The sequence below is a fragment of the Haliotis rubra genome, unplaced genomic scaffold (assembly GCF_003918875.1).
Source record: "Haliotis rubra isolate DU_JTF1 unplaced genomic scaffold, ASM391887v1 Scf1006, whole genome shotgun sequence".
Classification (NCBI taxonomy): domain Eukaryota; kingdom Metazoa; phylum Mollusca; class Gastropoda; order Lepetellida; family Haliotidae; genus Haliotis; species Haliotis rubra.
In genome coordinates, this window is record NW_025764900.1 from 179,921 (window position 1) to 252,009 (window position 72,089).

The 72,089-nt window shown below is 41.6% G+C and overlaps 3 protein-coding genes and 2 long non-coding RNA genes across 5 annotated transcripts; 3 read left to right on the plus strand and 2 right to left on the minus strand.

Moving 5' to 3' along the window:
- Positions 1-4,823: 4,823 nt before the first annotated feature.
- LOC124267828 lies at positions 4,824-7,819 on the minus strand. Its single transcript, XM_046702827.1, has 4 exons — positions 7,451-7,819; positions 6,879-7,112; positions 6,420-6,570; positions 4,824-5,045 (listed from the first exon to the last, which is right to left on the minus strand). Exons 1-4 carry the CDS (start codon positions 7,726-7,728, stop codon positions 4,824-4,826), a joined length of 885 nt encoding a protein of 294 aa, XP_046558783.1. The 5' UTR covers positions 7,729-7,819.
- A 5,979-nt stretch (positions 7,820-13,798) lies between these two features.
- Positions 13,799-17,624, plus strand: LOC124267793. The gene is made up of 5 exons (XR_006896129.1): positions 13,799-14,045; positions 14,519-14,624; positions 15,409-15,568; positions 17,136-17,456; positions 17,605-17,624. It is a non-coding gene; the product is annotated as an uncharacterized LOC124267793 (long non-coding RNA).
- A 6,525-nt stretch (positions 17,625-24,149) lies between these two features.
- On the plus strand, positions 24,150-40,283 carry LOC124267841 (sushi, nidogen and EGF-like domain-containing protein 1). Its single transcript, XM_046702835.1, has 4 exons — positions 24,150-24,300; positions 24,507-24,614; positions 25,366-25,530; positions 39,540-40,283. The coding sequence occupies exons 1-4, from the start codon at positions 24,189-24,191 to the stop codon at positions 39,890-39,892; spliced, it is 738 nt and encodes a 245-aa protein (XP_046558791.1). The 5' UTR covers positions 24,150-24,188; the 3' UTR covers positions 39,893-40,283.
- Positions 40,284-48,340: 8,057 nt separating this feature from the next.
- Positions 48,341-53,633, plus strand: LOC124267852. Its single transcript, XM_046702847.1, has 4 exons — positions 48,341-48,475; positions 49,563-49,668; positions 50,979-51,143; positions 53,239-53,633. The coding sequence occupies exons 1-4, from the start codon at positions 48,341-48,343 to the stop codon at positions 53,616-53,618; spliced, it is 786 nt and encodes a 261-aa protein (XP_046558803.1). The 3' UTR covers positions 53,619-53,633.
- A 679-nt stretch (positions 53,634-54,312) lies between these two features.
- LOC124267798 lies at positions 54,313-55,390 on the minus strand. The gene is made up of 2 exons (XR_006896130.1): positions 54,947-55,390; positions 54,313-54,657 (listed from the first exon to the last, which is right to left on the minus strand). It is a non-coding gene; the product is annotated as an uncharacterized LOC124267798 (long non-coding RNA).
- Positions 55,391-72,089: the final 16,699 nt, after the last annotated feature.

Genomic DNA, 72,089 nt, shown 5'->3' on the forward strand with positions numbered 1-72,089 from the left:
AAAATTAAATGGGGACAATTTTAACACAGTGTTACAATTTCCCCCGATGACAGTAGCCATGTTTCATGCCACATCACATGTTCACAACTTGGGCTTATCATATATTTCTACTTCAAAATATGTGGCAATACCTCAATTTTACGCTTGAAAAGTTCATTCCAAACAACATTTACTGCATCAAGAACGTTTTATTACGTTTTGTGAAAAATTTACTTTCCTATGTGAAAAAACGATTTTTCGTAAACTGTATCTCGCCATGAGCGAGCAGCTGAAAAAACGCCTGTATGTGTACCGCATGGGAGCAAAGGGAAATAACTCTACCCGCCTACACTATGCTTGAGCGAAACCTGTTAGAGTATTCGCCCTTGTTACAATTGCCTCGTGTTCTAACGTATCGCCACCTGTCAATCAAACAAATGACATGACCAATGAGAAACGTCAAATTATTCAATCTGCATCGCGTTGCCGTCAGCTGACAGCTGACCACCATTTTGTCCGACATCAGCGGTCTGGCGGACTTTTCAAAAATATATCGACGTTTACAGTCAACTTTTTGATCATGGTGAAAAGGTGTAGCTGGGGTACCTGCAACTCGGACACGCGGTACCCGGAACGACTTGCTGGTGGTATCACCTTTATTCCCTTACCCAAGCCTGCCAGAAATTTTGACAAATGTCAACGATGGATACGTTTGTGTGGTCGCCCCAAGCATCAACTGAACATGGACATACTTCGTGACCACAGCCGAGGAAAACATTTCTTCGTATGTACAAAGGTATGGAAACTCAAATTGAATAACATCTTAACCAATGTTCAAGTTAATGTAAATTTAGAAATCTTTGACTTGGTAGACTTTCAGTGCTTTTTAGTTGTTATATAACCAGTTTACACCGATTTTCACTGATTTAGTTACTAATGTTTCACCGCGTGGTATGTCAAGGACAGACGATGTCTGTGTTTGAGCATACGATTTCAGATATCAAGTTTATGTCCCGAGTGAAATAATTTTGGTTTGTCACGAGCTTTAGCGAGTGACAAAGCAAAATTATTTCACGAGGGACATAAACTTGATATGAAAGGGGAACGAGTTTTGTATCCTATTTATTACCCACGTTCTAAAAATGAAAATATTGTTAAAATAAAGCAATATCTTGCTTTCCTATATAGAACCGCACTGCGCGGATTAATATATCATATTGGTGATTGGAATGTCGACCGTTTCACTCCAGGGAAACGTATGCTGCGTAGAGGCAATGTAGTTCCTTTAACTAGTCTAGATAATAAATAAATTATGACGGAATCAAGTCGTAATCAAAATTTAATTCTTTTCATTAGAGGTTTTGCTTTCAAATACAATAATGTAATTCATCAAAACACTTGTAAACTGTAAACCTTTTTAATTTAACTACGTGACCTAAATATCGCCTGAACGTCAGTCGGCCATCACTGTCGGGATAGTCGTGTTGAAAATTGTTCACAAACAAGCAGATAAAAGTTACGCATTAGGAGCGACACACACAACTGAAGAAGCCAAATGTAAATAACAGGGAACTGTATGTCTCAAATAGTTGTGGTTAGTGTCGTTGTCATTGCTTACACGCTATTCTTCATCGGAGGACGAGTCACTGTAGATAATACGGCGACGCTTGGCGGAGGACATTGGCTCGTCTCGGCCTGGAATTCCCACTTGTCGAGATTCGATGTTTATGTTGAATACTCCACCGTAAATTGGGCCTGAAAACACACTGCCTACAACCTCGAATGAAGAGGATTTCAAGCCGATTGTGTTCTGACTGTGAGAAGTGTTATCAACCTCTAGATGAGAAACCACGGGAGGCATGGCAGTGGCAGTAGAACACACGTTTTGTGCGAGAGGACAAGTGGACGCGGCTGACAGTGGCAGTGATCGAGATACCAAGGTGCCGCTCATCTTTTGATGTTGTGTATTAGAAACTTTGGCATATGAATTCACAGAAGCAACATTTTTATGGCCTGAAAGCTGCATTATGTGTGTAGGTGCAAAGTTATGTTCACTGAGAGTTTGCAACATGGTTTTTCTCGCACTGTGATTAGTCAAGCGTTTGTCACTTGACAAGTGTGCGTGTTGTGCCATGGATTTCATGATGTTTCCAAGTTTATTTTTCCCCACTGGCTGTCGCTTAAACCAAGATTCGCCATCACGAGGGACACCCTTTGTGTGTGAAGCTAAGTAGAATGGATGATCATTTGAAGAGAAATTCTGAGGACGGAGGCTACGATACTTCTTGTACAGTGCTACCGGACATCTGGCAGGGTCACTCGGTACAGCCCATACTCTCGGGGGAATCCGTCTTGTGTCGTTCGGATTAGCACCGGTGCGGGTCTTGGTTTGTCGCTCGCAGTACTCAAGATACTCCTGACCCTCACTGTCAACTCGAAGTGAGACATCTCCCCAGAGCATATTTCTGTGTGGACGGACAGATCTTAAGCCAAAAAACATGGTATTATTCCACCACAATGTGTTAAGAATAGCATCGGGAGACCCCTCTCCGAGTTGACCCACTTCCCAAAGTTTGTTTATTTCGGATTGTGACACGGCCTCGGCGGCTTTAGGTAAGTTCCCCTTCCCTTCCGCCTTCACGTGCTTTAATTTACACGTAAACACCTCCCTAGATCGAGCAAATTCGGGGTCAAGTAGAATTGATTTTTGATATTTCAATCTCTTCAAATGGCGGTCCAAACTTGATCGAAATCCGCGGAGTGACGATGGCTCATACTCGTCCCCGTTTGCTTTTTTGGCATCCATGAAAAATTTGCAAAGTAATTGATTCAGTTCGAGTGGGGGGATTTTTTCAAGAGATCTGTGTTCCTGCAGAACATTTTGGAAATAAAATGAGACCGTTTTCAAGTCATATTTTGTTTTCTTTGCCGTGTTTTCATTTTCATTTTTGGTCAGAAAGTCATCAATTTCTTTATTCCATACTTCATCATTTGTGTCGAAATTAGCATCTAGGCCAAGATCTACATCATTCTCATCTTCTCTAAAGAGTTCATTAATCAGTTCTTGTGACAGATCACAATAATCGCCAATCGGCAAATTTGGGGGAGGGACCAACGAAACAGTCTCGGGCAACACTTTCAGTCTGTATCTAGGTACTTGCTTTTCTCCCTGTGCTGTCCTGACAACATACACGTTGAATGTATTCAATGGCCTGATAATATTCACAACTCTTCCAACCAGTTGTCCGTCAATTTTGACCAAGTCATTAACTTTACGGGCGACGCCATATTTGTTTACACTCCCGATAGTCCTAGCAGACGTATTTGTTTACTTATTTAGATTGTTTTATTTTCGTTTTATGAACAGAAATTTTAGTTATTAAAGGACTGAACACCTGTGCTTGTAACTACACTAAAAAATAAATTTTATTTAATTTCATAGAAGTGTTCTCGTTTTACATGCTTTCAGAATGTGTGAAAACTTCTGAATGAAAATCATGAATGGAATGAGTGATGAAAGTAGTACCGGTAATGTCAAAGTTCACGTATTAGCCAATCAAATCAATCGAAGGTGTTATGACACATATGTGTCAGAACACTTTGTTATGAAACCCCTTTACGAAGTACAAATACAACATTAATTTACATATTTATAGATGTTTTTTTACATGGCATGGCCAGACACAGCCATTAGTCCCCTATCCAGAGATTGCTAATATTTCATACAGAAAAGATGATTTCTCAAATATAGAGACAATGTATTAATCAGATGGTCCAATATCCACATCCAACTAGTCCATTCATACTTGTCATTTCTCTGATGGGCACAGTGTTTAAGAATATATTCTTACTCCTTCATCAGCTGGGAGAGGAATAAAACTAGGAAGCAGATGGCAATATTACATGTGAAAGAACAACAGTCATATGATGTCAACTGTGGGCACTTAACAAGTGAAGCCAAAAGTTATTTATCGCTGAATTGTAATAGCAATAAACACATATATTAGAAAAGTTAATCCAGGCATAAATAGTCCTGATAGGTAATCAAGAAGTTATAGGAAATCGACAAAGATGGTAACCATTTAAAGGCTGTAACACATTTGAGGTTCAGGTATAAGATAATTTGGTCTTCATCTTCTTTTCAGATGTAATCATGATACAGATGTTTCTGATTCACCAAATCAAATGGATATGGAACATCCAGAGCCTACAACCATGCAGCAGGAATCTGATATTCTTGTCCAACAAACTGACACCATGGGTAATTTTTATGAAGTCTGTTTCCCCTGCAAAGTATGGTTTGAAGTGATTGACATATGTTTGTGACAGACTTTCAAGCAGAGTCCTGAAGGTATTCCTATCTGGATATATCCGTTCAATGTTAAAGTCTTGTCTGGTGTAGGTTACAAAGTCACAAAATGGTGCCCCAGTTACAAGTAGTTGGCCCTGTACCTGATACCAATGCCTATCACCTCTCTTCAAGTTGTAATATTTTTCCTTCTTTTTCAAAAGAAACCAGTCATACAGGAGGCTTCATTAATGGTCAAGTCCCTTACAGCATGAGGACACTTAATTTCCACAATACCAGAAACAGAAGTGTCACACACTATAGCATCAGGGGTGGCTCCTATAAATGGAATAGATGGGTTTACAACAAAGCCAATGTCATGAAGATGATTTTGAGTTTTTTCATGTACATTTGTTTAGCCATTTTCTCATTAGAATTCCCATAAGTTGTTGGATTGGAGGAAAAATTTCTTTTTGTCAAAGGTGTTTCTGATAAATGTGTCATTGATTTGTTTTGCGGCGAGTCATATAAGCAGACCAAAGTTTGAAGCAGTAATTCAGCCTCTTTCGCTTTGTACCATCGCTAAATCAGACTTGCTTTGAGATCTTGTATTTTTTTCTAAATTATGGGACTCGTCAACTGAAAGTTCTAAATCTTTCCACTGATGTTTTAAAGTTGCAATTGAATCCAGTTCGGGTAAGTTGTCATCTTTTGGAAATGTGACATCACCGCACCTGTCCTCCATCTTTGGAACCACTATTGGTCTAATTAAGGGTGCCTGTAAAGAGAAGAAGCCAGTTTATTCACACTTAGTTTCATACAAGGGAGGTAATAAGGCTGTTTTACTTCTTAAATCTCAAATTGAAACAAGTATGTTGTGGGTGCTATGTGTTCATTCTTAACTTATTCTTTTGTGTGCAAAGCATTTTTTAAACATTACAACAAGTCAGATTGATAATACGTAAGTCTGTTTCAGGCCTAATAATGAGTTTGGTGCCCTAAACTAGCCAGATCATTTCTTCTCTGTAGAATGTATTATTGCTTGAAACAGTTGTAATTGCTTTTGCAGGTCTTCTGCCACTGGATATGCTGGCTCTAGCTGCAGAGAACAAACAACTCAAAGAAGATATGGCCAAACTGATCCTAGAAAAGGAGGAGCTCATGCATGCCCAGCAGATCAACACCAAAATTAGTGCTAAAAATGTTAAGCATGATGTGTATTCTTTTTGTAAAAATATAGAGAAAAAAGATTACAAGTATTACACAGGATTTCCCTACAAACAGTTTCAGAAAATATTTAAATTTGTTGTCCCTGGCAATGCTGATGATGAACCTTTTCAATTTACCAGAACAGTTAGCAGTTTGAAGTGTATGGGTCTTGAAGACCATCTTTTGCTTGTTCTGATTAAACTTCGACAGAATTTTGATTTTAAACATCTCTCAAAGTTGTTTCTGATATCACCCCAAGATTGCAGTACTGCGTTTTCAAATTGGATAAATTACTTATATTACAGGTTTGGATCTGTGTCAATTTGGCCTCACCGTGATGTTTTGCAGCAACATATGCCTTCAAAATTTCGCCAGGAATTTCCAAACACTTTCAGTATCATTGATGGAACAGAAATAAAAATTCAGAGACCCTCTTCACTGACAAGGCAAAGTCAAGCATATTCAGATTACAAATCAAGTACTATCCTGAAAGGTCTCATTGGTGTGGACCCAAGAGGTTCAATTACATTCATATCAATGCTGTTTTCTGGGGCTGATATCAGACAAAGAATTAACTGAAAAAGTGGTTATCTGTCCCTCCTCAGAGAAATGGTTAAGTGTGGGAAACTTAAAGTGGGAGATGGTCTGATGGCAGACAAGGGCTTTAATATTGAAAAGGAAATAAGGGCCACTGGATTACAGCCTCAACATTCCCCCTTTGCACCAGGTATAGGTCAGATGTGTGTGTCTGATGTGGCAGAAACAGTGAAAATTGCAACACACAGAGTGGTGGTCGAAAATGCCATTGGAAGGGTAAAAAAATTCAAAATTGTTGGTAAAAAAATGCATTCAAGTTTGTTTTCCTCAGTAAATCAAATTTGGTTTGTGTGCTGTTTCTTGACCAATTTTATGCCATATTTAATTCAAGATAAAGATTAATTACTTGATGTCCAAGAGTTGATCCAACAACCTGAGGACCTATTGGTGTGTCAACTGTCTGACTGGTGCTGGTACATGTATCTGTCAGGTATGAAATAGGGAATCTCTTCATACTGTGCAGCAGAGACATGTCAGACGCCTGTATTTGAATTTTCCTGCAAGTACAAAAAGTATTAGTCACAAATATTGTATTTGTGTATGTTAAAAACTTGCAATGTCAATGAATATTTTGTACGTGCTCTTGTTCCTTGTTCACTTAACTGAACTCTAATATTTATGCAAACAACTGCTCAATAGTCATCTGATATTGCTTTCTAAACTGTGATGAGTATTTTCATCCTTGGAAATATCTGATGATCATGGAGTAAAAATGTCATATAGGTAATGCTTGCATTATGATACATCATTTTCATGAAACAAGTTCAGAATCTGAAATAAAACTTTAAGTATATAATAACATCACCTGTTGTCATTGAATGTGGCCATCACAGGTCTCCTTTTCCTATTAAGATTTCTAGGCCTGGCAATAATTATCTGTGACACTGCTTCAGATTCAATCTTTGGTCCCCTTGGTTTATCCCACTGCTGAGGCAGGCTAGTGGAAGAGGGCTGTGAAGGAATGGCTTGATAGCCTGATATCTTCCAGCCTTCCAGTATCAGGACAAGTGCCAGTACATGGGAACACTTTCCACTTGCACTGAACAGAATAGGGTGAATAAATTTGTTACAGAACTGTGACAGCAGGAATATATAATATAATTGAGAAGAAAATACATTTACATGGTTTTATTCCCGCAATGCCTAATACCAGATATTTCATTTACCTCTTACATTTATTACAGAATCTGTTTCTTACACGATGATAGAAATTTAACGTAATTATATGGGATAACATGGGTTTCATTGTCAACAACTGAAGCGGCCAGCACACAGACTTGTAATTGATTTGATATCTATATATGCCGCTTATAAAACCCCAACAGATTTATGCCATAAATTGGAAAGGCACCCGAAGTTATTACGTGTACTACTCACCCACATTTGCAGCTACAATGGGCGTCAGTGAACGATTTGTGAATTCTGTCAAGGGACAAGTTGATTACATGAGGAGCTCCGGTTTTCCGTTGACTTCTATAAATCCTCCCGCAAATTGACACGATATTATCACAACATGAATGGAAAGTAACGGAATGAAGGTATGAGGCCGAACTAAAAGCCACTCCACGTTGTTTTTGCCGCAAAGTAGGTTCATAAGGCAAATATTTCGGGCCAATATCATCGGGAATGTCTCTAAACGATATCACGACTGCCATTTTGACCGTTGGTTTTGACAGCGATGTTGTCGGACCTTTTGAGAGTTATCTCCCTTTCTTTTAGGGGCGTGGTTAACTCTCCACTGGCGATCCGTTATGACCGATCCAGTCCCGGCCGATAAGCCCCGCCCACTTCGTTTTTGACGTTAGGGGGGACAACCACTGGCAAATCACAATGGCGTCACCGCCGGCGAAACGTTACGTGATTGCGAACGTTGTTGGTGAATTCTGCTTGTGATACTTTGGTATCCGTCGTTTGTGAATGTTATTCAAAGAGGCAAGTTATAGTTATATATATTTTAGCTGGCAGATTACAACTGGCGAGTGAAAATGAGTTACATGCCCGATGAAAAAGCATCTTGACTAGCTGCTGAGACTGTAGGAAGCGTAATTTCTTTCGAATCAATTAATCTATCTGGCAATTATTCACCTCCGTCACAGATATTAGCAGGGGAAGGATAACTGAATTTTGTTGTTTGGGTTTAGAATTTTTTAAAACTCGTGAACACAACCCCATGTTCATGTTGCAGATCGTTTCTGTATCTATAAAAAGATTATCAACACTGCGCGTGGCGCCTTTACTTATCCGTTGGCGTTGTTCAAATTTAGTTCAATAATCTGAAAACATGGGTTTCTATCTTTTAATGAATTAAGCGAATGGTAAATAAAAAGCAGAAAATATTTCCCGTCTACTACTTCATGCACCTTATTTGTCTGTACAATTAATGTAAACAAATCAATCACAGCATAACCTATTTGATCTTATTTGGAAATTTGGAAAAGGTAATTGGGCTTGTAAACAATATGTTTCCATGGACGTATCTGGACATACCCAGAAGCAAATATTCAACAGCTGATCTGCAGCAACTCTCAGTAAAGTTTCTCTCTTCAAAATCTGTACACCATGATAAAATGACACTGAATATAAGGAAATCATTTTTTTAATCATCGTTTCCATTTAATTTTTCTATATGTACTTTGTTGTGGAATCCTAATTTACATACAAACTTCCACAATACTGGACTTCATGAACTCTCAGCGTTTATGTACAGGTATGTCACAGCACCAGAACACAAAGAAGATCCAAGATACTGTCTGCACCTGTACACATTGAAATAGAATGTTACACAAAATACAAATGTAGTCGAAAGTTGATTCAAAATTTGGTAAAAGTCATAACAAAGGTTTAGGAAAACAGACATGAAAATGCCCTGAAGCGTTCACCTCCTACAAACCAGTGTGCAATTTAATATGAAGCTCATTTTGCAAATAACCATCAACAAACCTTGAACAATTTGTTCAAATCCACCATCTTAATAAACACTAGCTTTGGCTCAGTCTTCAAATATTAGTAACCTCCTAAAAAACTTATGATTTATCAGAAGAATTGCATCAAATATGGGTTAAATATATGTTTCAATCTTTATTCCGTTACATGAAAAGTCACCTGAGATTTTTGTAAGTTATTCTGTTCGAGGACTGGATAATGCCTGACCAGGGTTTGACCAAAACGTAGCCTTTGCTTTTTCAAATTTTCTGGATGTTGAAATAACTTTAATGAGTTATGATACTAGCAATCACTTTCAGAATTATCTTATTAGTAAATGTAGTATTTAAAAAAACATCTAAAAGCAGGAGCCAAGAAACTAAGTTAATACCAAATGATTGTCCTGCCATGATATGTATGGTGTTTGTTTGCCAAGTTCTGCCTTAAAATCTAAAAAATCTGATATGTCAATCAATTGAATAATTATTTATTATTGATTAGATTATTATTAATTTTATTACCCTTCCACGTTTACTAAAAACAGCAAGATTCTTAAAACATACCTTGCCATCATTTCCAGTGAATTAATCAAAATTACAGTTGTAATATTACTCCTAAAATGTACCATTATATGTGAATAATTTATATGGTAACAAAACTTCAAATAATGTTCTCGTAATTAAGATATACACTTTATTTCACTCCGTCCAGTACTCCAGAAAGTTGATCACTATTCTTCTCACATAGTTTTCGTATTCGATCAACATGGAGGAAGGTAATTCAGTTCAAAGTCCCATGCAACTCTTTATAAAAAATCTGAAATATTTAAAGCATGGTTTTATAGGCACTCATATGAAGTAATTTTGATACTTGGATATTGCATGATAGGCAACTGCTGACACTGACAATATTTCCGTTTGAATAAAAAATATTACTCCTCGAATATTTTGCTCTGTTAACAAGATACTGTAGGCCTTCAGATTGTGCTTATGAAACTTAAAACATCCTACAATGTGTGACAAATTGAAGAATATCTAAGAGCGAAGGGGACAATATCCGCCACAGTGTTCTTTCATGTAACAAGTTTTGCTATTTCGGTTGACCCTAACCGAAATGAAGATTTGTTTACATTGTGTCACGGCTTTCTCGCCTGTCTCATTTGAGCTTTATGGCGTACCAACTCAATGCCTAGTAGTGACTAAAAACGTTAAGCAAAAACAATTTTGTAGTTACAAGAATTGTCCGTGTTTATAACACTTGCAAAGTCTTAAACTGCTATTTGTTGTCATCAACTGGTAATGATTTTGCACATGTGCAAAGTGTGGAAATTCGTGCAAATTCTCATCAGCAGGCAGACGTAGGTTTCCTGAACGATGGTGCAGACATTTAACTGATCGTTAGGCCTATCGCGTTTCTTGATCCGCCTCCATTTTTGTTGTCTTGGCCGTAATGGTTTTGTTAAGGTACACATCAAATCGCAGGAATATGTAATAAATATAGCGAGTGTAAATGGCATAATTCGAAGCACATCGCTTCGGATGCATCGTTTGACCCCGGAAATAAGTCTGACAAATCCACACAGCGCGCCCGGCCTGCTGATTGGCCAAAATTGACGCATGCGCCAGTTTTGATTGACAGACTGGATCGGTCTATTGACCCCGGTCTCCCCTACTTTCTCAGGCAATGTAACACTTGCCTGTGGTTTGTTTGAGTGGCGCCTGAACAAAGTAACGGGTAAATAATGAAATTAGCAACGTTAAACGTAATGGGGGAGGAATGCAAACTTCAGAAACCATATCGCCAAATGCTTGTTACAAGGAAACGAAGCGGCGATGTTGTACATGCATCAGACACCACCAGACAATCCAGTCACTACCAGAATGCGCATTAATACCCTGAATTGGGATGCAACTTGAGATGCTTCCATAAAATGAGTTAGGGTCAATACCCACGTGCGGCATCCCCGTAGCCGACTGTTACGACAAGCCTGGGTACATGTAATAAGTTATAAAATGCGATTGAAATCATTCAGAAAAAACAACAGCTTACCTCGCGTGCTGTTCCGAAAAATGTCGGAATGAAACACGCACATGCGCATTCCTTTAGTATGATTGTGCACATGCGCAAACAATTTTCTGTTTTAAATGCTTTTTAACAAAGCGCGACACGCGACGCGCGACAACGCGACATTTCATCAAAATGTCGCGTTGTCGGATTGTCGCGTGTCGCGTTTTAGTAAATACGTTATAATACATACTATGCTCAATATTTTAACAAAGCGCGACAGGCGACGCGCGACAACGCGACATTTCATCAAAATGTCGCGTTGTCGCATGTCGCGTGTCGCGTTTTAGTAAATACGTTATAATGCATACTGTACTCAATATTTTAACAAAGCGCGACACGCGACGCGCGACAACGCGACATTTCATCAAAATGTCGCGTTGTCGCATTGTCGCGTGTCGCGTTTTATTAGTTATGGCGGATTTTATAAACTATCACCAGCATGATTACTTTTCGATGTTTGGAGTGGACTGGAGTGGAGTGGAGCGGAGTGGAGTGAGTGAGTGGGTGGAGAGGGAGTTGAGCGGCGTGAAATGAGTGTGACTGAGTGAGTGAGCGTAGCGTGGAGTGGAGCGGAGTGAATAGGAATGAGTGAGTGAGTGGAGCGGGGAGTGGAGTGTGTCAGTGAGTCAGTGAGCGGAGGGTAGAGGAGTGATACGGAGTGGAGTGGAGCGGAAGGGAGTGAAGTCGAGTGAGTGAGTGGGCAGGGAGAGGGAGCGAGAGGAGGAGTGGAGTGGAGAGGGGGAGCGGGAGTGGAGCGCCAGGGAGTGGGTGGAGTGGAGAGAGAATGAGTGACTGGAGGTGAGTGGAGGAGAGGGAGTGAGTGGAGTGGAGCGGGAGGAGGCGTGGGTGGATTGAAATGAGTGAACGGGTGGAGTTAGTGATTGAAGCGGAGTGGAACGCAGTGAGTAAGTGAGCGGAGAGGGGAGTGGAGTGGAGTGACTGAGTGAGTGGAGCGGAGTTGAAAGGAGCGGAGTGGAGTGAGTAAGTGGTGCGGGGAAGGGGCGGAATGAGAGACTAAGTGAGTGAGTGAGTAGAGCGGGGAGCGGAGAGGAGTGAGTGGGTGGATTGGAGCGGCGTGAAATGAGCGAGTGAGTGAGTTAGTGAGTGAGCGTAGCGTGGAGTGGAGCGGAGAGGAATGAGTGAGTGAGTGGAGCGGGGAAGGGAGTGAGTCAGTGAGCGGAGTGGAGTGGAGCGGAGAGAAGTGGAGTGAGTGGAGCGGGGAGGGGAGAGAGTGAGTGAGTGAGTGTGGAGGCATTGGGGAGTGGAGCGGAGTGAGTGAGTGGGCGAAGTGGAGTGGAATGAGTGAGTGAGTGAGTGACTGGGTGAGTGGAGCGGGGAGGGGAGTGAGTGAGTGAGTGATACATACTGTACATAATATTTTAACAAAACGCGACGCGACAATGCGACAACGCGACATTTCATCAAAATGTCGCGTTGTCGCATTAATCGTGTCGCATTTCATGAGTTATGGCGGATTTTATCACAAGCATGATTACTTTTCGATGTTTGGAGTGGAGTTGAGCTGAGCGGGACGGAGTGGAGTGAGTGAGTGGAGCGGGGAGTGGAGTGGAGGGAGGGAGCGAGCGAGCGAGGGTTGATTTCTGGCACTCAAGGGTACGCAACTCTGCCAAGCGATTCGACCGCTTTTAAAATCATAATCATAACATTCCATTTGTATGGCGTTTTCCCAAGAACAATATCACGTTCAAAGTCGACCAAAACTGTCTTTGAGGTGCTGGATGGTTAAGTGATATTACCATGTCATTCTAGTTGGTATCCATCCACTGCTGGCTGAACAAGTTCATCAGCGTCGGACAGGACTGTACTGAGAATGTCTCAGAGGAGCCGCACTGTGGAACATAGTGACCCATTCGTGGACATCACTTGATGTTTCTGCCGATGTGGCCTGAATTTTAACAATATTTGAGTTTTTTCACAACCTGTGAGCTTGATATTGGTGAAATGTCCAAAGTGACGAGTGTGTATGGTGCTGGGATTAGAACCTATGATCATAGCTTTCTGGTGTGACTAAGAGACACAACTCTGCTCAGCAAATTGCCCCGCCTTGAATGACACAGTCACCGTGTGCCGTGATTACAATGAATAGTAGCGCTAATAATTTGTCTTGATGCTAAAACACATTGGATACATTTACAATATATACAATAATTTTCAAAGCAACAATGAAAGATTTCCATTAAGTTCAAGAAAAGCAGCCCCCATTGTGATTACGCGTACTACTTCATTGTAAAAACCATTGGAGGTAACAAAAGACCACTGAAGTGTGAAAAAGAGTATAACATTTCCTGCGCATGCGTAGACTCATTGACTTTCTACGCATGCGCACCGGTAATGGAAAAGGGCGAAAACGCGACACGCGACAATGCGACATAAAAATGTCGCATTGTCGCGTGTCGCGTTTACAAATGAACCACAGGCTTCTTTTTACACATCTTAGATAGGGCGACGCGCGACAACGCGACATATTTTGACCTTGAAAATTGTCGCTATGTCGCGTGTCGCCCTTTGGAGGAATAGAAAAATATTATTCAAAACGCGACACGCGACATCGCGACAATGCGACAAATGGGCGAAATGTCGCGTTGTCGCGATGTCGCGTGTCGCGTTTTGGTTTATTTTGCCTCACTTTACTTGTTTTTGACAACGCGACAATGCGACATAGCGACAATGTCCCTTACAGTATTCCATACGTTATGGATATGCTTGGCAATGTCAACCACAATGCACACATTGTACGGTCATTAATCCTATTCAGGGTGACATATCAGCTTCAGCTGACAACAATGAACATTTTCTCTTGTCGTTAAAGTAGAGCGCAGTTGTTATATCTATTTTCAAATGAAATGTTATATCATTAATGCACTTCCTGCTTGGGCAGACCTATGCCAGATACAGCTGGCTCGTTCAGTGTGACTTGCTATCGCAAGGGAATACAACCCAGTGTCTATACAGTGACGTATCCGTGAGTATACATGCAATTCCTTTTTGATATACATGTATTTTGAATTAGAATAATGAGTATGTCTGTCATAGCTTATGCTGTGAATCTGATAGCCCACATATTAATGTGCTAGTATCACAGGACAAAATGGCTACACAAGCTGAGAGGCGATGTACACGTGAAGGCAAATATCCAGGACCTCGTTCCACTTAACGGTCGTAGCATAGACTTACGACAGTCGTGGTGCTTCGATCGCTTTGTGAAACGACCCCCTGCTTACTAATTTGGGTAAGGTAGTTGTGTTATATGAAAACAGATCACCAGAAGAGTTTGTCATTGTGTTCTTTACGCCGTATTTACACGTTTTAACACTGTGTATAGTTCTATCTCGTTAATCCGTACTGTCAGGTTCCTTGCGTTTCGAGCTGTCTCTGTAAATCTAATTTGTACAGGCGTTTTGTCTCTGTAAATCTAATTTGTTGATTACCGGACAGCTGCTGTACCAGGGCAAGAAGAAGCAACTTGACTCCAGGATGGGGAAGCTGCTTCTGTTGGCTACTCTGGTGTTACTCAACACAGTGGCCTGTCTGGCCGTGGACAGTGAGTTGATTCATACACAGGAACATTATTAAGCACCACTCACTCTTTATTTACGCATATCCCGAACTTCTATGAACGTTTTGAATATATTTACATGTGGCACTGGTACGTGTTGATAAATGTCAGATGATAACAATACCTCGGACAGATCGGTAGGACTGGGTCACATCACATAATATGGAACTGAGGGTATTTTTCGCCTGCAATGCGTTCAGATTTAAGTATTTAACCAGAGGATGTATCTGACGCTGGACCAGTATCCTGTGTCTGAGGCGGGTGAGGGGCGGTTAAGGAGCATTCACACCGTACAACTTGTTGTAAGCAATTGGTTGTACACACTGAAGTTGTACAGGATTTGGCATTTATACAGCGCCCAGTTTGTGCAACTCGGGTCTCGCGAGATTTCCGAACAAAGCTTGTGATTCACACGATTACCGCTTGAATCCTTGATTTGAGGTTGACTTAACGAACAGGTTTGAAAAATATACCTCAAAGTGGGGCTTGGTACCTTAGCACTGCAAGCATACGTTGGAACTGGTACAAGCAATCACACACACTGCAATCATGACCGTCGGTATCTTAGTGAAATAATCTTGAATGCGATGCTAAACCACTTACCTTGCCTCGTAACAACCTGGCTCACGGAAGGGAAGCAACTCTGGATAACAAATCAAAGCGCCTTGCACTACTGGGCCATCCGTTAAACTGAATTATTCACTAAAACCATTAGCATTATAAATCACTTATGGTTTTGTTTCTCATCTGTAGTATTTCTAAAATTCAGACAGTGTGTGCCTCGCCCTGTTCGGTGTTGGGCTTGACGTCTGCCAAGTGAACACCCTCGAGGGGGAAGTGTATTGGTAACATCGACAACGGAGAACTATGCCAGTGCCCAGAATCACGTGCTGGAACTCTGTGTCAGGTTCAAGTCGTCGGGTCGAAGAGTAAGTATAAATATACCCCATCTTCCAAAATGCAACTCTTTATATACACAAAGAACTTAAACACCCTCTGACATATCTCACGATTGAATGAGCATATCTGGGACATGATTGTTCGTCGTGTGCAACATAGGCATCATCCTGTACAGAACCTGACCCGATTGGAAGCTGCTTTACACGAGGAATGGAGTAGACTGTCCTTTCACACTCAGTACTGACCTTGAATCGTGTAAGACACGTAAAATGACATTTTGAATGTTCACATTCCCCAATAAATTCAACATTAAACATTCCAGGGCCATACTTGTACAGACATGGTTTTGTGAGAAAATCAATGCTCTTTTTATAATCATAAATTCAATATGGATTCCAATCATTTTGTCGGTTTTTTTATGAGTCAAAGGATCATACGGGTCAGCAAAAATCCATCCTGGTCACCACGATAATTTTGATCATTGCAAAAAATAACAAAAATACAGGGGCTGCTTAATTAAGTTCTTTGTGTATAGGTTGAAAAAACTTTTAAAACACTTTTTGCTAATATTAAAGTAAGGACGTGTCCAGAAAAATGACATTTATTATTCGGGATTATGTCAAGATATCAAGGAATAAAACGAAAGAAAAAATGACGAAACGCGAGTGCTACCCGAAACCCGTCTATGTACGAAAAGGGCTTGACTGTAGAATATTCACTGTAGAGCAGGATGTCGCTTTTTAAAAAAAATAGGTTCTCAAATGTACACTCTGAAGATCGTAATCCGTATGCACCTCACGTATGACACAACATACTTGCAGCACCTGACAAACACAGTATTGTATAGTCTGACAAAAATCACGCAATGGATATCTAATTCCTTTCAAGACAAAATCTACAAACTATCAAATTCCCTGTAGTCATAGCAAAATCACCATTCGTAGCTACGCGTCTGTGACCTGCATACCATACTCAAAAGCACTGGGTTTCCAATGGCACATACCACACGGTGTATGAGCATTTGCAAATCTGAAACGGGCAAATGTCAATCCTTGACACTCTGTGCGAATAACAACGTCTTTATTCTTTATCATGCCGTTTGAGAGCTACTTCCTGCTCCTCCATCAGGTGAAGGCTGAGTAAGTGCGAACAGTTAGACAGCTGGTCAGACAGAGAGACAGACAGATAGACACCTTTTCTTTATACATTCTAAAGCAACCACAATGAATCTAGTGCTGCTATGATCAAGCAGAACATCAGGACAGTTCGGTTGTTTTTGGTATTGTCTGTATCTCGGTTTCTTCATGTGCATGTCCATTCTCTATGTCCCTCCATGTATCCGGGCTTGAATTGATCTTCAGTAACCCATGCTTGTCGTAAGAGGCGACTAATGGGATCGGGTGGTCAGGCTCGCTGACTTGGTTGACACATGTCATCGTACCCAGTTGCGTAGATCGATGCTCATGATGTTGATCACTGGATTGTCTAGTCCAGACTCAATTATTTGCAGACCGCCGTCATATGGCTGGAATATTGCTGAGTGCGGCGTAAAACTAAACTCACTCACTCACTCACTCACACCTTATGTATATCAAGAGAACCTCAGCCTGTGCGAGCGACAACAGGAGCTACATACAACGACGTTTCGAGTCCTCAACACCACAGACATGACCGACAGCAGCATAGTGGGGTTCCGTGCCTTAGTTGACCTTAATGTACTCAAGTCCGTGATGCACGCGATCAACATTTCATACCTCCACGAGCGCACGTGCTTGCCAGACGGCACGTTTACGTCTGCCCAGTGTGACGTCAGCATTGATGACCTTGTCACGAGAAGATGTTATTGCGTCAACAGCACCACGGGAGAAGTTGTGCGCGAGGTCACAGCAACGGCCTTGGCGAACGTCAACTGTGAAGGTGAGAGGTCATGGTTCCACTCGAACTTTAACCTACAGTTCTACCGTTTAGAATAATCATTATGCCTGTATCAGTTTGCATAAAACATGAACTTTTGCAATTATTACAACAATCGAGAACTATCTAATATCAGGTGTGTGAACTTCAGGTGTCAAAAAAGCATGCGAAAAGTGAGTAAGTTCACTGCGCACAAAGTGCACGTGCTACGCACAATTATTGACATGAAATTTGATGCAAAGTGCTTTGCTACATGTTTATTTAGGGTTATTTTAATAACTTTTCAATAACTTTTATTTTATGCAATTTTATGTTATGCACAGTTACTTTTTTCCGTTAGTATATATGTGAAGTACATGTGAAGTATATATGAAGTACATATGAAGTGCAGGTGCGTGTATGCATGTGTACGTGTTAGTGTGAAGTAGTGAATGCATGCATGTGTTCAAGTATGTATCTGTGTGTGTATTGTCCGTTTGCCTTCAGTGTTCTTTTCTATCTGCTTAAGCACGCTTCCCTATATAACCATCGTTACCGGAAGTAATCTGTATAGCACACCTCACTAAAACATACAGTCAAAGTATTTTCGCTTTTGTAATTCGCCGTAAGACAGAATGATCCTATTTTTCATGTAAATGCTGTTGTTCTGCAACTGACTTACGTTTGCTTTTATGAGTATTGTTCACTTATATTCATGCATGTTTCCTATTTTAAATGTTTTTTGCACAAAGGGAGAAGATGATCTGTGTCAACATTAATTTATAGGATTTGTAAGACGCCTTTTGTGCCTTTTCAATGCGAAATGAATTCAATTCATTACAAGCTTCAAATAGTACAAGCTGCAAGAATAGCGGCATTGTGTGTGATGATCGCTCTACGAAACTCTTGCAACCCGTTAAGATCTGGGTTAGAATAACCCATGCTTGTCGTAAGAAGCGACTAACGGGATCGGGTGGTCAGGCCCGCTGGCTTGGTTGACACATGTCATCGGTTCCCAATTGCACAGATCGATGCTCATGCTGTTCACCACTGGATTGTCTGGTCCAGACTCGATTATTTTCAGACCGCCGCCATATAGCTGGAATATTGGTGAGTGCGGCGTAAAACTAAACTCACTCACTCACTCACTCTACTGTCATGCAAATTGGATTACTGTTTGACACAGGTGAATATTACCATCAAGTATTTATTTATATGTCTTGTCTTTATTGCTATAATCACAGCTATTGTATCAAATCACCTTTCAGTGTATTCTGTACGTCCATAGTGACCATTTGTAGTGATCTGTGTTCTAAGTTAATGATCGAATTCAATGGTTAATTACATCACTTCCCTGGTTGTTTGTTGATTTACGGACTGATTCGCGGTTACCTTTCAGCTTCGGAATCAACAAGTAACGTATTATAATGATCTGCGGCATGCAAAATGTGTTTGTGCTACCATCGACGTTATGTTTCAAGCTTATCTTATCAACATTGTCAAACCGGAAGTGCCTGAGTGTGTTGTTGTGTTTCGAGCCTATCTCACCACCATTGTCAAGCGGGAAGTGCCTGTGCTAACATTGTTGTTATGTTTCAAGCCTATCTCATCACCATTGTCAAGTCTGAATTAAGTGCCTGTGCTAACATTGTTGTTATGTTTCAACCCAGTCTCATCACCATTGTCAAGCGGGAAATGCCTGTGCTAACATTGTTGTTATGTTTCAACCCAGTCTCATCACCATTGTCAAGCGGGAAATGCCTGTGCTAACATTGTTGTTATGTTTCAAGCCTATCTCATCACCATTGTCAAGTCTGAATTAAGTGCCTGTGCTAACATTGTTGTTATGTTTCAACCCAGTCTCATCACCAATGTCAAGCGGGAAATGCCTGTGCTAACATTGTTGTTATGTTTCAAGCCTATCTCATCACCATTGTCAAGTCTGAATTAAGTGCCTGTGCTAACATTGTTGTTATGTTTCAACCCAGTCTCATCACCAATGTCAAGCGGGAAATGCCTGTGCTAACATTGTTGTTATGTTTCAAGCCTATCTCATCACCATTGTCAAGTCTGAATTAAGTGCCTGTGCTAACATTGTTGTTGTGTTTCGAGCCTATCTCACCACCATTGTCAAGCGGGAAGTGCCTGTGCTAACATCGTTGTTCTGTTTCAAGCCTATCTCATCACCATTGTCAAGCTAGAAGTGCTTGTGCTAACATCGTTGTTGTGTTTCAAGCCTTTCTTATCGCCATTGTAAAGCGGGAAGTGCTTGTGATAACATTGTTGTTGTGTTTCAACCCTATCTCATCACCATTGTCAAGCGGGAAGTGCCTGTGCTAACATTGTTGTTCTGTTTCAAGCCTATCTTGTCACCATTGTCAAGTCTGAAGTGCCTGTGCTAACATTGTTGTTGTGTGTTTCAAGCCTATCTCACCACCATTGTCAAGCGGGAAGTGCCTGTGCTAACATTGTTGTTGTGTTTCAAGCTAATCTACGCGTACAAATCTACGTTAGAATTGGTGTTCAGTAACCCATGCTTGTCGTAAGATGCGACTAACGGGATCGGGTGGTCAGGCTCTCTGGCTGGGTTGACACATGTCATCATATCCCAACTGCTTAGATCGATGATCTAGCTCTTGATTACTGGATTTTCCGGTCCAGACTCGATTATTCTTCTTCACAACAGGTCTACACAGTAAAATCACAACGCAATGGACAGTTTGTTTGCTAAATGTGAGCAACTCGATATAAAATGTACAGTTTGATTTTTCAACGATAACTGAAAAAATACTGACGCATTAAGCCTAAACTGTGAATGAAGACCTAAGACAACTATATCTAAGAATTGACAGCAAAAAACGTCGTGTCTGCTGATGAGGTTGTCATATTTCGTGTTGAAACGATCATTTTCCGCGATAATGTTTCGACACCCAGGAGGGTGCCCTCGCTTAACGCGCAATTGCAATAAATAGAGAGGGTGTCAAACTATTATAGAAAGATCTGTACATTTCTAGACCCGTCCGCCAAATGGCAAAACCTGATATACTTGCAAAATAATGAAAATGCAAGGGAAAACTCTTGCGCCATATGTTCTTCTTTCATTGTCCAGCGAGGAAATGGAGTTGCTTTGGGGGCAACTCCACATTTCGCGTGGACAGCGCTTCCACCCTATGCATATTCGGGGGTCATTCCAAGAGGTTTCTGAATGCACTCTATGTAAATTCGTACAGCATTCGAGACACTTTCCAACTAAAATTCGAGTGCTATTCATGCAGCAATCGAACCGGACTCGTACGGCAGTCGAAATTCATTTAAGTATTCTCAGTGAATTCTATCGGCATTCTAATTATTTCTACTGTATTCCGATTCATTCGAGCAGTATTCGTGATCTAGTACATTTGGAATGAGTAAGAATCATTCCAGGCGGGTTCGAAGTGCGTTCTAAGTATTCCAACAGCATTCTTACAAATCTTGAATTTTTTTGGTTTATTTTGACAATCTCTCCCGAATGCGGTTCGAATTTTGGAAAAAAAATCTGGCTGATTCTCCTTGATTCATGTCAATTCGAAATAAATGTGAAGGGCCTTTTAAGGAATTCATTTCGCTGAAGCAGATAATTTCAGTGTTAACAGCACTGGCCCGATATGTCATGATGAAGAGGGGCGGTGGGGTAGCCAAGAGGTTAAAGCTTTCGCTCGCCACGCCGAAGATCAGAGTTCGATTCTCCACATGGGTACAATGTGTGAAGCACATTTCTGGTGTCCCCGGTGTCTCAGTGAATTCTTGAGACTTGGGTTACTGTGTCTCCCAAAATCTCTCCCGCCCAACCCACTATGGATATCACAGTCAGGCTCTGTATCTCAGGTTATATTGTGCTTGGCAATGTCAGCCACAATGCACACATTGTACGGTCATTAATCCTATTCAGGGTGACATATCAGCTTCAGCTGACAACAATGAACATTTTCTCTTGTCGTTAAAGTAGAGCGCAGTTGTTATATCTATTTTCAAATGAAATGTTATATCATTAATGCACTTCCTGCTTGGGCAGACCTATGCCAGATACAGCTGGCTCGTTCAGTGTGACTTGCTATCGCAAGGGAATACAACCCAGTGTCTATACAGTGACGTATCCGTGAGTATACATGCAATTCCTTTTTGATATACATGTATTTTGAATTAGAATAATGAGTATGTCTGTCATAGCTTATGCTGTGAATCTGATAGCCCACATATTAATGTGCTAGTATCACAGGACAAAATGGCTACGCAAGGTGAGAGGCGATGTACACGTGACGGCAAATATCCAGGACCTCGTTCCGGGAAACGATCGTAGCGCTAAGGTGATCGTAACTCCCATACGTTAACATAGACTTACGACAGTCTAAGATCGCTTTGTGAAACGGGCCCCTGCTTACTGATTTGGGGTACCCGTGAAGGTCCGAGTTAGAAAGAACCTTCAGTAACCCATGCTTGTCCTAAGAAGCGACTAACGGGATCGGATGGTCAGGCTCGCTGACTTGGTTGACACATGTCATCGGTTCCAAATTGTGCAGATCGATGTTCTAGCTGTTGATCACTGGATTGTCCGGTCCAGACTCGATTATTTACAGACTGCCGCCATATAGATGCAATATTGCTGAATGCGGCGTAAAACTAAACTCAGTCAATCAATTCAAGCCTCAATTTCATCAGCAGTGTCAAGCAGGAAGTACTGTTTTGCACCACACATTCGAGTATAAAAGGGCGGTGGGGTAGCCTAGTGGTTAAAGCGTTGGCTCGTCACGCCGAAGACCCGGGTTCGAATCCCCACATGGGTACAATGTGTGAAGCCCATTTCTGGTGTCCCCCGCCGTGATGTTGCTGGAATATTGCTAAAAGCAGCGTAAAACCAAACTCAGTCAGTCAGTCAGTCAGTCGAGTATAAAAGCCTTTCAACAAGTGGGAAGCAATATTATTTATTCTCTTTTCCACCACCTGTGGTAGCAACTCTAATGTAGTCTGACAGGCTGAACAAGCTATATTCTATAGTGCCCTAAATGTCAAAGAAACATCTAAATTTAAACTTGCCTATTCAACCCTGAGTGTGCATTGAATATGACATGTTTGAATATTGAATACGTGATTTCTTCTAGGTATTGTTCGTATTAGTCATGACTGGATACTTAACATAGCCGACTGGCAAATCAATTTGGGACATCCTTACAAAGCGTACATTTACCTACTTGTATATCAAGCAACGGGGCTGAAAACAGCTACACTGATCACAGTGCTGTCAATACGGACAGACAATGTTTTTTCTTCCAATTCCAGAAAATTGCCAATCTCGTGGGTACAATTTCAGTACCTAATGTAGGAGCATTGCCAGAGGAGGCTTGAGTGAGTACATAGCGTATCTATTGTTCTATAACGGAGAATTAAAACGTAAAAGCTTATCTAACGTATACTACTTTCAGCATTCTCTTTGAACTACTGCTAGATACCCGGAATTGTCGCGAGTGTAACAAGCACCGACCATTGGGTATTGAGAATCGAGTCTGGGGATGAGGGAAGTGTGGGGGCTTGGGTAAAGGGGGTGTGGCGGTGGTTTAAAAACAGATATTTATAAACTGAAATTGGAACTGAAACTGAATATTCTTGTATGTAAAACTTATTGAAACAATGCTATTTTTGTTGCTGCCATACTTCTACAATCTGAAGTTAAATGTAACGTAACTTATATTTTAGGCTGTTCCTATATTTCTTGTTTGTAGTATATATATTCTTTCTTTCAGGGATTTCCAGGTTCAGTGTTTCCATTTCGACGAAACTCCAAATAACAACAACAAAATCTCCTAAACAGGAAACTACTCTCATAATAAATGATCGTGTATCATTTTATTTAGAACTGGTTATTTTGAAAATACATGTAGTGTGTTAATTTGTTTGAAATATTAAAGTTTCAGGTGATGGGACGAATACCAGGAATCACAGTGTCAGTTTTTCTTTTGACTGCTGGGTACCTACACTGCCAAACATCAGGTACGTCGACTCTACATGGTGGTCGCTTGTGACACAGCTTATCTCGGGGTACATCAAACACGCGGTTGTTGCATGGTGTTGGGTTGGGGATACGCGAATCTCAGGTAACGTCAACACGCGATTGTATGTGCGGAAATCTACCTCAACGGGACCCGTGAAGATCCGGGTTAGAATTGATCTTCAGTAACCCATGCTTGTCGTTAGAGGCGACTAACGGGATCGGGGGGTCATGCTCGCTGACTTGGTTGACATATGTCATCTTATCCCAGTTGCGCAGATAGATGCTCATGCTGTTGATCACTGGATTGTTTGGTCTAGACTCGACTGTTTACAGACCGCCGCCATATAGCTGGAATATTGCTGAATGCGGCGTAATACTAAACTCACTCACTCACCCTCAGGTCGGTGGGGGTATCCTGTAGTCGGAAACTGAGCTTCATAACCTAGCCAAATATGTGTCTGTATTTGAGCTGGTTATACAGGCAGTTGTACTGGATGTTAAATGCTTATCTTTTAGCAAAAATAAAGCGTAATTTTAGCAGTCTAGGTTACCAGAATGACGGTGAGGTGATGCAATTTGATCTGCAGAGTTAGGTCTCTTTTGTTTGTTCTGACATCACCGTTTGTGTGTTTCATCGAAACGCCTTCTGAACACCTGTGAGATACACATCAAGCTGGTGTTGAGAGACGACCCGAATCTTGTTGTATGACAGTCTTTTTCGAGGAGGTATACACATGTTGGACCGATGCAACTTGACATGTGTCAAGATCCAGTCCAAGCTACCAGTGGTGTCATCAACCAGTGCCAAGGTCGTAATGGACGGGACTTTAGTAATGTTTGTCGAGTGTACGTAATGATGATAATAATAATAACAATAAGTGCATTTATAATGCGCCAAACTCCATAGCGCTATTATTACCCCGGATAACCCAACCTGCCAGTGAAGCGCTAGGTTATTAGTCACATGACTTATCCCACCGGGTACCCATTTTCTGATGGGTGAACAGAGGAAGTATACGTACTAAGTATAACAATGTATTTGTTTCTGACAGATCCGTGCGAGTCAAGACCGTGTGAGAACAGCGGCGTGTGTGGGGGACATGGGACCACTAACTATACATGCACCTGTATTGATGGCTACTTTGGGAAGAACTGTGAAAGTAAGGCCTTCACAGCTGACCAAGTTCACATGTAAACTTAGGCTCAGTATTATCCGTTACACTGCTATACTGAGTCCACAACCCTTGTAGAAGGTCGCATCACCTAAGGGACATTTCATAATTTATGGCCAGGGGGAGTGATGATGATCTTTATGGAGGAGCATGTTCAATGTGAATGACCCCCTTCCGCCCGCATGTCATGTACATAACCAATTAACCTCCCCCCTTGCATGTCATGTACATAATCAATTACCCCCCCCCCCTTCCCCTTCCAAAACATTTTAAGCATAATTTTTAAATATATTTATGTACACAATTGCTGACCCCCCTAAAAACATGTGTACAAAATTGATGCACCCCCCGAACAAAATGGGTGACCCCCTTATAATCATCATCACTCTAAATATGTTTTTCTTGTCAGTTGGTATTGGCCAATTACCTAACTCTGGTAGTCCTTGTTATGAGTGCTTATACCAGTGCTTCAAACAGTTCAAAATTAACATTCAGTAAGATAAATACGTTGTTCACTGGTCCCTCGGAGCCGTTGTGTTGGTGTACCTTCTATGTTTATGTTCCCTGAGCCCTCGTGACCAGTAAACAATTTATAATATTAGTTTGAATTTGACCTCATTGTTACTTAGCACAATCTAATCTGAAGATTGAGTTACGCTTGTCAATTGTTCCGTAAACTTACATCCATTTGCTACTTGTCATGTTGTGAATATGATAATACATTCAATCGTTATTTCAGAGTCTGTTTGTACAACATTGTACAGAGAACTTAACAATTTCAACTTGTGTGGGGTGTCGCCAAGTTCTGGTGTTTGTATTGGTAAAATCGCCAACGGGGAGCTGTGTCAATGTCCAGATACCCACTGGGGCCCTCTGTGTAACCTGCCTACTCAAGGCGAGAACAGTAAGTGTGATGTCATGTCTGAGATTGTTCAGTAGGTTTGCCTGCGTTAACACACAGTAAGTGTGATGTCATGTCTGAGACTGTTCAGTAGGTTTGCCTGCGTTAACACACAGTAAGTGTGATGTCATGTCTGAGACTGTTCAGTAGGTTTGCCTGCGTTAACACACAATAAGTGTCATGTCATGCCTGAGACTGTTCAGTACGTTTGCCTCCGTTAAGACACAGTAAGTGTGATTCATGTCTGAGACTGTTCAGTAGGTATGCCTGCGTTAACACACAATAAGTGTCATGTCATGCCTGAGACTGTTCAGTAGGTATGCCTGCGTTAACACACAGTACGTGTGATTCATGTCTGAGACTGTTCAGTAAGTATGCCTGCGTTAACACACAGTAAGTGTGATTCATGTCTGAGACTGTTCAGTAGGTATGCCTGCGTTAACACACAGTAAGTGTGATTCATGTCTGAGACTGTTCAGTAGGAATGCCTGCGTTAACACACTAAGTGTCATTCATGTGTGAGACTGTTCAGTAGGTATGCCTGCGTTAACACAGTAAGTGTGATTCATGTCTGAGAGGGTTCAGTAGGTATGCCTGCATTCACACACAGTAAGTGTGATGTCATGTCTGAGACTGTTCAGTAGGTATGCCTGCATTCACACACAGTAAGTGTGATTCATGTATGAGACTGTTCAGTAGGTATGCCTGCGTTAAGACACACTAAGTGTGATTTCATGTCTGAGACTGTTCAGTAGGTTTGCCTGCGTTAACACACAGTAAGTGTGATGTCATGTCTGAGACTGTTCAGTAGGTATGCCTGCGTTAACACACAGTAAGTGTGATGTCATGTCTGAGACTGTTCAGTAAGTATGCCTGCGTTAACACACAGTAAGTGTGATTCATGTCTGAGACTGTTCAGTAGGTATGCCTGCGTTAACACACAGTAAGTGTGATTCATGTCTCAGACTGTTCAGTAAGTATGCCTGCGTTGTCCTGTCTGAGAGGGTTCAGTAGGTTTGCCCGTTAACACACACAGTAAGTGTGATGTCCTGTCTGAGAGAGTTCAGTAGGTTTGCCCCCGTTAACACCACGGTAAGTGTTATGTCCTGTCTGAGAGGGTTCAGTAGGTTTGCCTGCGTTAACACACAGTAATGGTGTGTGCTGTCATATCTGAGACTGTTCAGTAGGTATGCCTGCATTAACACTGTATTTTCCTGTCTGAGACTGTTCACTAGGTTTGCCTGCGTTAACACACAGTAAGTGTGATGTCATATCTGAGACTGTTCAGTAGGTTTGCCCGCGTTAACACACAGTAAGTGTGATTCATGTCTGACACTCTTCATAAGTGTGCCCGCGTTAACACACAGTAAGTGTGCTGTCATGTCTGAGACTGTTCAGTAGGTTTGCCCGCGTTAACACACAGTAAGTGTGATGTCATGTCTGAGAGGGTTCAGTAGGTATGCCTGCGTTAACACACAGTAAGTGTGATGTCATGTCTGTGAGAGTTCAGTAGGTTTGCCTGCGTTAACACAGTAAGTGTGATTCATGTCTGAGACTGTTCAGTAGGTATGCCTGCGTTAACACACAGTAAAGTGTGATTCATGTCTCAGACTGTTCAGTAAAGTATGCCTGCGTTGTCCTGTCTGAGAGGGTTCAGTAGGTTTGTTGCCGCGTTAACACACAGTAAGTGTGATGTCCTGTCTGAGAGAGTTCAGTAGGTTTGCCCGCGTTAACACGGTAAGTGTGATGTCCTGTCTGAGAGAGGGTTCAGTAGGTTTGCCTGCGTTAACACACAGTAAGTGTGCTGTCATATCTGAGACTGTTCAGTAGGTATGCCTGCATTAACACTGTATTTTCCTGTCTGAGACTGTTCACTAGGTTTGCCTGAGTTAACACACAGTAAGTGTGATGTCATATCTGAGACTGTTCAGTAGGTTTGCCCAGCGTTAACACACAGTAAGTGTGATTCATGTCTGACACTCTTCATAAGTGTGCCTGCGTTAACACACAGTAAGTGTGATATCATGTCTGAGAGAGTTCAGTAGGTTTGCCCAGCGTTAACACACAGTAAGTGTGATGTCATGTCTGAGACTGTTCAGTAGCTATGCCTGCGCTAAACACACAGTAAGTGTGATGTCATGTATGAGAGGGTTCAGTAGGTATGCCTGCGTTAACACACAGTAAGTGTGGAGTCATGTCTGAGAGGGTTCATTAGGTTTGCCTGCGTTAACACACAGTAAGTGTGATTCATGTCTGAGACTGTTCAGTAGGTATGCCTGCGTTAACACACAGTAGGTGTGATGTCCTGTCTGGAGACTGTTCAGTAGCTATGCCTGCGTTAACAATAGTAAGTGTGATGATGTCATGTCTGAGACTGTTCAGTGGGTATGCCTGCGTTAAACACACAGTAAGTGTGATTCATGTCTGAGAGGGTTCAGTAGGTTTGCCTGCGTTAACAACACAGTAAGTGTGATTCATGTCTGAGAGAGTTCAGTAGGTATGCCTGCGTTAACACACAGTAAGTGTGATTCATGTCTGAGACTGTTCAGTAGGTATGCCTACACCAACACTGTGTTGTCCTGTCTGAGACTGTTCAGGAGGTATGCCTGCGTTAACACACGGTAAGTGTGATTCATGTCTGAGAGAGTTCAGTAGGTTTGCCCGCGTTAACACACTGTAAGTGTGATTCATGTCTGAGACTGTTCAGTAGGTTTGCCCGCGTTAACACACAGTAAGTGTGATGTCCTGTCTGAGACTGTTCAGTAGGTATGCCTGCATTAACACTGTGTTGTCCTGTCTGAGATTGTTCAGTAGGTATGCCTGCGTTAACACACAGTAAGTATGATGTCCTGTCTGAGACTGTTCAGTAGGTATGCCTGCGTTAACACACTGTAAGTGTGATTCATGTCTGAGACTGTTCAGTAGGTATGCCTGCGTTAACACACAGTAAGTGTGATTCATGTCTGAGACTGTTCAGTAGGTTTGCCTGCGTTAACACACAGTAAGTGTGATGTCATGTCTGAGACTGTTCAGTAGGTATGCCTGCGTTAACACACAGTAAGTGTGATGTCATGTCTGAGACTGTTCAGTAGGTATGCCTGCGTTAACACAGTAAGTGTGATTCATGTCTGAGACTGTTCAGTAGGTATGCCTGCGTTAACACTGTGTTGTCCTGTCTGAGACTGTTCAGTAGGTATGCCTGCATTAACACACAGTAAGTGTGATTCATGTCTTAAACTGTTCAGTAGGTTTCCCAGCAACAACACAGTAAGTGTGATGTCATGTCTGAGACTGTTCAGTAGGTATGCCTCGCGTTAACACACAGTAAGTGTGATTCATGTCTGGGACTGTTCAGCAGGTTTGCCAGCGTTAACACACAGTAAGTGTGATGTCATGTCTGAGACTGCTCAGTAGGTATGCCCTGCGTTAACACAGAAAGTGTGATTCATGTCTTAGAGGATTCAGTAGAAGTATGCCTGCGTTAACACACAGTAAGTGTGATTCATGTCTGAGACTGTTCAGTAGGTATGCCTGCATTAACACACAGGTAAGTGTGATTCATGTCTGAGACTGTTCAGTAGGTATGCCTACGTTAACACTGCGGTTGTCCTGTCTGAGAGAGGGTTCAGTAGGTTTGCCTGCATTAACACACAGTAAGTGTCATGTCATGTCTGAGAGGGTTCAGTAGGTATGCCTGCATTAACACTGTGTGTTGTCCTGTCTGAGACTGTTCAGTAGGTATGCCTGCATTAACAAACAGTAAGTGTGATTCACGTCTCAGACTGTTCAGTAGGTATGCCTGCGTTAACACAGTAAGTGTGATTCATGTCTGAGACTGTTCAGTAGGTATGCCTGCGTTAACACACAGTAAGTGTGATTCATGTCTGAGACTGTTCAGTAGGTATGCCTGCATTAACACACAGTAAGTGTGTTGTCATGTCTGAGAGGGGTTCAGTAGGTTTGCCGCGTTAACACACAGTACGTGTGCTGTCATATCTGAGACTGTTCAGTAGGTATGCCTGCGTTAACACACAGTAAGTGTGATTCATGTCTGAGACTGTTCAGTAGGTATGCCTGCATTAACACTGCGTTGTCATGTCTGAGAGGGTTCAGTAGGTTTGCCTGCGTTAACAACACACAGCAATGCGTCGCTGTCATATCTGAGACTGTTCAGTAGGTTTGCCCGCGATAACACACAGTAAGTGTGATGTCATGTCTGTGAGAGTTCAGTAGGTTTGCCCGCGTTAACACACAGTAAGTGTGATGTCATGTCTGAGAGGGTTCAGTAGGTTCGCCTGCGTTAACACATAGTAAGTGTGATTCATGTCTGAGACTGTTCAGTAGGTATGCCTGCGTTAACACAGTAAGTGTGATGTCATGTATGAGAGGGTTCAGTAGGTATGCCTGCGTTAACACACAGTAAGTGTGATTCATTTCTGAGAGGGTTCAGTAAGTATGCCTGTTTTAACACACAGTAAGTGTGATTCATGTCTGAGACTGTTCAGCAGGTTTGCCTGCGTTAACACAGTAAGTGTGATTCATGTCTGAGACTGTTCAGTAGGTTTGCCCGCGTTAACACACAGTAAGTGTGATTCATGTCTGAAACTGTTCAGTAGGTATGCCTGCATTAACACTGTATTTTCCTGTCTGAGACTGTTCACTAGGTTTGCCTGCGTTAACACACAGTAAGTGTGATGTCATATCTGAGACTGTTCAGTAGGTTTGCCCGCGTTAACACACAGTTAGTGTGATTCATGTCTGACACTCTTCATAAGTGTGCCCGCGTTAACACACAGTAAGTGTGCTGTCATGTCTGAGACTGTTCAGTAGGTTTGCCCGCGTTAACACACAGTAAGTGTGATGTCATGTCTGAGAGGGTTCAGTAGGTATGCCTGCGTTAACACACAGTAAGTGTGATGTCATGTCTGTGAGAGTTCAGTAGGTTTGCCTGCGTTAACACAGTAAGTGTGATTCATGTCTGAGACTGTTCAGTAGGTATGCCTGCGTTAACACACAGTAAGTGTGATTCATGTCTCAGACTGTTCAGTAAGTATGCCTGCGTTGTCCTGTCTGAGAGGGTTCAGTAGGTTTGCCCGCGTTAACACACAGTAAGTGTGATGTCCTGTCTGAGAGAGTTCAGTAGGTTTGCCCGCGTTAACACACGGTAAGTGTGATGTCCTGTCTGAGAGGGTTCAGTAGGTTTGCCTGCGTTAACACACAGTAAGTGTGCTGTCATATCTGAGACTGTTCAGTAGGTATGCCTGCATTAACACTGTATTTTCCTGTCTGAGACTGTTCACTAGGTTTGCCTGAGTTAACACACAGTAAGTGTGATGTCATATCTGAGACTGTTCAGTAGGTTTGCCCGCGTTAACACACAGTAAGTGTGATTCATGTCTGACACTCTTCATAAGTGTGCCTGCGTTAACACACAGTAAGTGTGATATCATGTCTGAGAGAGTTCAGTAGGTTTGCCCGCGTTAACACACAGTAAGTGTGATGTCATGTCTGAGACTGTTCAGTAGCTATGCCTGCGCTAACACACAGTAAGTGTGATGTCATGTATGAGAGGGTTCAGTAGGTATGCCTGCGTTAACACACAGTAAGTGTGAGTCATGTCTGAGAGGGTTCATTAGGTTTGCCTGCGTTAACACACAGTAAGTGTGATTCATGTCTGAGACTGTTCAGTAGGTATGCCTGCGTTAACACACAGTAGGTGTGATGTCCTGTCTGAGACTGTTCAGTAGCTATGCCTGCGTTAACACACAGTAAGTGTGATGTCATGTCTGAGACTGTTCAGTGGGTATGCCTGCGTTAACACACAGTAAGTGTGATTCATGTCTGAGAGGGTTCAGTAGGTTTGCCTGCGTTAACACACAGTAAGTGTGATTCATGTCTGAGAGAGTTCAGTAGGTATGCCTGCGTTAACACACAGTAAGTGTGATTCATGTCTGAGACTGTTCAGTAGGTATGCCTACACCAACACTGTGTTGTCCTGTCTGAGACTGTTCAGGAGGTATGCCTGCGTTAACACACGGTAAGTGTGATTCATGTCTGAGAGAGTTCAGTAGGTTTGTTTCCCGCGTTAACACACTGTAAGTGTGATTCATGTCTGAGACTGTTCAGTAGGTTTGCCCGCGTTAACACACAGTAAGTGTGATGTCCTGTCTGAGACTGTTCAGTAGGTATGCCTGCATTAACACTGTGTTGTCCTGTCTGAGATTGTTCAGTAGGTATGCCTGCATTAACACACAGTAAGTATGATGTCCTGTCTGAGACTGTTCAGTAGGTATGTCCTGTCTGAGACTGTTCGTTAACACACTGTAAGTGTGATTCATGTCTGAGACTGTTCAGTAGGTATGCCTGCGTTAACACACAGTAAGTGTGATTCATGTCTGAGACTGTTCAGTAGGTTTGCCTGCGTTAACACACAGTAAGTGTGATGTCATGTCTGAGACTGTTCAGTAGGTATGCCTGCGTTAACACACAGTAAGTGTGATGTCATGTCTGAGACTGTTCAGTAGGTATGCCTGCGTTAACACAGTAAGTGTGATTCATGTCTGAGACTGTTCAGTAGGTATGCCTGCGTTAACACTGTGTTGTCCTGTCTGAGACTGTTCAGTAGGTATGCCTGCATTAACACACAGTAAGTGTGATTCATGTCTTAAACTGTTCAGTAGGTTTCCCCGCGTCAACACACAGTAAGTGTGATGTCATGTCTGAGACTGTTCAGTAGGTATGCCTGCGTTAACACACAGTAAGTGTGATTCATGTCTGGGACTGTTCAGCAGGTTTGCCCGCGTTAACACACAGTAAGTGTGATGTCATGTCTGAGACTGCTCAGTAGGTATGCCTGCGTTAACACAGAAAGTGTGATTCATGTCTTAGAGGATTCAGTAAGTATGCCTGCGTTAACACACAGTAAGTGTGATTCATGTCTGAGACTGTTCAGTAGGTATGCCTGCATTAACACACAGTAAGTGTGATTCATGTCTGAGACTGTTCAGTAGGTATGCCTACGTTAACACTGCGTTGTCCTGTCTGAGAGGGTTCAGTAGGTTTGCCTGCATTAACACACAGTAAGTGTCATGTCATGTCTGAGAGGGTTCAGTAGGTATGCCTGCATTAACACTGTGTTGTCCTGTCTGAGACTGTTCAGTAGGTATGCCTGCATTAACAAACAGTAAGTGTGATTCACGTCTCAGACTGTTCAGTAGGTATGCCTGCGTTAACACAGTAAGTGTGATTCATGTCTGAGACTGTTCAGTAGGTATGCCTGCGTTAACACACAGTAAGTGTGATTCATGTCTGAGACTGTTCAGTAGGTATGCCTGCATTAACACTGCGTTGTCATGTCTGAGAGGGTTCAGTAGGTTTGCCTGCGTTAACACACAGTACGTGTGCTGTCATATCTGAGACTGTTCAGTAGGTATGCCTGCGTTAACACACAGTAAGTGTGATTCATGTCTGAGACTGTTCAGTAGGTATGCCTGCATTAACACTGCGTTGTCATGTCTGAGAGGGTTCAGTAGGTTTGCCTGCGTTAACACACAGTACGTGCGCTGTCATATCTGAGACTGTTCAGTAGGTTTGCCCGCGATAACACACAGTAAGTGTGATGTCATGTCTGTGAGAGTTCAGTAGGTTTGCCCGCGTTAACACACAGTAAGTGTGATGTCATGTCTGAGAGGGTTCAGTAGGTTTGCCTGCGTTAACACTCAGTACGTGCGCTGTCATATCTGAGACTGTTCAGTAGGTTTGCCCGCGATAACACACAGTAAGTGTGATGTCATGTCTGTGAGAGTTCAGTAGGTTTGCCCGCGTTAACACACAGTAAGTGTGATGTCATGTCTGTGAGAGTTCAGTAGGTTTGCCCGCGTTAACACATAGTAAGTGTGATTCATGTCTGAGACTGTTCAGTAGGTATGCCTGCGTTAACACACAGTAAGTGTGATGTCATGTATGAGAGGGTTCAGTAAGTATGCCTGTTTTAACACACAGTAAGTGTGATTCATGTCTGAGACTGTTCAGCAGGTTTGCCTGCGTTAACACAGTAAAGTGTGATTCATGTCTGAGACTGTTCAGTAGGTTTGCCCGCGTTAACACACAGTAAGTGTGATTCATGTCTGAGACTGCTCAGTAGGTATGCCTGCGTTAACACAGAAAGTGTGATTCATGTCTGAGAGGGTTCAGTAAGTATGCCTGCGTTAACACAGTAAGTGTGATTCATGTCTGAGACTGTTCAGTAGGTATGCCTGCGTTAACACACAGTAACTGTGATTCATGCCTCAGACTGTTCAGTAGGTATGCCTGCGTTGTCCTGTCTGAGAGGGTTCAGTAGGTTTGCCCGCGTTAACACACAGTAAGTGTGATGTCCTGTCTGAGAGAGTTCAGTAGGTTTGCCCGCGTTAACACACGGTAAGTGTGATGTCCAGTCTGAGAGGGTTCAGTAGGTTTGCCTGCGTTAACACACAGTAAGTGTGCTGTCATATCTGAGACTGTTCAGTAAATATGCCTGCATTAACACTGTATTTTCCTGTCTGAGACTGTTCACTAGGTTTGCCTGCGTTAACACACAGTAAGTGTGATGTCATATCTGAGACTGTTCAGTAGGTTTGCCCGCGTTAACACACAGTAAGTGTGATTCATGTCTGACACTCTTCATAAGTGTGCCTGCGTTAACACACAGTAAGTGTGCTGTCATGTCTGAGAGAGTTCAGTAGGTTTGCCCGCGTTAACACACAGTAAGTGTGATGTCATGTCTGAGACTGTTCAGTAGCTATACCTGCGCTAACACACAGTAAGTGTGATGTCATGTATGAGAGGGTTCAGTAGGTATGCCTGCGTTAACACACAGTAAGTGTGAGTCATGTCTGAGAGGGTTCAGTAGGTTTGCCTGCGTTAACACACAATAAGTGTGATTCATGTCTGAGACTGTTCAGTAGGTATGCCTGCGTTAACACACAGAAGGGGTGATGTCCTGTCTGAGACTGTTCAGTAGCTATGCCTGCGTTAAAACACAGTAAGTGTGATGTCATGTATGAGAGGGTTTAGTAGGTATGCCTGCGTTAACACACAGTAAGTGTGATTCATGTCTGAGACTGTTCAGTAGGTATGCCTGCGTTAACACACAGTAAGTGTGATTCATGTCTGAGACTGTTCAGTAGGTATGCCTACATCAACACTGTGTTGTCCTGTCTGAGACTGTTCAGTAGGTATGCCTACATCAACACTGTGTTGTCCTGTCTGAGACTGTTCAGTAGGTATGCCTGCGTTAACACACAATAAGTGTCATGTCATGTTTGACACTCTTCAGTAAGTATGCCTCCGTTAACACACAGTAAGTGTCATGTCATGTCTGAGAGAGTTCAGTAGGTTTGCCTGCGTTAACACACTGTAAGTGTGATTCATGTCTGAGACTGTTCAGGAGGTTTCCCCTCGTTAACACACAGTAAGTGTGATGTCATGTCTGAGACTGTTCAGTAGGTATGCCTGCGTTAACACACAGTAAGTGTGATTCATGTCTGAGACTGTTCAGTAGGTTTGCCTGCGTTAACACACAGTAAGTGTGATGTCATGTCTGAGACTGTTCAGTAAGTATGCCTGCGTCAACACACAGTAAGTGTGATGTCATATCTGAGACGGTTCAGTAGGTATGCCTGCGTTAACACACAGTAGGTGTGATGACCTGTCTGAGAGGGTTCAGTAGGTATGCCTGCGTTAACACACAGTAAGTGTGTTGTCATGTCTGAGACTGTTCAGTAGGTATGCCTGCGTTAACACTGCGTTGTCCTGTCTGAGAGGGTTCAGTAGGTATGCCTGCGTTAACACACGTAGACACAGTATGCTTGTTGCTTCTTCAATGTGCTCTTTGGAGGAACCATGGTTTGACTATGATATTCAAAATATGATTTTTCTCTGAACTGCAAAGGTGCAACCATCACAACGTTGACAAGGTAAATGTCATTAGAGAACCAACGTTGAATGCTAGCTTGGATTATGAATGTTATAGCCATTGTTGTCCTGGAGACTTTTTTTACTTTCGATTTTTTTTTTATTCCACTTGTTTTCGTACCGCATATCATACATCGACTTCATTACAGATCAATAATGATTACAAAATAAACGTGAGATACAATTGCGGTTAAACAATGTATATGACAAGTTGATTTGGCATAAAAAGTGAATGGTTACGTCATTCACAAGCAGTGTCAGCAAATAAACGGTGACATCAGCTGGACCAAAACTTAACAAATTTATTTTAATCACAAGTTGAAAACGCTATTGCTTTAGTAATATCATAGTAGTTTGTCAACTCTTGCTGGACAACCTCAAGACTCAAAAGTCTTTGTTTGGAATACGATTAAAAAATAAGGTATTTTATAACCTGAATTATAGCATTTACAGTACAACCAGAAATTATTGAGAATTTAAAGATTGTAAATCTTTTATTTCTTTCACTCATTACTCACGTATTGAATGTGAATATTAGCAGAACATAACTCCAGATTCAAAGACAGGTGAACAGTTAGTATTTTGTCAAGTCACCATGGGCAGCAATGCAGGCTTCAATGCGGTGGGGCATACTACTGATCAAAGAAGTTAGAAAGTCGTGGTCGATGCTGTCCCAATATCGGACCACCTCTTCTTTCATTTCAGCAATATTTGTCAGATTTTTCTTATTAGCACTTTCCTTCATAAGTCCCCAAACATTTTCTATTGGATTTAGGTCAGGGCTATAGCTTGGTCATATTTGGGGTCCGAAACCAGGCCTGTGAATGCTTTGAACGATGTTTTGGGTCATTGTCCTCCTGGAAAATCCAAAAATGTCCATAGAACACGTTAGCAAATGGAAGTAAATGTCCCTCGAGAATATCTGTGTACCGCTCACTGTTCATATTCCCTTCAAATACACAGAGGGGCGTTGCCCCTAACACAGATATGCAACCCCACACGTTCAATGTCGGACTGTACTTTGGGCGCTGATACAAAGGTTTTTTCAGTTTGTTTGGTCCAGAATGTCAGTGTATTAGGAAACAGCCACACAGAACTTTCATCTGAGAAAATCACATTGTCCCAGTTAAAATTTCTCTGCTGTAAGCACCAGTTCAACCTTCGCTACTTTTGTTCAGGTTTCATGATCGGTGATGGAATTCCTCGACTTTTCTGCCAACCCATTGCATGCAGCTCAGTTCTAATTGTCTCCTTACAGGCAGCCACAATTCCTCTATCAATCATATCCAGTCTTAAGTTTTCTAAACTCCATCGTTTGTTTTTAGAAACAAGAATACCAAGCCGCCTCCTGTCACCGACAGTCAATTTTCCGGGCCTGCCTGCGCCTCCCTGGTGCTCAATGCCATATCCATTTTCAAAACACGATAAACAGCGAACAAAGGAATGCCTGTTCTACTTGAAATCACTTTAGCTGATCTGATGTCCTTGTTATAATACTCTAAATCAACTTCGTCTTCTCTAATTAATCCATACTGAGGATCACTGAAAATGTCATCTGCTAGTAAGTAAAGTAACGGAGTGGTCTCTCTTGAATGCAACCAAGCACTTGATAGCTGGTCAAGGTTGTTTATACTAGAAATCCAATTAAACATATTCCTAAAATTCTCAATAATTTCTGGTCATACTATACTAGGCACATAAAGAAACTGTGCATTGTCAAAATATTATCCCAGTTGATAAGTACGATAATAATGTCAAAGGTACATATAAACTTTAATGGAGGGATCATGAGACCATAACAAGTCGGGAGAATTTCAATTGAAAAGTCAATCACAATGACGTCACGAGTCCACAAGCGGGACAGGGGTCAAACGACCATGTCACAAGCTCAATAACGGGTATGTCCACCATCGGCATTGAGAACAGCAGTGCATCGACGACGCATAGAGCCTGTCAAACGTGCAAGGAAGGCTTTGGGATGTCACGCCAGATTCTCTCAAGTTCTGTTGCAAGGTCAAGGACGTTATCTGGCGGATGAGGAAGACGGCGTAGACGTCGACCCATCTCGTCCCAAACATGCTCTATCGGGGAGTGATCCGGTGAATTTGCAGGCCAAGGCAGTAAGTCAACGTTGTGGTGTTGCAAGAAATCCATAGCAACCCTTGCCGTATGAGGGCGGGCATTGTCCTGTTGGAATGTTAACCCAGGGCCATGACGTTGCAGAAAAGGAATTTTCACAGGTCGAAGAATCTGATCCCTGTAGCCCACACCAGTTAAGTTGCCCTGAACAATCACCAACGGAGTTCTTTGGCGTGCTGTTATTCCACCCCAAATCATCACCACCACCAAAGCGATTTCTCTCCAAGACACAGGCCTGTGCATAACGTTCTCCCCACGCATCTATAGGCACGTTGACGTCCATCACTATGGGAAATGTTAAACCTGGACTCATCTGTAAAAAACAACATTTCTCCACCAAAACAAGGGTCTGCGGACATGATTTCGGCACCACATTCGGTGAGCTTGTCGATGACGTTGTGTCAGGATAGGCCGTATGGCGGGACGTCGTGGTCTGATCCCGTGATGACGTAAACGTTGTCGAACTGTGTTGGGGTGGATACGGCGAAGTCCTGGGATGGTTCGGGCAGTCATCACTGCAGTCTGAAACCTGTGGCGAAGATGGGTCACCCTTATCCATATGTCCTGTCTTGGCGTTGTTACACGTGGACGTCCAGAACGTGGCCGATCGATGACGTTATTTGTGTTCTGGTAGCGTCTCACCAGTGCAGAAATGGTGTTCCGGTGGCAGTGGAAATGTGCAGCCACTTGTCGTTGAGACATTCCCCCACGGACCATCCCAATGGCCTCATGACGTTGTGCAGACGTGAGCCTTGGCATGCTATGCGTTTCAATAGCCGTTAATTTTTTGAACGATCGCAAGGGCAGGGGTTGAGCTTTCCAAAGTGACAGTATTGTGTGGCATTCATTTGCTCTGTTTCTCTTTCCCGGAATGCACGTGCAACAAGGTATTGCAAGTCTCAATGACGAACCCACTGACGTCACGGAACGTGGCACGTGCATGCATGTTGGATACATGTCACTACATGTCACATCTCTGTGTTTAAATCCTTATGTGTCTACACAGCTTTGATAAATTTAGATTTTAATTTTTGTATGCACAGTTTCTTTATGTGCCTAGTATATAAAGGGTCATTGTTTTTAGCGGGAAACTCCCAAATATCACTTTCTTTATTGAAAGCTATTCAAATTTCTGCAACATTGTTTATCCACTTTTGAATATGAGTCTATAAAGAGTTGACATGTTTACAATTCCAGAACAAGTTTCTGATGACACATTCATGTTATAGCCATTGTTTTCCTGGAGAGTTGTACTGCTCACAAAGACATACAAATACTGGAAGTCGCGGAAAGAAACATGCTATGATCTGTAATGATCGGTTGTCTTTTCAATATGTGAAGTAAATAGATTGTTTACGGTGTGTGATGCCACGCGAGAGAAAGCTGCAATTTCTGTGGTTAATGTAGAATTAGATAAATAGCTATCTATCACTACATATGAAGTCCTAACCTATATGTTTTACAATGTAGTTGTGTTACGTTGTAAGGACGGTTAGGTCTCGTGGGATGTTTTGTCTGATTCAGACATAAAGAAGACGTTTACGTTTCTGTGTTCTCAGAATAAATGATCAATAAACAACAGTCAATAATACCCAATTATACCTAGTTCCAGTACTAAGCTGGTTCCCGGCTCCCTTTGCGCGCGCCAACTTGCAATATGCAAGACGGGGCCCAGCTTACTTCCGGTATCAGATTTCCGGTGACAAACGTATATATTCCAGAACCAGTCCTGGTTCCAAATTGCGCGAGCGCCAAATGTGACTACTAAACCGGACCGAGTGTAGGTTGTTTGTCACCGGTGTCGTGAAGTTCCATGACCGGGCCATGCAGGTTACACGTTAAGTGAACACTTACATATTTGCATATTGTTATATTTTTATCATTTATTGTGCGAAATGTTATAATCTAATTTGTTCCAGAAACTCTGACACTATGCCAAAGACAAAAACAACTTTTCAGCACGACTGTCAAGCTCATCAACGAATCCGACGTCACAGACAGTTCCATTTCTCTTTTACGCACCATCACTGATATCTCGCGCCTGAAGTCCGTGCTTCACGAGATGAACCTGTCGTATCTGCCGGTGCGCACGTGCACGTCTGACGGTAGCTTTGCCGCCTCACAGTGTGACGTCAGCATTGATGACCTTGCTACCTGGAAATGTTACTGTACAGAGACGGGGGTGGCGTTATGCAAGGTCACGATAGGGTCAAGGACGTCCTCAAACAGAAGCTGTGAATGTGACTGTGAGTACTGGCAGTGCATCCAATAGAAATTAGTTGATAACGCAAAATTCAAACACTTTCCTGTTTTATTGAACAAATGACGTCAGTGTTTTGGCATATGTGCACGACTTATGAATCCATCTAGCGGATCTGCATAAAATGTGCACACAGGTTTTTAAGTAAATCTATCCATTAGCGCATGATATATTATATTCTCATGCAAATTATCAATAATATTTTCATTAGCATAAACGTCGAAAAGCGCTCTAAATTAAGGCAAACACCGCCCACTCTACTCTCAGCCAGTCAGTGAACGATAGTCTGTTTGTGGGCGTGGTTTGTTTCTCAGGGTTATGGAAACATAATCACTAAATAAAGTGCTTGGTTAGCCTGTCGAATTACATGTCTTCAACTGCAATGCGTTTACCTCTTATTATAAAATACCAATCTGAAATAAAATATACAACAGATGAGTGCCTGACATCTTATGTGTGTTGATGTTTTGTTGATGTCTTGGTTTGTGAAGTGAAGTCCATGAGCGTTTGTGTCTGCGCGTGTGTTTGCGTGCGCTTTGATGCCAGTACTTCGTTTTACTTTCTTACCTTGCTCGAACGTGTTTGAGTGCGCTTTAATTATAGCACTTCGTTTTGCCTTCTTACCTTGCTCGAACGTGTTTGAGTGCGCTTTTATAATAGCACTTCGTTTTGCTTTCTTACCTTGCTCGAACGTGTTTGATTGCACTTTAATAATAGCACTTCGTTCTACATTCTTACCTTGCTCGAACGTGTTTGCGTGCGCTTTAATAATAGCACTTCGTTTTACTTTCTTACCTTGCTCGAATGTGTTTGAGTGCGCTTTAATAATAGCACTTCGTATTACTTTCTCACCTTGCTCGAACGTGTTTGCGTGCGCTTTAATAATAGCACTTCGTTATATTTTCTTACCTTGCTCGAACGTGTTTGCGTGCGCTTTAATAATAGGACTTCGTTATATTTTCTCACCTTGCTCGAACGTGTTTGCGTGCGCTTTAATAATAGCACTTCGTTATATTTTCTCACCTTGCTCGAACGTGTTTGAGTGCGCATTAATAATAGCACTTCGTTATATTTTCTCACCTTGCTCGAACGTGTTTGAGTGCGCTTTAATAATAGCACTTCGTTTTATTTTCTTACCTTGCTCGAACGTGCGTTTTAATGCGCATTAATAATAGCACTTCGTTTTACTTTCACACCTTGCTCGTACGTGTGTTTGCGTGCGCTTTAATAATAGCACTTCGTTTTACTTTCTCACCTTGCTCGAACGTGTGTTTGCGTGCGTTTTAATAATAGCACTTTGTTTTACTTTCTTACCTTGCTCGTACGTGTGTTTGCGTGCGCTTTAATAATAGCACTTTGATTTACTTTCTCACCTTGCTCGAACGTGTGTTTGCGTACGCTTTAATACTAGTACTTCGTTTTACTCTCTCAAATTACTTGTAAAGATAAAAGCTGTGCTTTTTTCCATATTACTTGGACTAATTTGAAAGGTAGTATAAATCACAATACAAGTTCGATGTATAAAGTGGACACGGTTACAGTCATATTGGAATACAAAACGGTTTCTTTATGCTGTTAGTTACAGTTAAGAGTCATAAAGCGGAATTACTAACTGCCGACAGTTGCAAGGGAAATCTTTTAATTATGTGGACATTCATAATAAAGTTGCCATAAGCTGTATCTATTTATTTGTTAAATATAATATTTGATCTGTCTGAACACATTTTGTATCCGTAGAAGTCAAATCTTGTATTTTCTGTTTTACATGGCAAAATCACACTGCGAGATTGAACCATGGGGATAGTGGTCACTTCCTCATAGAGACAGATGCGATGACGTCACTCCGGTCATTCAAACCACGAGCCTCATGAAGTCCAGGGTGGGGATAATGGTCTGAGAACTTGTCCGATCAGTTTACACTACATGTGTGAACAATGCATTTTGGACATGGATGGTGATTACAGGATTACCGAGTAAATGAATGAAACACGATTCAAACATTGTTGTTTGTTGTGATGTACTGTCAGGTCCCCTTGCATTAAAGTGAATTAAAAACATAATTGTTAACTCCTAACGCCCTTATTTGGTATGGAACAGTTAGCGCCTGACTTTCGATTGTCATGTTATTAAATTGAGGGTTTATTCTTTAACGTAGTTCAAACATGTGACAGAAAAGGACATAATGGACTCATGGCATCAGGCAAAAGTTGTTTTGACATGGGTATTTTTCTTTGGTAATTTTGTGAATGAATAACGGACAGTCACTGATAACAATCATATCGACTATGGGACCGATGGGGTAGCCTAGTGGTGAAGGCGTTCGCTCGGTTGCCGATGACTCGGGTTCGATTCCCCACATAAGTACAATCTGTGAAGCCCAATTCTGGTGTCCCCCGCCATTCTATTGTCGGAATATTCCTAAAAGCGGCCTAAAACTAAACTCACTCACTCATGTTTATTCTTTTACATAGTGCAAACATGTTGCAGAAAAAGACACAATGGACTCATGGCATCAGGCAAAAGATGTTTTGACATGTTTTTTTCCTTTGATAATTTTGTGAATAAATTTCTTTACATTTGAACCAGAAAAAGTCTTCAAACTGCCAAAGAAGCGTTGCTTAGTAGTTGCCTTGCACGAAATGTGTTCAAAGCATGACATATTCGAGACAAATAGCCAACAGTGTTCATTTAAAAGGTTATATAATCAGATGCTTATCATTTACACTCAATGCAGTTTTAAGATGTGCGACCGCCTCCGTGGTGTAGTGGTTAGAGCGTCCGCCCAGAGAGCGGAAGGTCGGGGATTCTATCCCCGACAGCGTCATACCAAAAGACGTTAGAATATGGTACTTGTTGGTCCCTGTCTGGCGCTCGACATTAATGGGTACAACAAGGACTGGTCGGCTCAGAGTCAGTATAATGTGTCTGAGTAGGGTATTCATGCTTCACTGCGACATGGTATCTCAGTGGGCTAGCACTATAAAACCAGTCTGGGCTAGTACAAGCAGCCGCACATACACATACACACGCATGCACGTCGTCATATGAGCAAAATATTCTCAAGCACGACGTAAAACCCAATTCCACCTCACCTCACCTCACCTCACCACTGCATCACGAGATTTGGCATTGTACTGGTGAACAATCTGTTAAATACCATGTTCTTGAACTGACATGTCATCATGTATCACACTGAAATCATCGTCATATATGGGTATTTTCCTCAGATACAGGGACCCGTGAAGATCCGGGCTAGAATTGATCTTCAGTAAATCCATGCTTGTCGTAAGAGGCGACTAACGGGATCGGGTGGTCAGGCTCGCTGACATGGTTGACACATGTCATCGTATCCCAATTGCGTAGATCGATGCTGCTGATCACTGGATTGTCTGGTCCAGACTCGATTATATACCGACCACTGCCATATGGCTGGAATATTGCTGAGCGCGGGGTAAAACTAAACTCATTCACTCGCTCACTCAGATGTACGTGCTATATGAAAGAACAGAAGTGCTCGGGTTTGCCCATTTGCAGATGTACAAGGTAGACCCACGATACATTCGTTTATAGAAAATCTTTTGTTTGGAAACCCAAAGACAGTACTTTCAGGAATAACATGTTACCCACACTATATGTGGCCACCTTCAGGTGTTGGAATGGCTTCCGACAGCCACTGTGTGTTTCAATTGTTTGGACATCAGACGAATGCTAAATTTTGGTAATCAGGATATTCTTGAAATCTCCTTTCCTGGAGTAAAACTCAAAACCCATTCAATATATAAAAATCAAACTGTGTATGTATCAGATATCATTTAACATGCAAACCTGCTGGGATTGGAGTTGTCCCGGGCAATATGTGTTCGTTTTGAACGGCGTCTAAAGTGTTTGATATGCGTTGTGACTATTTTGATTGCTTTGAGTGGTGACTAAAAAAGAATTTGCTTGTTTTGAGTGAAACACATGTTGTTTGGGATTACACTTTCTCAGTAAAGTACAGAGTCTTGTCCTTTTGTTGGACTGAGTCCCATACGGGATTCGAACTCGCACCCTCAGAGTCAGGCACCTAATCGCCAGCACTAAAAGTCAACCGTCTAACGTATTCAGCCACCGCGGCTTCCACACAAATGGAAGTCGGACAACTGGTAGTCTCCACTGCGGACTTTGTGTACACTTCTGATATGTGTAAATTGGCACGGCTCCCACGGCCGAAAGCTATGCATACACAGTGACATTTACAGAAAAGTACTAGAATCTGTACTTTACTGAGAAAGTGTAATCCCAGATATAACATATGTTACATTTGACCACTTTCTAAATGGCAAGTATAGTTTTACGCCACTTTAATATTCATGCAATTTCATTGTTGGGGACACCAGAATAAGGGCTTCATACATTCGATTCCTGTAAAGTAGCTTCTGACTGGTCGCGCTTCTTAGCCTAGTGGTTAAAGCGTTGGCTCGTCACGCCGAAGACCCGGGTTCGAATCCCCACATGGGTACATTGTGTGAAGCTCATTTCTGGTGTCCCCCGCCGTGATATTGCTGGAATATTGCTAAAAGCGGCGTAAAACCAAACTCACTCACTCACTAGTTTGTACCACAGGAATTCATTGATGTATCGGGGCGGTGGGGTAGCTCAGTGGTTAAAGCGTTCGCTCGTCACGTCGAAGACCCGGGTTCGATTCCACATGGGTACAATGTGTGAAGCCCATTTTCTGGTGTCCCCCGCCGTGATATTGATGGAATATTGCTAAAAGCGGCGTAAACCCCAACTCACTCACTCATTGATGAATTAGAAGTGGACTCTTGGTGGTCCCTGGGGTGACTGCGATGACGCTCTAGTGATAGAACCATGCGTCACGCGTTGTCGTCCGAGCTGGCGTCAAGCGGGAAGTGCCTGTGGTAACATTGTTGTTCTGTTTCAAGCCTATCTCATCACCATTGTCAAGCGGGAAGTGCCTGTGGTAACATTGTTGTTCTGTTTCAAGCCTATCTCATCACCATTGTCAAGTCTGAAGTGCCTGTGCTAACATTGTTGTTCTGTTTCAAGCCTATCTTATCACCATTGTCAAGTCTGAAGTGCCTGTGGTAACATTGTTGTTCTGTTTCAAGCCTATCTCATCACCATTGTCAAGCGGGAAGTGCCTGTGGTAACATTGTTGTTGCGTTTCAACCCTATCTTATCACCATTGTCAAGCGGGAAGTGCCTGTGCTAACATTGTTGTTGTGTTTCAAGCTAATCTACCCTTGAAAATCTACGTTAGAACTGATCTTCAGTAACCCATGCTTGTCGTAAGATGCGACTAACGGAATCGGGTGGTCAGGCTCGCTGACTTGGTTGACACATGACATCGTACCCCAACTGCGCAGATCGATGCTCATGCTGTTGATCACAGGATTGTCCGGTCCAGACTCGATTATTTACAGACAGCCGCCATATAGATGCAATATTGCTGAATGTGGCGTAAAACTAAACTCAATCAATCAATTCAAGCCTCAATCTCATCAGTGGTGTCAAGCAGGAAGTACTGTTATGCACCACACATTCGAGTATAAAAGCCTTTCAACAACTGGGGAGCAATATTATTTATTCTCTTTTCCACCACCTGTACCTTTGACCTTATCTCCACGGTAGCAACTCTAATGTAGTCTGACAGGCTGAACAAGCTATAGTCTATAGTGCCCTAAATGTCAAGGAAACATCTAAATTTAAACTTGCCTATTCAACCCTCAGTGCGCATTGAACATGACATGTTTGAATAATGAATACGTGGATTTCTCAGGGTATTGTTCGTATTAGTCATGACTGGATACTTAACATAGCCGACTGGCAAATCAATTTGGGACATCCTTACAAAGTGTACATTTACCTACTTGTATATCAAGCAACGGGACTGAAAACAGCTACACTGATCACAGCGCTGTCAATCCTGACAGACTGACGCTTCCAAGAGCGTGAATGTGTTTTCTTCCAATTCCAGAAAATTACCTATCAATTTGCAGTACCTAATGAGGGAACATTGCCAGAGGAGGCTGAAGTGAGTACACGTATATAACTTAATTGATAATAGAGAATTATAAAGTAATGTCATGTGTATGTAAAAAAAAGTTTATCTAACGTATACTACTTTCAGCATTCTATTCAAATTATTGCTTGTTACGCGTGGAATTCTCGCGGGCGTAATAAGGACCGACCGTTTGATATTGGGGATGGGGAATCGGGACTGACTGACTGACTGAGTTGATGATGATGATAAGTACAACAAAGCACTATAAACATGATAACAAGCAACAGACCCTGAATGATAAGCACATGGCCCCATGCCCCCTACTTCTGTGACACCCCCTGAAGTTAGGTGAGTGAGTTTAGTTTTACGTCGCTTTTAGCAATATTCCAGCAATATCATGGCGGGGGACACAAGAAATGGGCTTCACACATTGTGCCCATGTGGGGAATCGAACTCGGGTCTTCGGCGTGACAAGCGAACACTTTAACCACTAGGCTACCCCACCGCCCTGAAGTTAGGTTGAAGGTTATAGTTTGTTCTGAATACCTGTGGTACAAACTAGTGAGTGAGTGAGTTAATTTTTACGTCGCTTTTAGCAATATTCCAGCAATATCACGGCGGGGGACACCAGAAACGGGCTTCACACATTGTGCCCATGTGGGGAATCGAACTCGGGTCTTCGGCGTGACGATCGAACACTTTAACCACTAGGCTACCCCACCGCCCTGAAGTTAGGTTGAAGGTTATAGTTTGTTCTGAATACCACTCCAGGCTGATTCCAGATGAATCCACTACATCAATCTTGTCAGCATAGTCAGAAATTATTCTTTGAAATTAAACTATACTTATTTACATTAGGCTGAACATGAACCCTGTACTTGTTCCACATAGTTTTCGGTAAAATAAAAAAAAATGAAAATCATATTTTCTGACAAGCTGTATTGTCCAAGGTTATGGTGACCTGGGTGGTTAATTTCATCTGAGACGTACAGCAAAGGGCAAGACACATCAGAGGTGAGAAGTTGATTTTCACCAAATATGCATACGACAGCTCACACTATAGTCGCCTCTTTCTGGGCAGGTAGTATATTGTGTACACATTTATAGACGGATCATTCCATGAAAGCCATATAGTCTCACATGATAAGCCAGACACAAGAAATGGGCTTCACACATTGTGCCCATGTGGGGATTCAAACCCAGGTCATCGGCGTGACGAGCCAACGCTTTAACCATTAGGCTACCCCACCGCCCCAGGGACTCGGGACTGGGGAGGAGGGGTGGTAAATATGGGTGGTGGCGACTTAAAAGCTATTGAAGCGTAAAAGTAATTTAACTATATATTCTTTCTTTCAAAAAAAATGATTCTGGTTAAACTGACAAGCGTGTCCTAAATAAAAATTACGCTCATAAAAGATTATGTATCTTGAAAATAGTGAGTTAATATTTTTTAAATATGAAAGTTTCAGGTCATGGGACGAATACAAGAAGCCACTGTGTCAGTTTTAATTCTGACTGCTGGATTCTTACACTGTCAAATATCAGGTACGTCTACATCGTGGGACAAGTTCGTCGTATGGTGTGTGTGTGTGTGTGTGTGAGATATATATATATATATAGAGAGAGAGAGAGTTACGGCAACACGCGGTCGTAATGTGATACAGGAGTGCTGTCTGTCATGTGGGTAGATGTTGGAGTGTTGTCTCTAATGTGGGTAGATGCAGGAGTGATGTCTGTCATGTGGGTAGATGTATGGGTGATGTCTGTCATGTGGGTAGCTGCAGGAGTGCTGTCTGTCATGTGGGTAGATGCAGGAATGCTGTTTGTCATGTGGGTAGATGCAGGAGTGCTGTCTGTCATTTGGGTAGATGCTGGAGTGCTGTCTGTCATGTGGGTAGATGCAGGGCAGTGTGCTGTCTGTCATGTTGGTAGATGCTGGAGTGCTGTCTCTCATGTGGGTAGATGCATGAGTGCTGCCTGTTATGTGGGTAGATGATGGAGTGTTGTCTGTCATGTGGGTAGATGCAGGAGTGTTGTCTGTCATGTGGGTAGATGCTGGAGTGCTGTCTGTCATGTGGGTAGATACAGAAGTGCTGTCTGTCATGTGGGTAGATACAGAAGTGCTGTCTGTCATGTGGGTAGATACAGAAGTGCTGTCTGTCATGTGGGTAGATGCATGAGTGCTGCCTGTTATGTGGGTAGATACAGAAGTGCTGTCTCTCATGTGGGTAAATGCTGGAGTGCTGTCTGTCATGTGGGTAGATACAGAAGTGCTGTCTGTCATGTGGGTAGATGATGGAGTGTTGTCTGTCTTGTGGGTAGATGCAGGAGTGCTGTCTGTCATGTGGGTAGATGCTGGAGTGCTGTCTGTCATGTGGGTAGATGCAGGAGTGCTGTTTGTTATTTGTGTAGATGCTGGAGTAATGTCTGTCATGTGGGTAGATGCAGGAGCGATGTCTGTCATGTGGGTAGATGCTGGAGTACTGTCTGTCATGTGGGTAGATGCAGGAGTGCCGTTTGTCATGTGGGTAGATGCTGGACTTATGTCTGTCATGTGTGTAGATGCTGGAGCGTTGTCTGTCATGTGGGTAGATGCAAGAGTGCTGTCTGTCATGTGGGTAGATGCAGGAGTACTGTCTGTCACGTGGGTAGATGCATGGGTGATGTCTGTCACGAGGGTAGATGCATGGTTGATGTCTGTCATGTGGGTAGATGCAGGGCAGTGTCTGTCACGAGGGTAGATACAGGTGTGCTGTGTGTCATGTGGGTAGATGCAGGAATAAGTTGTCAATCTGTATACACATTGTCACTGATGCACTAATTATTACATTCAGACTGAGATTTGAATGGACATCAGAACATGTCTTCGCCATGCCTGTTGACTCCGAGGTCCATCCATAGAACCATATTGAACATGTCCAGGGCGTCATGGAAAATGATGCGTTCAAGCGTCTTTGAAATAGGCCCATACACAGCCTCAGAATAATTCCAGCCAACAAACCTGATCTTGTTCTTTTTGATAAAGCCAATGAATTTATTTATATCATTGAATTTTCTTTCCCTTTTGACAGCAACGTAATTTGCAAGATTCAGTAAAAGCATGAATAAATATGCGGACCTCGCCTTTGAAATGTCTTGCTTGCACCCCAAGTGCACTGTCGTCAGACTCCCCATAGTTCTCGGTGTCCTTGGTTTGGTACCTCCTGATCTCTTGGCGCAGATGTGGAGAGTGCCCGGGTTCTCCACCCGGTGCACAGCCCTTATGACACTCTGGGTAATGCAGAAGGCTGCAGTGTTGGGGAGTCTACATATTCTCTGGAAAGAGTTTGGTGGGTTCGACTAGGCAGTCTTTCCTGGGTGAAGTCCTATTCGCTGTCTGGGCTGCGTGTAGAGGGGGCAAGGGCCCTGAGCTGATGCCAGGATCACCCGAACCCTCTCTGCTGCATACAATCTTTAATCTGTAAAACATAATAATAATAAGTGCATTTATATAGCGCTAGACTCAATTCACCAGGTGAATGCTCATGGCACTAATAATCTGACTATTATTACCCCGGATAACCTACCCTGCCAGTGAGGTGCTAGGTTATAATTTAGTCACATGTTCCCACAGGTACCTATTTTCTGCTGGGTGAACAGAGAAAGTATACGTAACCATGTATTTGTTTCTGTCAGATCCGTGTGAGTCAAGTCCATGTGAGAATAGCGCTGTGTGTAGGACATGGGACCACTAACTATACCTGCGCCTGTCGTGATGGCTACTTTGGGAGGAACTGTGAAAGTAAGACAGCATTTCATATCCTTCAAACAGCTGCCCTTCACTGTTCACCACCCTTACATGACGCTAAAGTCCCTGTTGCTAAAGTAATAAGTTCCATCAGAGAGAGAAGACGTTGATTACCCCTGGTTCCATTGGTCTGTTTTTATATTGTATTGTCCAAATAGCGCTATCAGTTTTAACTTTCCACACTTGTTTTAGTTGTAATTGTGATATTCTAGTTGTTTTACTGTCCTTCGTCGACAGGTTTTTATAATATGCATGTATTCCATTTCAGCGTCAATCTGTTCTCGTCACGATATGGCTGAAATATTGCCGATGTGACGTTAAATATTAACTCACTCACTCACTCAACTCAATCTGTGATAATCTAGTGGTTTTACTGCCTTTCGTCGACAGGGTTTCATATGGAATATGTATGTATTATGAATTTAGAACTACTTTTAGTCACGATATAGCTGAAATATTGCCGATGTGACTTTAAATCTTAACTCACTCACTCACCTGCAGCTGGTTCCATTGATTCGTCGGATCGCAGGAATTTCTCAGATGCCATTTTGATTTAGTACTTTCTTTTTTTCAATGTATTTCTATAACTCCCATTTAGACTTCATTTTATGATTGTAGACATTTTCACAGTGAGTCAGTTTAAAGGTGTAAGTGTTGAGCTGGACATTCACAATTATCTTACCTCACACATAAATGTCGTTTTCTGATTGGCTGATTCAATTAGTTTCAATGTACCCCGCTTACAAACTAGTAACATTTTTTTATGTAACCCGCTGGGAATGCCGAACTGTGTGAACTCATTTGGTACTTCATGTTAGTAATTCTTTCTCTCGAATAATTGAGTCACGTATGATGTACAGAAATTACCAATGTTTTGCGAATGCAAATCGATGGAAGGGAGATAACTCTAAATATGTTTTTCTTGTCGGTATTGGCTTATTGCCAAATTCTGGTACCCCTTATTATGAGTGCTTATACCAGTGCTTCAAACAGTTCAGAATTAACATTGAGGTGTTCAGTAAGGTTAATACGTTGTTCACTGATCCCCCGGGCCCATGTGTTGATGTTTCCACTATGTTTGTTTATGTTCCCTGAGCCCTCGTGATTGCGATCAGTTTGAAACCAAAAGCCCTCGTGACTAATAAACAATTTATAATATCAATTTGAATTTGATATCATTGTTTCCTAACAGAGCCTAATCAGAACATTTCCTTTACACTTGTCAGTTGTTCCGTAAACTTAAATCCACTCATTTGCTACTTGTCATGTTGTGAATATGATAATACAATCAATTGTTATTTCAGAGTGGATTTGTGCAACATTGTACAGAGAAGTTAACAATTACAACTTGTGTGGGGTGTTCACAAGTTCTGGTGTTTGTGTTGGTAAAATCGCCAACGGGGAGCTGTGTCAATGTCCAGATACCCACTGGGGCCCTATGTGTAACCTGCCTACTCAAGGCGAGAACAGTAAGTGTGATGTCATGTCTGAGTAGGTAACACTCAGGTATAGTCCGTTTAACTTCATTTTAGACCGATGAATTGCTCACTAACACAAAATCTAATTACTGCAACAAAACCAAATTTTGCACAGTCACGTGAAATCAACAGACCAACTGTGATGATTTGTCTCATAATTTTGGACACCCGAATAAAAAGTTGTTTAGCAAACGATCATTGTTTTGATGTCACTTTTCACTATTTGTTACGAAGGGGTGGGGTGGGGGTGGGGTGAGGGCACTTGCTGGTAGAACAGCCGGGTAATCAACAGGCGTGTGCAGTGAAATTTCAATTTCACACGTACAACTCGCACACCTGGTTATTCTACCAGCAAGTGGTCCCCCCTCGTAAGAAGTGACAGCAAAATAATGATCGTTTGCTAAACAACCTTTTTATTCGGATGTCCAAAATAAAGCTATTCTAATTTCTGCAGCATTGTTTATCCAATTTTGAATATCAGTCCATAAAGAGTTGACATGTTTACAATACAAGAATAAGTGGCTGATGACAGCCATTGTTATCCTATAGTCCATTTGGCTCAAAGGCGGACCGATGAATTGCAATCTAACTCGAAAACTAATAAACATAAAATACTCAATGAAACGCTGATCATAATCAAAACATCAGACCATCTCTGTGAGTTTTTTGCAGAATTTTTGTCCTAAAAATAATCAAGTTGTTTAACAAACTATCATTAAAATATTGTCACATTTCACGATTTGTTACGAGGGAGGAGTGCGGAGAAAGGGACAGCCAGGTGTTAGAGAACGTATGGAGACGGCACAGCACAGGTGAATGAATAAATAACTTTGTCTGTGAACGTGCTTCTCGAACACCTGGCTGTCCCTTTCTACACACCTCCTTCGTTAAACAACTTTATTATTTTTAGGACAAAATTCTGCAAAAAACTCACAGAGTGGGTAGGATGTTTTGATTATGATCAGCGTTTCATTTAGTATGTTATGTTTATTAGTTTTCGAGTTAGATTGCATTTCATCGGTCCGCTTTTGAACCAAATGGACTGTAGAAAGTGTTACTGCTCACAAAGACATACAAATACTGGAAGTCGCGGAAGGAAGCACGCTATGATCAACTTGTAATGATTGGTTGTCCTTTTGAATATGTGAACTAAATAGAATGTTTACGGTTTGTGATGTCTTGCGAGAAAGCTGCAATTTCTTTGGCTGATGTAGAATTAGATCAATAGCTACCTATGACTATGAAGTCCTAACCTATATTTTTACAGTGTAGTGGTGTTACGTTGTAAGGATGGTTAGGTTTTGTGTGATGATTTGTCTGATTCAGACATAAAGAAGACGTTTTCTGCGTTCTCAGAATAAATGATCAATAAACAACAGTCAATACCCAATAGGGCCTAGTTCCAGTACTAAGATAGTTTTCAGCTCCCTTAAAGTTTGCGATATGCGAGACGGGCCCAGCTTACTTCCGGTGCCACATTTCCGGTGACAAGCGTACATTCAAGAACCAGTTTTGTAACATATATGTTATATTTGGAATTACACTTTCTTCCTAAAGTACAAATTCTAGTACTTTTGGAGTTGAGCCCCATCCTGGATTCGAACTCACACCCTCAGAGTCAGGCACCTAATCGCCAGCACACAAAGTCAGCCGCCTAACCCGCTCATCTACCGCAACTTCAACAAAATGGAAGTCAGACAACTGGTAGTCTAGACTGCGGGTTTTGTGTACCCTCTGATAAGTGGTAATTGGCACGGCTCCCACGGCCGAAAGCTATGATTACACAATGCCATTTAGAAAGTGATCAAATGTAACACATGTTATATTTGGGATTACACTTTCTTAGTTAAATATAAAGTCTAGTACTTTTTTGAGTTGAGCCCCATCCGGGGTTCTGGTTCCAAATTGCGCGAACGCCAAATGTGACTTTACTAAACCGGACCGAGGGTACGTTGTTTGTCACCGGCGTGGTGAAGTTCCATGACCGGGCCATGCAGGTTACACGTTAAGTGAACACTTACATATTTGCATATTGTTATATTTTTATCATTTATTGTGCGTAATGTTATAATCTAATTTGTTCCAGAAACTCTGGCACTATGCCAAAGACAAAAACAACTTTTCAGCACGACCGTCAAGCTCATCAACGAATCCGACGTCACAGACAGTTCCATTTCTCTTTTACGCACCCTCACTAATATCTCGCACCTGAAGTCCGTGCTTCACGAGATGAACCTGTCGTATCTGCCGGTGCGCACGTGCACGTCTGACGGTAGCTTTGCCGCCTCACAGTGTGACGTCAGCATTGATGACCTTGCTACCTGGAAATGTTACTGTGCAGATACAGAGACGGGGGTGGCGTTATGCAAGGTCACGATAGGGTCAAGGACGTCCTCAAACAGAAGCTGTGAATGTGACTGTGAGTACTGGCAGTGCATCCAATGGAAATTAGTTGATAATGCATAATTCAAATACTTTCCTGTTTTATTGAACAAATGATGTCAGTGTTTTGGCGTATGTGCATGACATCTAGCGGATCTGCATAAAATGTGCGCAGAGGTTTATAAGTAAATTTATCTATTAACGCATGATATATTATATTCTCATGCAAATTATCAATAATATTTTCATTAGCATAAACGTCGAAAAGCGCTCTAATTTAAGGCAAACACCGCCCACTCTACTCTCAGCCAGTCAGTGAACGATAGTCTGTTTGTGGGCGTGGTTTGTTTCTCAGGGTTATGGAAACATGATCACTAAATAAAGTGCTTGGTTAGCCTGTCGAATTACATGTCTTCAACTGCAAAGCGTTTACCTCTTATTATAAAATACCAATCTGGAATAGAATATACAACACATGAGTGCCTGACATCTTGTGTGTATTGATGTTTTGTTGATGTCTTGGTTTGTGAAGTGAAGTCCATGAGCGTTTGTGTCTGCGTGTGTTTGCGTGCGCTTTGATGCCAGCACTTCATTGTACTTTCTCGCCTTGCTCGTACGTGTGTTTGCGTGCGCTTTCATGCCAGTACTTCGTTTTACTTCCTTACCTTGCTCGAACGTTTTTGCGTGCGCTTTGATTCCAGCACTTCATTGTACTTTCTCACCTTGCTCGTACGTGTGTTTGCGTGCGCTTTGATTCCAGCACTTCGTTTTACTTTCCCACCTTGCTCGAACGTGTTTGAGTGCGCTTTAATACTAGCACTTCGTTCTACTTTCACACCTTACTCGAACGTATTTGAATGCGCTTTAATAATAGCACTTCGTTCTACTTTCTCACCTTGCTCGAACGTATTTGAATGCGCTTTAATAATAGCACTTCGTTCTACTTTCTTACCTTGCTCGAACGTGTTTGAGTGCGCTTTAATAATAGCACTTCGTTCTACTTTCTCACCTTGCTCGAACGTGTTTGAGTGCGCTTTAATAATAGCACTTCGTTTTACTTTCTCACCTTGCTCGAACGTGTTTGAGTGCGCTTTAATAATAGCACTTCGTTTTACTTTCTCACCTTGCTCGAACGTGTGTTTGCGTGCGCTTTAATAATAGCACTTCGTTCTACTTTCTCACCTTGCTCGAACGTGTTTGAGTGCGCTTTAATACTACTACTTCGTTTTACTTTCTCACCTTGCTCGAACGTGTGTTTTTATGCGCTTTAATAATAGCACTTCGTTTTGCTTTCTTACCTTGCTCGAACGTGTTTGAGTGCGCTTTAATAATAGCACTTCGTTTTGCTTTCTCACCTTGCTCGAACGTGTTTTAATGCGTTTTAATAATGGCACTTCGTTTTACTTTCTCACCTTGCTCGAACGTGTTTGAGTGCGCTTTAATAATAGCACTTCGTTTTATTTTCTCACCTTGCTTTCGAACGTGTGTTTTAATGCGCATTAATAATAGCACTTCGTTTTGCTTTCTTACCTTGCTCGTACGTGTGTTTTAATGCGCTTTAATAATAGCACTTCGTTTACTCTCTGAAATTGCTTGTAAAGATAAAAGCTGTGCTTTTTCTATTTTACTTGGACTAATTTGAAAGGTATATGGGATATTTTTGTTGTAGTATAAATCACAATACAAGTTCGATGTATAAAGTGGACACGGTTACAGTCATATTGGAATACAAAACGGTTTCTTTATGCTGTTAGTTACAGTTAAGAGTCATAAAGCGGAATTATTAACTGCAAACAGTTGAAAGGGAAATCTTTTATTTATGTGGACATTCATAATAAAGTTGCCATAAGCTGTATCTATTTATTTGTTAAATATAATATTTGATCTGTCTGAACACATCTTGTATCCGTAGAAGTCAAATCTTGTATTTTCTGTTTTACATGGCAAAATCACACTGCGAGATTGAACCATGGGGATAGTGGTCACTTCCTCATAGAGACAGATGTGATGACGTCACTCCGGTCATTCAAACGGCGAGCCTCATGAAGTCCAGGGTGGGGATAATGGTCTGCGAACTTGTCCAATCAGTTTACACTACATGTGTGAACAATGCATTTTGAACATGGATGGTGATTACAGGATTACCGAGTAAATGAATGAAACACGATTCAAACGTTGTTGTTTGTTGTGATGTACCGTCAGGTCCCCTTGCATTAAAGTGAATTCAAAACATAATTGTTAACTCCTAACGCCCTTATTTGGTATGGAACAGTTAGCGCCTGACTTTCGATTGTCATGTTATTACATTGAGGGTTTATTCTTTGACGTAGTTCAAACATGTGACAGAAAAGGACATAATGGACTCATGGCATCAGGCAAAAGTTGTTTTGACATGTTTTTTCTTTGGTAATTTTGTGAATCAATTTTTACATTTGAACCAGAAAAAGTCTTCAAACTGCCAAAGAAGCCTTGCTTAGCAGTTGCCTTGCACAAAATGTGTTAGAAGCATGACATATTCGAGACTAATAGTTAGTAGTGTTCATTTAAACGGTTATACAATCAGATGCTTATCATGTACACTCAATGCAGTTTTAAAATGTGCAGAAGTCAGATAACTACTTAACATGGCAAATCCAACGCCGATAGTGCAGTCCATGAATTAGAGACGGACGCATCAAATGTAGTAACAGACAGTTACTTATAACAACTCATATCTTATCTGGGGTCATTCACTGACTATGGGGCCGGTGTGGGGTAGCCTAGTGGTTCGCTCGTCACGCTCAAGATCCGGGTTCGATTCCCCACGTTGATACAATGTGCGAAGCCCATTTCTGGTGTCCCCCCGCCGTGATATTGCTGAAATATTGCTAAAAGCGGCGAAAAACTAAACTCACTCACTCACTCACCGACAATGGGAAGTATTAATTAGAAACATAAAGATATTTATAATACGACGGCACAGTGTCTTGACGTATCTTTTCAAGGTGTCAAAATAAACAGATACTGACACACACTGAGACAAAGTATGGACTAATTTTAAGACAAGGCGTCACGGAAGCTATATTTAAAATCGCCTTCGGTTCGGCTAAAATGAATTATATTTTCCTTTTGTAATATTACAGCAGAGCCTGGTTGTCTTTCCTAACAAACTGAGCTGACACAGCGACTTTACTGAAATAACGTTTAGATTGACTAAACTCATTGTCTGACCTGATGGTATCTTAAGCACCAATCTTTTACAAGTCTCGGGGCATACATCAAGCCAAACAAGTGTATACATCCGGAATAGAGTGGGACGGGTACTAGGGTACTCGAATCCGGGTCGGGTACAGCTGGAATCGAGTCCTATTTCTTGGAATCGAGTACCCGGAAAGATGACAAGGGCAGATAATATCTTGTGTTTTTCATAATTGACGTAACACACATTTACATCATTGTATTGTCCGATTAATGAAGGTTATTATTAACGACTGTAATTTTTTCTGCGCATGAGCAGTCAAATTACAGTAACAGCAGAAACGAAAAGTTCTGTGTTTTAACGAGGAATGTAAGTAATGGTGTTACTCTTTATATTGGTTAAACAGACGTAAATTAAATAGCCTAAGGTCTGTATTAATGTCTTATTGCCATCCTTTCAAGTTTTCTATAATACTCGTGATTGAATATTCAGAAAGTTGACAGAAGCGCTGCATTTCTTACTTTTCCGGGTACTCGATTCCGATTCGGGTAAATACATGCGGGTACTCGATTCCATTTTTCCTACCCGTCCCAGCCCTAATCCGGAAACAATTCAAACGTGACGTCACGACTATACAGGCCCTAAGCTGTCAATGTAAATATACATTTGTTGATGTTTACAAGTCATATATAATATTGACACTGAAATTCGGAAACCAAAATCAATTACCTAATGACGTTCAGTAACTGTTTGACGAAAATTGTTTTTTTATCTTCCTCAGTTTCGCCTCCTGTACCACGCTGCATCACGAGATTTGGCATTGTACTGGTGAACATTCGGCTAAACACCATGTTCTTGAACTGACATGCCATCACGTATTAGCGAGACATGTTTATAAACCTATCTCTGATTTTCTCTGCAGTAAAGTAGGTTCCTTCCAGAATCAGGTAGACCTCTGCCGTGACTTTGCACCGATTATTTCTAAACCCAGGTTTTGAAGTACACGTTTCGAAACCTCATATCAGGTTAAATTTCGACCATTTCATAAGCTAGGTTTTCAAATGGTCGTTATTTAACCTAATATGAGGTTTTGAAATGACCATTATATATGATGATTATTTATGCTATGACTGATCGTAAAATATCTCATTATTGAAAACTTCCCAATAAGTGGCAATAACTGGTTTCGAACCCGTAACCCTTCGCTCTCTAGTTTGGTAGGCTACGAAGGATCGCTGTGAACGAATGAGATTGTTTGTCAGTATGAACCATGCGTTCCTCACAAGACGGGTACTGCGGGCAGCGCACGTGCAGGACACGGGTAGCGCGTGCAGAGTACGTGCGAGGCAAAGTGTTGGCTGCCAGTCGCATCCCAGTTGACACAGGCTGTTCCATCATTTGCGGGCTGTTCCATCAATGATGTTCTGCTCAGTACATGCACAAATTGAAAATAATACATATATTTGTGTTTTGCATTCATGACGGTTCATAAGTCGGATAAAACACTCCTCCTCGGTCTTGGTCGGGATTGTAAAACCGAGGTCGTGTTTTATCGGAGTCGTGTTTTATCCTTTACATCACACTGAGGTCAGCGTCATATTTGGGTATTTTCCTCAGATACAGGTACCCGTGAAGAACCGGATTAGAATTGATATTCAGGAACCCATTCTTGTCGTAAGAGGCGACAAACGGGATCGGGTGGTCAGGCTCGCTGACGTGGTTGACACATGTCATCGTATCCCAATTGCGTAGATCGATGCTGCTGAACACTGGATTGTCTGGTCCGGACTCGATTATTTACCGACCAGCGCCATATGGCTGGAATATTGCTGAACGCGGGGTAAAACTAAACTCATTCACTCATCCGGGATTCGAACTCGCACCCTCAGAGTCAGGCACCTTATCGCCAGCACACAAAGTCAACCGTCTAACGTATTCAGCCGCCGCGGCTTCCACACAAATGGAAGTCGGACAACTGGTAGTCTCCACTGCGGACTTTGTGTACACTTCTGATATATGTAAATTGGCACGGCTCCCACGGCCGAAAGTTATGCATACACGGTGACATTTACAGAAAAGTACTAGAATCTGTACTTTACTGAGAAAGAGTAACATATGTTACATTTGACCACTTTCTAAATGGCAAGTATAGTTTACGCCACTTTTATCAATATTCATGCAATTTCATTGTAGGGGACACCAGCCTGATATCACTATGGGCTTCATACATTCGGTTCCTGTAAAGTAGCTTCCGACTGGTCGCGCTTCTTAGTTTGTACCACAGGAATTCATTGATGTATCGGGGCGGTGGGTAGCTCAGTGGTTAAAGCGTTCGCGCGTCGCGCCGAAGACCTGGGTTCGATTCCCCACATGGGTACAATGTGTGAAGCCCATTTTCTGGTGTCCCCCGCCGTGATATTGCTGGAATATTGCTAAAAGCGGCGTAAAACGCAACTCACTCACTCATTTTGGACCTGGACTACAGTGGACATAGGTGGACCCTGTGATGACGTGATGACTCTAGTGATAGAACCATGCGTCACGCGTTGTCGTCCGAGCTGGCTGCCAATGTGGTGATAATTGCAACGTGGTAGAACAGTTAGATCCAGCATATGACGTTGGTGTCTCTAACTCAGATTCCCGTGCATAGTAACCAGCCTTGAGCCATGGAACAGACAACCCACATGGTGACTGATCCTCCACTAAACGGAACGAATGTTCCTGGGCGTGTATTCCTCCCAGGTCTCCAGCGTGTCGCCATGTCACCTTGCCAGACATTCGATGAAGATCTGACAGCATTTGACGCTGAATCATCGTCCTTGACATCACTTGTAGGGAACTTGGTTACAGTGAGAGTGGAGTCTTTGTGATTTGTTTCTACGGATATTTTGCGGTATGTCACAGAGCCTTTGTGATTTTAACATCAACAAAGGGAATGGTAAGGTACGGTAAATGACCTGTATGCCTACAACATGAATATTACAAGAGAGTTGAATTCATATTTACTTACATTAGGTCAGACAGACAGACAGACAGACTTTATTTGGTAATGTAGGCCATGTCGCCAAAGCTACAATGAAATTAAGAATAACATTTTAGTCACGATTTTCTTGACATAAACAGTTTTTGTATATAAATAGAAGTGAGTAAGTCATAATAATATTCACATACAATAAACCCATTTAGAGCAAAATGTTTCTAAAACAGCTGCCTCTGTTAATTTACAACATTATTAGCAAAATAATACTATATCGTCGGCGAATAATAACAACATCACATCTTCAATATCTTGTGATATAAAAACACCATGTTGACAATTTTCATAAATTTCAGCTGCAAGTTCATTTATAAAAAATATATATAGAATCGGGCTTAACATACAGCCCTGCCTAACACCAGTGGATGGTTGGAACAAATCGGTTTTACAAGAATTAAGTTTCACACACGCTTTAACAGAACTAAACATACTTTTGAGTATATGATACATTTTCCCATGCCAACCTCTTTGCAATAACAAGTATAACAGTTTTTACGATCAACATAGTCAAAAGTTTTAAAATCGATAAATGAAGCGTAAATTCGACCCTTGGTTTTACATAAGTACTTTGTGGCTACAGCTTGCAAGATAAAGATTTCCATCCAGATGCGTATTCTCTTCTCCAGAATGGTAGTGAACAGTTTTCCAGTTACGTTGAGAAGCGATATATTTCTATAATTACAGGTGTCTGCTGTATTTCCAGATTTAAATAACGGTATGATCATTCCAATAGTTAAGTTTTCAGGAAATATGCCTAAATCATTTTATTAAAGAACATGTTGAGATATGGGGTAACATATGGTTGTGACATCTTAAAAAATTCATTAGGAATTCCATCTTCACCTGGACTTTTTCCTCGTGTGAGATTTGCTATGGCATCAAATATTTTCTTATCTGTTATAACCCCAGATAATAGTTTGTCGGTAAAGGGAAAGTTTGTACAGTTGTCACAGGTATAAATCTCTCTATGAAATTTGAAACAGTCTCTCCAAATGCACATGTATCATTCATTAAGTTCCAGATTTAAGAGATCTTTAAAATATGTCAGCCAAACATCAGACGAAATTGTTGCGTTTTAGGTTTTGTACTAAGAGCATATTTCAATTTTGTCCAGAATACTCTACAGTCAGTTCCATTTGCTGCTTCAGAGGGGGAGGTACCGCCAGGCCGACAACCGAGCTAATTGCTCATTTCAGCCCCTTCTAGCACGTCGGCCTGATGCAACATTTAGCCTTTGCCAATTTAAAAGGATTAGCGAAACAATCACCGTGGGGTTTAAATCTTGGGGACATGTCAAAAAAGTTTTACCTCTGGCAAGATGATCGTACATTCGTTCATTTATTCATACAATTAGTCAATCACTAGGAATTTTCAAACATTTCATACACACATTGAGCAATTTACATGCATGACTTACATTTATTTTAAGCACTTTTCATATACATACATTATATAAATGTATTTTAGGCACTTTACATACATTTCATGGTTATGACCTGCTGCTTGTTTGGTCAAAGATCTCGTTTACTGTTGACAGTCTTGCAGGACAGCTCTTCAACAAACATTCCCATGACTCCCAGGAATGTCTTTTCTTATTGCTCTTGAACAAGTATCCCTGATGAACTAATATTCTTTCTCCACGGTGGGACGGAATGGACTTAAGATCTACCTGTGCATGAGCCATGATTGCGAATGGTTTGGTAAATATATCATTCCTTTATTTATGGGCTGTGTGAAAACTGTTCACAACTGTAAATTCAGTAAGTAGTGAACTCGTTAATTAAACCATGAGTTAGAACTCACTAAAGTGGTGAACTCGTCATGAGCTGAGACGACCCCCGTACTGACAAAACAATGCTAGCTGGCGTTAATTACTTCAAAGAACACCGGCAAGTCGGCCTGGCGCACCTCTCTGCATGTCTATTTGGTTCAAATGTCTGCTTGAGTGGGACGCCCCTCTTCAGAGATGTCACGTGCTACTTTTTTATCAAAATTCTTTTCTTGATTTTGCAACACTTCTTGAAATTTGATTTAGCTTCAACGTATTTAAATCTATTTTCGTCACATGCAAAGTTCCTCATTTGGTGTAATGCTCCGTTTTTCTGTGTCTTTAGATTTTCACATTCTTGGTCAAACCAGGGAGACTATATAACGTTGTAGAGTATCCCTGGTCAAACCAAGCTTCTTGAAGTCACAGTACTTCTGTTTTAGTCACGGTACTTCTGTTTACCAAAAGACATTTTCCCCACGTTGGAAGCACAAAATAAGATCATGTCATTTAGTTTTGCAGCTGCTAGATTGATGTCTATATCTAAAGTTGTCACAAATTCGTTTACAATGGTATGAAAAGGATCTTGTGTCAAACATTGCTCTAAAACTGATTTATCATTCAAAATTCTAATCCTCGGTATATGGGTAAAGTTCAGTTGTTATTGTCAACAGTTCCTGGTTATCTTCATGGAACAAGTCAAGCCAGGAAGTGCCTGTGCTAACATTGTTGTTCTGTTTCAAGCCTTTCTCATCACCATTGTCAAGTCTGAAGTGCTTGTGCTAACATCGTTGTTGCGTTTCAAGCCTATCTCATCATCATTGTCAAGCGGGAAGTGCCTGTGCTAACATTGTTGTTGCGTTTCAAGCCTATCTCATCATCATTGTCAAGCGGGAAGTGCCTGTGCTAACATTGTTGTTGCGTTTCAACCCTATCTCATCACTATTGTCAACCGGGAAGTGCCTGTGCTAACATTGTTGTTGCGTTTCAAGCTAATCTACCCTTGAAAATCTACGTTAGAACTGATCTTCAGTAACCCATGCTTGTCGTAAGATGCGACTAACGGAATCGGGTGGTCAGACTCGCTGACTTGGTTGACACATGACATCGTACCCCAACTGCGCAGATCGATGCTCATGCTGTTGATCACTGGATTGTCCGGTCCAGACTCGATTATTTACAGACCGCCGCCATATAGATGCAATATTGCTGAATGTGGCGTAAAACTAAACTCAATCAATCAATTCAAGCCTCAATCTCATCAGTGGTGTCAAGCAGGAAGTACTGTTATGCACCACACATTCGAGTATAAAAGCCTTTCAACAACTGGGAAGCAATATTATTTATTCTCTTTTCCGCCACCTGTACCTTTGACCTTATCTCCACGGTAACAACTCTAATGTAGTCTGACAGGCTGAACAAGCTATATTCTATAGTGCCCTAAATGTCAAGAGACATCTAAATTTAAACTTGCCTATTCAACCCTCAGTGCGCATTGAACATGACATGTTTGAATAATGAATACGTGATTTCTTCTGGGTATTGTTCGTATTAGTCATGACTGGATACTTAACATAGCCGACTGGCAAATCAATTTGGGACATCCTTACAAAGTGTACATTTACCTACTTGTATATCAAGCAACGGGGCTGAAAACAGCTACACTGATCACAGCGCTGTCAATCCTGACAGACTGACGCTTCCAAGGGCGTGAATGTTTTTTCTTCCAATTCCAGAAGATTACCAATCTCGTGGGTACAATTTCAGTACCTAATGTAGGAGCATTGCCAGAGGAGGCTTGAGTGAGTACATAGCGTATCTATTGTTCTATAATGGAGAATTAAAACGTAAAAGCTTATCTAACGTATACTACTTTCAGCATTCTCTTTGAACTACTGCTAGATACCCGGAATTGTCGCGAGTGTAACAAGCACCGACCATTGGGTATTGAGAATCGGGTCTGGGGATGAGGGAAGTGTGGGGGCTGGGGTAAAGGGGGTGGGGTGGTGGTTTAAAACAGATATTTATTAACTAAAATTGGAACTGAAACTGAATATTCTTGTATGTAAACTTATTGAAACAATGCTATTTTTGTTGCTGCCATACTTCTACAATCTGAAGTTAAATGTAACGTAACTTATATTTTAGGCTGTTCCCATTTTTTCTTGTTTGTAGTATATATATTCTTTCTTTCAGGAATTTCCAGGTTCAGTGTTTCCATTTCGATGAAACTCAAATAACAACAACAAAATCTAGTTTAACTGACGAACGTCTCTAAATAGGAAACTACTCTCATAATAAATAATCGTGTATCATTTTATTTAGAACTGGTTATTTTGAAAATACATGTAGTGTGTTAATTTGTTTGAAATATTAAAGTTTCAGGTGATGGGACGAATACCAGGAATCACAGCGTCAGTTTTTCTTTTGACTGCTGGGTATCTACACTGCCAAACATCAGGTACGTCGACTCTACATGGTGGTCGCTTGTGACACACCTTACCTCACTCAGGGTACATCAAACACGCGGTTGTTGCATGGTGTTGGGGTGGGGATACGCGAATCACAGGTAACGTCAACACGCGGTTGTATGTGCGGAAATCTACCTCAACGGGACCCGTGAAGATCCGGGTTAGAATTGATCTTCAGTAACCCATGCTTGTCGTAAGAGGCGACTAACGGGATCCAGGGGGTGGGGGTTTTGTCAGGCTCGCTGACTTGGTTGACATGTCATCGTATGCCAATTGCGTAGATCGATGCTCACGCTGTTGATCACTGGATTGTCTGGTCCAGACTCGATTATTTACAGACCTCCGCCATATAGCTGGAATATTGCTGAGTGCGGCGTAACACTATACTCACTCACTCACCTCAACGGGACCCTAGTACGTATACTTTCAATCGTATCTGAGAACACGTACCTCACGCACATCAACATGTGTTCGGGAAGGTGGGGTAGCCTAGTTTTGCCGACAAACAGTTTATATTTAAAAAACTCACATTGCTAAGTGTATTTAACGGTATTATGTGGATTCAAGGTACAGTTACTTGAACAAATATCGCGACAGTATGGAATACTGTAAGGGACATTGTCGCGTTGTCGCATTGTCGCGTTGTCGCCCTCTGAAATACAAGCAAAATTAAACGAAACGCGACACGCGACATCGCGACAACGCGACATTTCGCCCATTTGTCGCATTGTCGCGATGTCGCGTGTCGCGTTTTGAATAATATATCTTTTCATTCCTCCAAAGGGCGACACGCGACATAGCGACAATTTTCAAGGTCAAAATATGTCGCGTTGTCGCGCGTCGCCCTATGTAAGATTTGTAAAACAGCCTAAAATTTACTAAAACGCGACACGCGACAATGCGACAACGCGACATTTTGATGAAATGTCGCGTTGTCGCGCGTAATCGCGTGTCGCGCTTTGTTTAAAATATTGAGGATAGTATGTATTATAACATATGACTAAAACGCGACGCGCGACAATGCGACATATTATATGTCGCATTGTCGCGTGTCGCGTTTTCGCCCTTTCCATTTACCGGTGCGCATGTGTAGAAAGTCAATTAGTCTACGCATGCGCGAACAATATTATACTCTATTTCAGACTTCACTGGTCTTGTGTTACCTCCAATGGTTTTACAATGAAATAGTGCTCGTAATGGCAATTGGGGCTGCATTTCTTGAACTTAATGGAAATCTTTCATTGTTGCTTTATTATTTTATATATTGTAACTGTGCTTAGCCAATCAAGTGTGTTTTAGCAGCCATACAAATTATTAGCGCTACTATTCATTGTAATCACGGCACACGGTGGCTCTGTCATTCAAGGCGAGGCAATCTGCTATGCAGGGTTGTGTCTCTTAGTCACACTAGATAACTATGATCATAGGTTCGAATCCCAGCACCATACACATTCATCACTTTGAACATTTCACCTATATCAAGCTCACAGGTTGTGAAAAAACTCAAATATTGTTAAAATTCAGGCCACATCGGCATAAACATCAGGTGAAGTCCTCCAATGGGTCACTATGTTCGACAGTGTGGCTCCTGACAGAGTTTCTTGGTACAATCCTGTCCGACGCTGATGGATTTGTCCGACATCTGCCTCTGTTCAACCAGCAGTGGATGGATACCAGGCAGAATGAGATGGTAATACCACTTAACCATCCAGCACCTCAAAGACAGTTTAGGCCGGCTTTGAACGTGATATTCATCTTTGGAAAACGCCATACAAATGGACTGTTATCATTATGATATTAGAAACGATGAAATCGCTTAGCAGAGTTGCGTACCCTTGGAGAGGCAGAAACCAACCCTCCCTCTCTCACACTCCTCTCCTCTCCTCTCTGCTCCGCTCCTCTTCTCTCCGCTCCTCTCCTCCTCTCCTCTCGGCTCCTCTCCTCTCCGCTCCTCTCCTCTCTACTCCTCTCCGCTCCGCTCCTCTCCGCTCTTCTCCTCTCAACTCCTCTCCGCTCCGCTCTGCTCAGCTCCTCTCCTCTCCGCTCCGCTCCTCTCCTCTCTACTCCTCTCCTTTCGGCTCCTCTCCTCTCCTCACCTCTCCTCTCCGCACCTCTCATCTCCTCTCCGCTCATCTCCTCTCCTCTCCACTCCGCTCCTCTCCTCTCCGCTCCACTCCACTCCACTTTCACTCCTCACTCACTCACTCACTCAATGTTTACGGAACTTGTTAAATTAGCAAGATATTTCATTACAATAATGTGTTCCGATGTCTGTTATTCAATTCTATTTGAATCCTATATTATTTATAATAACAATAATATACCAAGCGATACACATGTACTTGTATCGTTTCAAACATACACCTACTCAGTCATAATAATTTTCAGCAAAATGGCCAGTTTCAACACAACCATTCCATTTACCAAGAACTCTTAACCCACAGACTTCACGGCCACATTTATTATTACTTTAAGTTCGATCCCTGTGTATCTTAGCCCTTTAAAAAACATCTAAACATAATCATCCTTGAAATAGTTTTGAAATTCCACGGTAGCTAATAAAACGCGACACGCGACAATGCGACAACGCGACATTTTGATGAAATGTCGCGTTGTCGCGCGTCGCGCTTTGTTAAAATATTGAGCATAGTATGTATTATAACGTATTTGACTAAAACGCGACACGCGACAATGCGACAACGCGACATTTTGATGAAATGTCGCGTTGTCGCGTCATCGTGTCGCGCTTTGCTAAAATATTGAGGATAGTATGTATTATAAGGCATTTACTAAAACGCGACACGCGACAACGCGACAACGCGACAACGCGACATTTTCATGAAATGTCGCGTTGTCGCGCGTCGCGTGTCGCGCTTTGTTAAAATATTGAGGATAGTATGTATTATAAAGGTATTTACTAAACGCGACACGCGACAATGCGACAACGCGACATTTTCATGAAATGTCGCGTTGTCGCGCGTCGTGTCGCGCTTTGTTAAAATATTGAGGATAGTATGTATTATAAGGTATTTATTTTACTAAAACGCGACGCGACAATGCGACAACGCGACATTTTGATGAAATGTCGCGTTGTCGCGCGTCACGTGTCGCGCTTTGTTAAAATATTGAGCATAGTATGTATTATAACGTATTTGACTAAAACGCGACGCGACAATGCGACAACGCGACATTTTGATGAAATGTCGCGTTGTCGCGCGTCGCGTGTCGCCCTTTGTTAAAATATTGAGGATAGTATGTATTATAACGTATTTGACTAAAACGCGACACGCGACACGCGACAATGCGACAACGCGACATTTTGATGAAATGTCGCGTTGTCGCGCGTCGTAATCGCCTTTGTTAAAATATTGAGGATAGTATGTATTATAACGTATTTGACTAAACCGCGACAACGCGACAATGCGACAACGCGACATTTTCATGAAATGTCGCGTTGCTGATGTCACTCTGGTGTTCAAGGTAAAGTTTTGTTGCGCATGATCAAGGAAATGTTTAAAGAATGCGCATGCGTGTGTATGCCGCCATTTGTTTTATACAAAAGTTGGGGTAAGTAGTCGTTTCCTCTCCTTTGTAGATGATCGTGCAAACAAAGGTCAAATGTTTTCTTTCACATCATTTCACAGGTTTTCAAGCATGGTTGATCGAAGCCTTGAAATACGTCAAACGCCTCCTGAAACACGTATCCTACCATAAATCCTCAATTGATTTCATGCATGTACATATTTAGCATTTAATAAACAAAGGTGTTCTGTTGTCACTGAGATACATGTTATGCACTTTATTTTATGCAATATATTAAGGTGTTCTGTTGTCACTAGAGTTATGTGGCCCTTTTAATATCCGGATACTCTATTTGCCAATAGTGAAGTGCACTTTATTATTATTATTATTATTATATAATATTTATCTAGCGCATATATCCATGCAACTAGTGCATGCTCAAGGCGCTGGTGGCAGGAATTCTTTTTTCTCCTCGATTATTGGATGTCAATCTCAACGGCACATCGTATTATCAATCTCAACTCCCAGGGCAGTATACACTCTTGCAGCCACTAGGCGCACCGACTTATTGTGCACATCATTTTCTCATCCTAAGGAGGTACCCATTCATCCTAAGGAGGTAGCTGGGTGGACTTGGACACGTAGTCACAGTACTTTGTCCAAGTTTACTGCACATTGTTGTACCCGCATCAAGGTGTTTGCACGTATTCATGTGGTCACTATCCGGTAATTTACCAACGTATTCGTGGGTTCTTTTAAGTGCACAGGGTTGTGTACTGTACACTAGTGGCTGTCACAACACGGAAAGAGTCTGCAAACAAAGTTTTTACACCCGGTCTCAGGTGGGCTCTATCCTGTCACCTCAAGCTCGCTGTATCACTAGCCTAGCGCCTTTGCCAGCTCGCCCACCATGCCCCCTGATGAGCTACATTAAAGGGTTACAGGCCGGGAGAGCCACATTTCCGAAACAGATAGCCAAAATTGATGTCGCTCTCCCGGCAATAGTCATGGTTGCGCGAACATTGAATGTGGCTCTCCCGGCTATGCTGTCAAAACATGCTTTGTCATCCAAACAGGTTACCGTATTTAACAAAACAAGACATGTTTCCTTAAAATTTTATTCAGATCACAACAGGTTTTATTTCTATAATTAGCACAATATAATATATTAATAGGTATATTACATATAATGATATCACATAATAATAAATCTTAATCTGTAAAATGTTCTGAAATTTTGAAAGAATTCACTTAAAATTTTGCAGGCGTAGTTTTGCAGATCAATGCCAAATCATCTACACATTATGTGTACGGCGAACTTGGGAGGTTCCTTTATATGTAGATAGGTATGTCCGTGTATTCCGTTATTGGTTTAAGTTATTATACACAGTGAAAACTGTATATAGCGGGTCGTTTATGTTTTTGTTTAAATGGTCTAAATAATGGTTATAAATCATGGTTACGTAGTGTTAAAAGGTTTTTGCATGAAATTGGTTATGGGAATTTCCAATTGTAAATGTTAATAATTTTGTAAAGTTGTTAAGCAACGGTCATTGACATCTATATTCAAAAATGGAGATCTGACTTAGAATTAAATGGTAAATTATTTCTTTACAAAAATTTAAAAGAAGTTTTTTGTTTGGAATTGTATTTGGATCTAGTTAGAAATCCTAGTGATAGGAAAATAATCACGCAAATGCGAACATCTACTCATCGCACTATGCTAAAAATTGGTAGATACAGTAATATTCCAAGGGAAGATTGTAATTGTGATTATTGCTATAGCCAAGGTAACATTTTTGTTGAAGATGAGTGTCATTTTATTTTGATATATCCGAAATATTCACCGGTTACAAAGTTATATATTAAAAGCTTCCAATTCCAATAAATCTACCTAGCGAAAATTAGCTAAATAATATAAACGTTCTAATGAAGTAAGAACTCAAACGCAATACATTGTCCAGCCTCCATAAATTGGCCGTAAATATATCCTATGAACCTTTACAGGCCTGTACACAATATAATACATGGGGACACTCATTTACTGGTTACGGTAATCCATTAATTAATTAATCTATTGGAAATGTGGCTTTACCGGCTACAGACATGTAATTGAAATGTGGCTTTCCCGGCTGTCATGTGGCTTTCCGGCCTGTCACCCATAAAATAATATTAATCATTTGCAGCCATGTATGTTCTATCACGTAACATATATCAAATCAATTACGGCAAAACAATGAAATACTACAGAATAAAATTTACAAACATCAACCCCCAGTATTAATTTATACCTTCTGCAAATTGTGAAAGGTGTAACCCCTTAAATTCAGAACATAGTTCAATGCCAACAAAATTATGTTCAAAGTATGATTGGAAGAACAGTTCCCCATCACATTTCTCCGTCCTGCATTCAACACTTAACGTTTTAATACATTCTAGCACTTCCCCAAATGTCGGTCTTTCCTATGTTGACTCATCGCATACTTTGAACTGTTTTGTTGAATCCGTCTCACGGAAACAAATAATAATCACATATTTAAACGCGTTCAAGATTGTATTTGAGCAACTCTTATCTCATATAGTTTAAATACCCCTCTTTTTACAAATACTTTTTCGGAATAGGGTACCTTTTGCCCAATCCCAGTTGACCATTTATGTAAATTACCTATCTTTAAAACAATTTCAGCAATGCACTCTACGGCATGTATGGCAGTTTGGTGAAACTTATTTTTCTTTTCTTTTTTTCAGTAGCAGTCCATATTTACATGTTACACATGAATGATCCTTTGCACAAAATGTATTCTCGTGTTGTACGTTTTGGTTCCTTAACCTTTTAAGGGGATGAATGTATCCGACAGTATTTTCATTGTGGATTTACCTATCAGGAAATATGCATTATTCTGAGCTTCAAGCACAAGTTCCACATGTGGTAAGTAATGTTAATGACATGTTTGCTTGTATAATAGTACAGTATAATTATTCATCATAAAGTAATATACTACTAAATACGTTCACGGTAACTTTACTTTGAACTCATTGCATGATGACACATGTCCATTAGGCCGTCCGTATTTTTTCTGTGTTTCTCATCTCCCGACCCACTTACATTTATTATTTACACACCACTCTCAGTATTTCATATATTTTCATATTTTTTCACAATAATAAGAGCCTCTTTTAGTCTGGGTATTGTCTTTCATGGTCTGCGGAATATGCAATGGGCGTTTTCCCACTGTAGTACGGCGTCATTTGGTCTGTCACCATGCAGTTAAACATAATTTATTTTGCACACCTGAATCAGCCACACCCAATGTATTTTTTCCAAATCGAATTCAAGTCCATTTCAGTTTGCATGTCATTTAATTATGTCTCATCACAATTGGTTATTAAATTGTCATTCAAAGTTATTTCGTTTTCCCCACTTATTTTAAATGCATTTCTTATTAACAATGTTTTCCAGTGTTCGACAACTGAAACGTCACTTACGAAGAATGCATCTCAGACGTCATGGTGTCAGTAATTTAGAAGTTGTCTCTAGAGCTATGCAGGCACATACGGAAGCGTAGTAGGGCCACGGTGAAATGTTTTGGGGGGTCACTATCTCCTGCGTAGGGATCTCCTACGTAGGACTATCTCCTACGTAGGACATACTATCTCCTACGTAGGACTTAGTATCTCCTACGTAGTACTTAATATCTCCTACGTAGGACTTAGTATCTCCTACGTACTTTGTCAACTTCATCGACGCTATGCAAGGTAAGCATTTTGCAAACTTGTGCACGGGGGTGGTTAGGCAGCCTAGTTCTGAAAGTATTCATAAGGTTCGATAACACTCATGGGTACAATGTGTTCATGTTCAGTCTTTCTTTCTCACAGAACATCAGCAATATCTTGGAGACCCGGGTTTTTACATGGGGTATTTCAAGATGCATACGTATGGATGGCGGAACAGAAAATACATGTATTGAGGATATACAGAAAGCCTTTCGATGGATGCACGAGGACGACATGGCCGCAGAGAAGAGTGCCATTATTGCTGGATCAAAATCAAACCAGGCGAGAAGGCTCATGTATTAATAGATACGTGGATGTATAGATGGGTGTATGTATGGGTGGATGGATGCACGGACGGACAGAAACATATATACACAGATGTTTCCATGCTGAAGAGGGCACGTAATATGTTTTTTTTATCTACTCATAAAAGGATCGAACGATGGTGGAGGTCAATGAAAGAAAGCGGAGTAGGATATTGGATTGATCTCTTCAAGGGTTTACAAACTGGAAACTCACTCAATTTTACCAATCAGTTAGAAAGGTATAAAAATAATGTATTCAACGTGAAATTGAAGTATGCTGATCTTGGTCACCTGGTGAGAAATAGCCTTTTAGCACGTGGTATAATATCAATAGTGCAATGGATTTTGTACAGGAAACAATATGTCACATGCTGTACAACCTTGCTGTTAAAATATAAGTAAAAGTGTGTGGTAGGGCGTATATGATATATCTTCTTCTTGCTGATGGGTAGGAATTTCTGCTCTCGTCATCTGTATCATATTTGAGTCTGTACATGTAG

Coding starts and splice junctions, on each gene's coding strand:
- LOC124267828 (XM_046702827.1), bottom strand. CDS start 7,728: ATGGCAGTCGTGATATCGTTTAGAGACATTCCCGATGATATTGGCCCG. Junction 7,113..7,450: donor CATTGTAGCTGCAAATGTGG/GTGAGTAGTACA, acceptor TATTCTGTTCAG/TGCAAGTGGAAAGTGTTCCC. Junction 5,046..6,419: donor GATCAACTCTTGGACATCAA/GTAATTAATCTT, acceptor TTCTCTTTACAG/GCACCCTTAATTAGACCAAT.
- LOC124267841 (XM_046702835.1), top strand. CDS start 24,189: ATGTTGGACCGATGCAACTTGACATGTGTCAAGATCCAGTCCAAGCTA. Junction 24,301..24,506: donor TTTAGTAATGTTTGTCGAGT/GTACGTAATGAT, acceptor TGTTTCTGACAG/ATCCGTGCGAGTCAAGACCG. Junction 24,615..25,365: donor CTTTGGGAAGAACTGTGAAA/GTAAGGCCTTCA, acceptor TCGTTATTTCAG/AGTCTGTTTGTACAACATTG.
- LOC124267852 (XM_046702847.1), top strand. CDS start 48,341: ATGTCTGTCATGTGGGTAGATGCTGGAGTACTGTCTGTCATGTGGGTA. Junction 48,476..49,562: donor GAGCGTTGTCTGTCATGTGG/GTAGATGCAAGA, acceptor TGTTTCTGTCAG/ATCCGTGTGAGTCAAGTCCA. Junction 51,144..53,238: donor GCCTACTCAAGGCGAGAACA/GTAAGTGTGATG, acceptor AATTTGTTCCAG/AAACTCTGGCACTATGCCAA.